The sequence below is a fragment of the Lactuca virosa genome, chromosome 5 (assembly GCF_052849685.1).
Source record: "Lactuca virosa cultivar CGN04683 chromosome 5, Lactuca_virosa_CGN04683_v6, whole genome shotgun sequence".
Taxonomy (NCBI): Eukaryota; Viridiplantae; Streptophyta; class Magnoliopsida; order Asterales; family Asteraceae; genus Lactuca; species Lactuca virosa.
Window position 1 is genome coordinate 400,461,880 of NC_136430.1, and position 72,089 is coordinate 400,533,968.

The following is a 72,089-nucleotide window of genomic DNA, read 5'->3' on the forward strand; positions in this document are numbered from 1 at the left end:
GGTGAATTATTAAGGATTCCTAATCTAGTGAAGCCACTCTTACTCCTGAAGAGTTTGCGGAGTTTGTTGCACATGAAAAGGATGCTACTAAAGTATCATGCATCATGATGGCCACCATGACTCCTGAACTTCAAAAATCCTATGAAGATTTCTACCCCTATGAGATGCACCTGGATCTGATGGAAAGGTACCATCAGAGCGCGCGTCAGGAGAGGTATGAAATCATCTCCTCCATGATAACCGCAAGGATGAAGGATGGTGAACCCATCACCGGTCACTTGCAGAAGATGCAAAGGTTCATTGACCGGTTGCTGAAGCTAAATGTTGACTTTCCTGAGGAAATGGCGATTGACATCATTCTCCATTCCTTACCTCCAAGTTATGATCAGTTTCGTATGACTTATCATATGAACAAGGAGGAAGTCACACTTAGCAAACTTCAAGGACTCTTAAGGACAGCTGAAAATGGCCTTAAGGGTAAAGCGGTTGCTACTTCTACTCCTTCAACAACCCCTGTTCTGGCTATTGGGCAGGGAAAGGGTAAGAAGAGGAAAAGCCCTTTGAAGGGTACCAAGGGTAAGACTCTTGATGGTTCCTCTTTAAGTGGGACAAAGAAAGGTCCCATTACTCCTTCTTCAAACCCAAAGGAAGCACAGTGCTTCTATTGCCAGGATAAGGGACACTTCAAGCGAAGCTGCCCTAAATATCTGCAAGATGTAAAGGATGGGAAGGTTAAACCCACCCATGCAGGTATTTACACAATATTGTCTAATAACTCATCTAATGCTAATTCTTGGGTGCTTGATACAGGTTGTGGTATTCACATTTGTACTGATTTGCAGGCACTAAGAAGAAGTGAGCAAGTGGAGCACGGGAAGATAAACTTAGTCATGGGCAACAGGAAAGCATCACCTGTTACCAAGATAGGAGTTTATTCTTTATTGCTTAATAATGGGTTAATGTTAGATTTGAATAAGTGTTGTTACTCGCCCGAAATGGCGAGAAATATTATTTCTTTTCATGGCTTGTACAAACAAGGTTTTTCATTTTCATTTGATAATAAAAATGGTGTTGTTAATGTTTATTACAATGATGTATTTTACTTTAAAGCATTACCTTGTGATGGTGTATATGAAGCCGTGAATGTTGTAGACAATCTAGGAAATAATGTGTTGTATATTGATTCTTCAGATAGCTTGGATAAAGCATCCTTGTGGCATTGTCGTCTTGGACATGTTAACAAGAAGCGCATAGGCCAACTCCAAAAGGCTGGAGTCTTGGAATCATTTGACCTCAAGTCAGATGATAGTTGCGAGTCTTGTTTACTTGGAAAAATGACAAAGTCACCCTTCACAGGTACTTGTGATAGGGGTGAAGGTTTGTTGGACCTTGTACACACGGATGTGTGTGGGCCCTTCAGAGTTGCTACAAGGGATGCTAATCGCTATTATGTGACTTTTACTGATGATTACAGTAGATATGGATATATTTACTTAATCAAGCATAAGTCAGAAACCTTTGAAAAGTTCAAAGAGTTTAAGCAGGAAGTGGAGAATCAATTGGGCAGGAACATCAAGATGCTCCGATCCGATCGGGGAGGAGAGTATCTTAGCATTGAGTTCCTTGACTATCTTAAGGAATGTGGGATTGTCTCACAATTGACACCTCCCAGAACACCACAGTTGAATGGTGTAGCTGAGAGGCGCAATCGAACCTTGTTGGATATGGTTCGTTCCATGATGAGTCGAGCTTCGTTACCAATCTCTTTATGGGGGTATGCCTTAGAGACTGCCGCCCATATCCTTAATCTAGTCCCTACTAAAAAGGTTGCCAAAACACCTCACGAGATGTGGACTGGGAAAGTTCCCAATTTGGACCACATCAAGATTTGGGGTTGTGAAGCTTTCGTGAGGCGTGAGACTCATGATAAGCTTGAACCTCGAAGTGAGAGGTGTATTTTCATCGGCTACCTACAGAGATCCTTTGGTTACCTCTTCTACAGACCCAGTGATAATGTGGTTTTTGTAGCAAGAAGATGAGTCTTTCGTGAGAGAGAATTCATAAGCCAAGGGGACAGTGGGAGGCAAATTGACCTTGAAGAGCTTCAAGAGTCAAGTGGTGAAGGAACCTCAAATGCTATCGACCAACCTGAGGAGGAAACTCCTGTTGATCCGATAGATGAGTCTGTACCTCCAAGACATTCTACTAGGGTGAGGAACACACCTGATTTTTATTATGGTTATCACATCACCACTGAAGGTGATACATTTATTAGTGATAGTACACTAATAGATTTGGATGAACCTAATAATTACAGGGAAGCCATGGCAGGCCCTGAGTCTGCTAAATGGAAGGAGGCTATGGACAACGAGATTCAGTCCATGTATGACAATCAAGTTTGGAACTTGGTTGACAATGTACCAGGTCGTAAGACAGTTGGGTGCAAATGGATCTTCAAGAAGAAGACCGACATGGATGGGAAGGTACATACTTACAAAGCGCGACTGGTTGCGAAGGGCTTTACTCAAACTCCGGGAGTTGACTATGATGAGACCTTCTCACCAGTAGCTAAGATTAAGTCTATTAGAGTATTGTTAGCCGTAGCTGCATTTCATGATCAAATGGATGTCAAAACCGCTTTCCTTAATGGAAAGTTGGCTGAGGATGTTTACATGGCTCAACCAGAGGGTTTTGTCGATACAAGATACCCTAATAGAGTGTGTAAGCTTGATAAATCCATTTATGGATTGAAACAAGCATCTCACAGATGGAATCTTTGCTTTGATGAGAAAGTCAAAGAGTTTGGCTTTTCTAGGAGTGAGGATGAGTCTTGTGTGTATGTCAGGGCTAGTGGGAGCATAGTTAGCTTCTTGGTGTTGTATGTGGATGACATACTTCTCATAGGAAACGACGTCCCAACCTTGGAGGAGGTTAAGTCCTGGCTTGGGAAGTGTTTCGCTATGAAGGACCTTAGGGAAGCTGCCTATATCCTAGGGATAAGGATATTGAGAGGTAGGAGTAAGAGACTAATTGGACTTAGTCAAAGTACTTACTTGGATAAGGTGCTGAAGAGGTTCAGTATGCAAGATTCCAAGAAAGGAGAATTACCAATCCAGAGTAATGCCAAGCTGAGTAAAACTCAGAGTCCGAGTACAGAGGCTGAGATAGCTGAAATGAGTCATATACCATATGCTTCCGTTGTGGGCTCGATCATGTATGCTATGACTTGTACTCACCCTGGTGTGGCCTTTGCTTTGAGCATGGTCAGTAGATATCAAGGGAACCCTGGCAAGGCACACCAGACAGTGATAAAGAACATTCTCAAGTATCTGCGGATGACTAAGGATTGGGTCCTTACCCTCGGAGGCAGTGATGACTTGAGAGTGGAAGGATATAGCGATGCTAGCTTCCAGACTGATAGGGATAATTTCCGCTCTCAGTCAGGCTGGGTCTTTATCCTAAATGGAGGGGCAATTACTTGGAAAAGTTCCAAGCAGGAGACAGTAGCTGATTCTACTTGTGAATCAGAGTACATAGCAGCAAGTGAAGCAGCTAAGGAGGCGATATGGCTAAAGAACTTCATCAGAGACCTTGGAGTTGTACCAGCTATAAAGGAGCCAATGGAAATTTTCTGTGACAGCGAAAGTGCGGTTGCTTTGGCTAAGGAACCAAGAGATCACGGGAGATCTAGGCACATTGACAGAAAATACCATTTCATCAGACATCGAATAGAAGAAGGACTCCTCGTGGCTAAGAGGGTATCATCAGATGAGAACCCGGCAGATCCCCTCACGAAGGGACTGAGCAGGGTTAAGCATTTACAGCATGCGAGGCGCATTGGGCTGAAGGATGATATTAGTTTCAATAATTAGATTCCTGAAACTTGTAAACTGTAATTGACATTTGATGATAAATAAAAGTTGTTATTTATTTATGAGTAAGGTGTTACTATCTTGTGTTGATTGTTTACTATGTTTCAATTTTGCATGTTTTTACTTCCAGAATAATTATGTTATTATTCAAACCATCCACAGTCAGTCAAACTTTGGAAGTAAGTATTGATTTAAGACTGTCATGAATTTGGCTTGTATGATTTGTCTAAAAGTGCTTTGGACAATGCAATGGTTGCTACAACATTCATGAGTACTCATAAGGGCTGAGTATTGGATCCAACCCACGCTCACTTGCATCACTTCATGGAATGTATCTCGAGTGATCGTGAGACGGTAATATCATATAAATCTTCAAACCTAGAGATATGAGTTGTTGACTATGAGTTGGTTATTCATTGATTGCACAAAAACGCATTAGTAACTCGATGTCATAAAACGTGCATTTGTGAATAATTCAACAAGTAGTTAGTACAAGCATATCAGTCGAAGTTTATCTGTTCCTTCTAGAAATAGAAGCGATATCTGGGCCCCTCGATGATTTGGTTTTGACCTATGTACCGGGCCCGGTCAGAACCTAATTGATGTGTTCAATTTAGTTCTATGTCGAAACAAATCAGAGATCGAGAAACAAATGCTTGACAATAAGTAAGACCATGTTCCATGTGTTTGTCCGGCTGATATCATGAGAACAGAGGATTATATGATCACTTATCTTAAATGGCGTATCATCATCATCTCAGTTCCGAGAGACTTTGAAAGAGCTACGATTGCTAGTCGGATTTTGAAGTCATATTTGCAAATATAGTTATTAGACTTATCCAAGTGGGAGACTGTTGGATATAGTGTCTAAGTCCATAACTTTATTTGGTATGTACTTGACCCGACCCGGCATGGTCCATTTGGGTTGCATGGCATTGCAATACTTGGATAGACTAGATGAGAGAATAAGGCACTTATGATTGTTAATATATTATAAGTTCTAATATATTAATAATAGTATTATTTAATTAGTATTGATCAAGTATTAATCTAGTATTAATTTGGTGATCAAAGTGAGACTAATTAAATATATAGGGTTGATTATGACAATCATCAATTCTTTTATGGTGGATTAATGATCCATGGTTTATGGGTTTGGTTATAACCATATGGAGCTCCATGGATAGTCCATGGGAGTTACAAACCCATGGGTCATAAGAAATCAAGAGTCATGACAATTAAGGGCATTCATGTGTAAACCCTAATTGTGACAACACTATAAAAGGAACCCTATGGCTAGCAAAATCATGACCTAGTGTTACTAGAGAGGGCATAACCGATTTTGAGGCTAAGTGACATTCTCTCAAGTTATTCCAAGTCTTGTGGTGTTGTGTGAAGCATTTGAGGCACAACATTTGGGGTGCTAGGCTCACAAAGTCTTGAAGGAATCCAAGCAACAACAAGGTATGTATTTCTACTAGCTTTTATGTTTTATGTAATCCCCATGCCATGCTAGTTAGGAAATAACCTTGAAAAAGAAATTTGCATGTATATAGAGAAAACATAGATTCAAGGTTATTAGGGTTGCATGTACACTTAGGAAGTGTTAGAATGCTCAAAAACCCATCAGAAGGACCCCATTGCTGCCATGAGATGGATCGCAGACATTGAGTCTGCGTAGTTGACGAGCTTCTGCCCGGAAGGGTCGAAGGTCCACTTTGCTGCGGGATGTTTTGAGGGATAGATCTAGATATTGGCGGGAGTCAGTTGGTGACTCGCTGGGAGCCCCAGCCATCGAGGCTATGACTTGGTCAGATTTCGTGACCAGATTCAGGGCTGAGTTTGCGCCGGCCGTGGAGCTTCAGCAGCTGGCCAGGGAGTTTTTGGATATGAGGCAGACGACTGAGACAGTGGCGAAGATCACTGCCAAGTTCAGGGAGAGGGCCTTGTTGGTACCTCAGTATGCGGGGGATGAGGAGATGCGGAAGACCCGCTACCATGATATGTTGAGGGCTGATATTCGGGAGCATGTCAGCTATTCAGCCTGCCCAACCCTAGAGTCTATGATTGCCAGGGCGCGGGAGAGGGAGCTCGATTTAGAGCATGTCACGAAGAGGAAAGCAGAGTCTGAGCAGGTTCTCGGGGGTTTCGGGGAAGAAACCCAAGGGATCCGATGTTAGGTCGAAGGGCCAGCCGGGCCAGAGCCGCTGCAGGAAATGCGACAGGCCGCATGAGGGAGCTTGTAGAGCGGGATCGTCCGGCTGCTACAAGTGTGACAAGACGGGTCACTTTGGCAGAGATTGTACTGCCCCCGCCCCCACAGTGCAGATGTCAGACCTGATTTTCTTCCATTGCAATCAGAGGGGCCACAAGAAGGCTAACTGCCCTAGATGGACAGCAGCGACAGCGGCAGCACCGACCCCAATGTCAGCGCGGGTTGCGGATGGCTGGAAGGCCAAGACAGAGGCTCCAGTGGTACGGAGCCGAGCATTTCAGCTGACAGCCGAGGAGGCACGCGTTGCACCCGATGTGGTGACGGGTACGATTTCTTTCTTATGCTTCTGTTTTATGTCGCTGTGATTTTGATATGTTATGTATGTGCTCTGTTTAGGATCGTTCCATGTAAACGGTATCCCAGTTCAGGTATTGTTTGATTCGGGTGCTACCCGATCATTTGTCTCTCTCCGCTTAGCAAGAAGTTTCCTGAGTCTTCGGGCATGTTGGATTGCCCTTTAGAGTTCGAGATTGCGGACGACCGGTCAGTGCGAGCATCGGAGGTCTACCGAGATTGTGTTTTGAGGCTGTTCGAGGAGCGCTACCTAGTAGATCTGGTTCCCATACCTTTGCGGGGGAACAAGGTTATTATTGGTATGGATTGGTTAAGCCCCAATGGGGCAGTGATCGATTGCACGTAGCAGTTGATGCGGATCAGGACCCCAAGTGGGGGAGAGCTGGTGATTCAGGGCGAGAGGCCACAACGAGAACCAGCCTTATGTTCTGCAGCGAGAGCTAGGCGCTACCTTCAGCAGGGTTGGGCAGGATTTGTCGCCTATTGTGACAACCCGAAACTTTGTCCGTTTCCGTTACGCGAGTTTCGTTAATAAAATTTCGAATTTGTTAACTTTTCCGTCAAACTTTTGGTTTAGAAAATAATCTAGTTATATTCAATTAAATTATTTACGAGTTGGAACCAAAAATCGGGCAGAAACCCGAATATCTCAAAAAAAATCAAACATTTGCGGTCTAAATGAAATTACGACCGTAAACGTGTTTTTAAGTTTTTACTATACAAAGCTATTGGATGTAATTCAAACAAAGTTTCAGACAAGTTTCAACTGATGTAAACATTTTTGTTTAAGTATTCACTGTAATGGTTGTGTTGCTATGATTGTTGTTATTCATTGGTTGTGATACTACACATGACGTCCTCCGCCCCGGAACGTTTCCACCTTTCTGGTTTCAGGGTGTGACAGATTGGTATCAGAGCCCTTGTTTATAGCGAGCTAGTATACCGAACCTTACGTGGTATACAACTATAAACACTAAGGGGCCTAAGTGCTCTACGCTAAAAGTATACTTTCAAAATATAAAGTATTTTTATAAAAAGTATACGAGCATGCATACATAACAAAATTCGTGTCGTTAGTAGAACAGAACAAAAGTATTTGGATGCTGGAACGTTGCGGTTAAACCTGGGCAGTTATGTAATCATGTCTAGGGTGAATATAGCCTGATCAACTATATTCAGTCGAGACATGACCAACATGTGCTTGGGAGTGACTGTGGTGTTACAGCAGGCCTAAAACTTACCAAACACCATCTCACATAAAATACTATAGGAGTATTTTCGCTAGAACCAAACTCAGTATACAGATTCACTCTAAGTATTGCTACCTCTCCTTCCTTAAGCGATAACTTACTTGTATTAGTAACCTTTCTGTGTTTATCGCTCGGTAGAATACTTTCTTTATCAGGATGAGATATTTTGTTTTATATCCCGAGGACTTACCATCCTCTTCTCCCTGATTGTTTCTAGAACAAGATGCCTCCTCGACCAAGACCCATCAGAAGGAACGACAACACTCCGCCACTACCACCACCCCCACAGTTCGACCCCGTCATGTTTCAGGCAGCAGTTACAGCCGCCGTGACTGCAGCAATGGCTCAAGTGAATGCTAGTGGGGCTGGAGGTGGAACCGACCCACAGAGACAAGATGGAAGTCAGGGACATCAAAAAGAGTGCTCCTACAAGGACTTCATGACTGTGAAGCCCAAGTCCTTCGACGGAAATGGAGGTGTCATCGCCCTGACTCGATGGTTCGAGAAGATCGAATCCATCTTCGAAATTTGCATGTGTTCTGAAGCAAACAAGGTGAAGTTCGCCGCATGCACCTTCACCGACAGAGCCTTGACCTGGTGGAATGGTCGAGTCAAAACCCTAACCCTGCCAGTGGCTAATGCCATGGGTTGGGAAAGATTGAAGGAGCTCATGCTCGCTGAGTACTGCCTGAGGGGCGAAGTGCAAAAGTTGGAGCACGAACTTTGGAACTTGAAGATGAAGGGTTCTGACATTGCTGCTTACACTGCTAGATTATGTGATCTGGCACTTCTCTGTCCGGGAATGGTCACCCCGGAAAGCAAGAAAACCGAGAGGTACATCTGGGGACTGACGCAACCCACCAAGGGAAATGTCTTGGCTGCTCGACCAACCACATTTGAAAGCGCTAAGGATCTAGCACAGACTCTGATCGATCATGGAATCGATCTGGATGAAGTGGCAGTTGTATCTGAACCACAAAAGGAAAGCGGTGGGAAGAAGAAGAAGTTTGGTAACAAACGAAAGGGCCAGTCTTCGCAGGAGCCCTCCAAGAAACAACAAACAATGGCAGTTCATGCTGTTACTGCCCCTGCTGCTGCTCCCACTGCTGTCCCAACCACCCAATATCCTACCAGTGGTTATGCTGGGAAGCTCCCCCTGTGCAACAAGTGTAACTTCCATCATCACGGACCCTGCCGTGAGCTGAGTTGCAACAGCTGTGGAAAGAAATGACACACAGCTCGATACTGCAAGACACCAGCTCAACCAACCAACCAGGCTCTGGGAGCGGGCGCTGGTCAAACTTGTTATGGATGTGGAGAGGCTGGGCACTTCAAGAGAAACTGCCCCAAGGTAACAACTGGTGGCTATGTAGGGAGAGTTCTAGTGATGGGCCAGGAGGAAGCAGTTGCTGATCCTACCGTTGTTACGGGTACGTTTCTCCTTGACAACTCTTATGCATGCATTCTCTTCGATTCTAGTGCGGAAAGGAGTTTTGTTAGTCATACATTCAAACACCTAATCAAATGTAAATCCCAACCTCTAACCGAAACATTTACCGTCGAGATGGCTAACGGAAAGAAGGAGAGCACTAACGACATATTCATAGGCTGTACTCTTACCCTAGACAATTATTCTTTTCCTATCAATCTTATGCCTGTGTCCATCAAGAGTTTCGACGTCATTATCAGCATGGGCTGGCTAAGCTCCAATCGTGATGATATTCTTTGCTTCGAGAAGGCTATCCATCTCAATCTTCCCTCTGGCGAAGCTCTCATGATTTACGGAGATAAGCCTAGCTCGAACCTCCGTATTATTTCATGCATCAAAGCTCGGAAGTATCTGCGAAAGGAGTGACATGCATTTCTAGCTCACGTTATAGACGTGATGCAAAAAGTTAAAGACCTCAAGAGTCTTCCCGAAGTCTGCAACTTCCCTGATGTCTTCCCTGAAGACCTCCCAGGAATCCCTCCCGAACGCCAAGTCGAGTTTCGTATTGACTTGATCCCCGTAGCTACTCCCGTAGCTAAATCCCCTTACCGCTTAGCGCCAGCGGAAATGCAAGAATTATCCAGTCAGCTCAATGAGATGATTAGTAAGGGATTCATAAGGCCGATTTCCTCACCCTGGGGAGCTCCGATCTTATTCGTGAAAAAGAAAGATGGATCCTTTCGGATGTGCATTGACTACCGAGAGCTGAATAAGCTGACTATCAAGAACCGATATCCCTTACCCAGAATCGACGATCTCTTCGACCAACTTCAGGGAGCCAGTTATTTCTCAAAGATCGATCTGAGATCAGGGTACCATCAATTGCGAGTTCATGAGAATGATGTGCCCAAAACAGCATTTCGAACTCGCTATGGACACTATGAGTTTGTAGTAATGCCCTTTGGTCTAACCAACACACCGGCAGTATTCATGGACCTGATGAATCGGGTGTGCCGCCCTTTCTTAGACAAGTTCGTGATTGTGTTCATCAACGATATACTTGTCTATTCGCGGAGTGAGAATGATCATAAACAGCACTTAAGGCAGGTGTTGGAAACATTAAGGGCAGAAAAGCTATACGCGAAATTCTCGAAGTGCGAATTCTGGATCAGGAAGGTGAATTTCCTTGGACACGTGATTAGCAAGGAAGGAATACACATGGACCCTTCCAAGATCAAGGCGATTGAGAACTGGTCTGCACCGAAGACACCCACAGAAATCCGGCAATTCTTGGGTCTCGCGGGCTATTATCGCAGGTTCATCCAGAACTTCTCCAGAATCGCTAAGCCCTTAACTACCCTGACGCAAAAGGGGTAACATTTAGTTGGGGAGTCAAGCAAGACACTGCGTTTCAAACATTGAAGCAGGCCCTATGCAGCGCACCTATCTTGTCCCTGCCCGAAGGGACAGAAGACTTCGTTGTCTACTGTGATGCATCCAATCAGGGTCTAGGGTGTGTGCTCATGCAGAGAGGAAAGGTCATCGCCTATGCCTCGAGGCAGTTGAAAACACACGAAGTTAATTACACAACTCACGATTTAGAGTTGGGAGCAGTGGTCTTTGCGTTAAAGATCTGGAGACACTATCTCTATGGAACCAAGTGCACTATCTTCACCGACCATAAGAGCTTGCAACATATTTTCGATCAAAAGGAGTTAAACATGAGACAACGGTGATGGGTAGAGTTACTCAGTGACTACGAATGCGAAATTCGCTACCATCCTGGGAAGGCCAATGTGGTAGCAGATGCCCTCAGTCGAAAGGAGTATTCAGGACGTAAGGTGAAGGCACTAACAATGACCATCCATTCCCATTTAACCGCGCAAATCAGAGAGGCTCAGCTGGAAGCCTTAAAACCCGAGAACATGGCAAGTGAGTCACTGCGAGGAATGGACAAGAACTTGGAGGTCAAAGGAGACGGAGTGTACTATTTCATGAACCGGATCTGGACCCCAAAGTTCGGCGGGTACAAAGAGGTTATCATGAATGAGGCTCACAAGACGAAATACTCCGTTCATCCAGGTTCGGATAAGATGTACTTGGATCTCAAACAGCTCTATTGGTGGCCAAACATGAAAGCAGAGATCGCTACCTTCGTGGGCAAGTGCCTGACTTGCGCCAAGGTGAAGGTCGAATATCAGAAGCCCTCAAGTCTACTTCAACAACCGGAAATACCTGAGTGGAAGTGGGAAAGGATAACCATGGATTTTATCACCAAGTTACCCAGATCTCCGAGTGGGCACGATGCCATCTGGGTAATTATCGATCGATTAACGAAGTCCGCCCACTTCCTGCCAATCAAAGAAAACTTCAAGATGGAGAGACTCACCCGGATCTACATTCAAGAGATAGTTCGCCTTCATGGTGTACCTGCATCCATTATCTCCGATCGAGATAGCAGGTTTACATCGAGGTTCTGGCAGTCACTACAGAAAGCTCTTGGAACTAAATTGGACATGAGCACGGCTTATCATCCGCAGACTGATGAACAGAGTGAGAGAACAATTCAGACATTGGAAGATATGTTGAGAGCCTGAGTCATCGATTTCGGCGCGTCATGGGACACTCATCTTCCTTTGGTTGAATTTTCCTACAACAACAGCTACCATACCAGCATCAAGGCTGCGCCATTTGAAGCCCTCTATGGCCGTAAGTGCAGATCCCCTCTGTGCTGGGCTGAGCTGGGTGACACGCAGCTAGCCAGGGGTCAAGCCCCCGACAACACTCTCACCGGTCCTAAAATTATCCGAGAAACAACCGAAAAGATTGTGCAAATCCGAGAACGACTGAAAGCCTCTCGAGATAGACAAAAGAGCTACGCCGATAAGAGACGAAAACCCTTGGAGTTCCAGGTTGGTGACCGCGTCCTTCTAAAGGTCTCACCCTGGAAAGGCATGATACGTTTTGGGAAACGTGGAAAGCTAAACCCAAGGTACATTGGACCGTTCGAAATCCTTGCTAGGATCGGTCCCATGGCATACAAACTTTAGTTACCCCGAGAGCTCAGCAACATCCATCCTGTCTTCCACGTGTCGAACCTAAAGAAGTGTCTGTCCGATGAAACACTTGTGATGCCTCTCGACGAGATTGAAATCAACGAGAACCTCAACTTCGTGGAAGAACCTGTCGAAATCATGGATCGGGAAGTTAAACGAACGAAACAAAGTCGCATCCCGATAGTGAAGGTTCGCTGGGATGCCAAGCGGGGACCTGAATTCACTTGGGAGCACGAAGATCAGATGAAACAGAAGTATCCCCATCTTTTCCCTAATCCATGACTTGTGTTCTGCGTTCAAATTTCGGGACGAAATTCCCTCTAACGGGGGGATGATGTGACAACCCGAAACTTTGTCCGTTTCCGTTACGCGAGTTTCGCTAATAAAATTTCGAATTTGTTAACTTTTCCGTCAAACTTTTGGTTTAGAAAATAATGTAGTTATATTCAATTAAATTATTTACGAGTTGGAACCAAAAATCGCACAGAAACCCGAATATCTCGAAAAAAATCAAACATTTGCGGTCTAAATGAGATTACGACCGTAAACGTGTTTACGACCGTAAACCTGTTTACGGTCAGCATAAAGTGGACCCCCACAACGCCCCTATAAATACGACACCCCCATCTTCATTAGAACATTTCTGGACAAAAACTCTCTCCTTCTCTCTCTAAGAATCTTAACCGTAAACACTCAAAACGCCTTCAAGCTTCGGAAAACATCGAGAAACCACGTTTGGAGTCACTTGGAAACGCCTGGAAACGATTATCTCTTCGAAAACAGCAAGCAGAACCATTTTTCTTGAGTTTACGGTCCACCTTCAAGAACCGTAAACCCTGTTCTTGAGTTTACGGTCCAACCTTCAGAAACCGTAAACTCTGTTCTTGAGTTTACGGTCCAAGTCTTCAAGAACCGTAAACTCTGTTCTTGAGTTTACGGCCGTAAACTCACCGAGCATTCAGAAACCGTAAACTACTCTTCGACCGTAAACACCTTTTTAGTGGTGTTTTGACTGAAAACTCACCTTCTTCGATTCGATCAAGTCCCGGTAACATTCCTTAACCGATTTCGAGTGTACCTCTAACACGTTATCTAACGAAATCGCTAATTTAGATACATATACGTATTTATTTGATATTAGGATTCCGTTAAGTGTCGCGTGCAACAACTCGAGGATCTTCATTTCAGTCATCAATTTCACAACAAGAACGGTGAGGTCATACCCCTACATTTTTCCATATTTTCAATGTTTTCAGGGGGGGGAATACAAGCTAAACATAAATGTTTTCAAAACTTATGCAAATCTCATACTTTAACCCTTTTGTGCTGTGTTGAGCATAAGGGACGTTTTCACAACAATTTGCATAGTTTTCCGGACATGCTATTCACTATACATGCAAACTATAATCGGTATAGTTTGGGATTTTTCTAAAAATATAACAAGTACAGAAATTTTCACTGTTAAGCATATGCACTGAGACAGAAACCATTTACAGTTTACATCACCACTTTATCATGGTATTCATAACTGTAATTATCATTATATACGGTATACATACGGATTTTCACTACGGTAGAACGCTACTACACTACATGTAAACTAGATTGTACGATACTATGAGACGCTACTTCACTACTGTACCCTTAGGTGTACAGGGATAAATCCTACCACTGTATAACCAGAGTCTCCTGGAGGGAGAGCGTGAGATTTGTGAATAGATCTATTCGGGACTGACAATCCCACATCTGGACTGCTAGCTACAGTTAGGCGGGCACGCCTGAGATGTACAAATGTCATTTAACTCGACGCCTGAAGAACGTTGGAAAGGTCTCTAGTCATATCAAGCATGGTTATACGACTCACAATATGTATAAATCACCTTTAGTTTACAACTTAACACTCTTCAACAGTTCTATTTTTATTAAATAGAACTAACACACACTACGTATACTGGCTGGTTTTTCAAACAGAACCGATTATGCACTGGTTTCACACGCAAATACCTATACTTCATGATTAGCTCTAGCTAGTCATATGAGGTAGTATTTTTCGCATATCACTACTGTTTTCAGTAACGAACATTCATGGTTTTATACAGGTGCGATAACACTACTTACTCACTAAAGAAAATATCGGATTTTCTTGGAAACATACAAGACATTCATGGCTCATTACAAAACTAATACACTACGTTTTCACTAAAGAAAATATCGGATTTTCTTGAAGCTATACAAACACTTCTGTTAAAAACTACTGCTTATGAACTCACCAGCGTTATGCTGATATTTTCAAACTGCTTGTATTCTCAGGAAATCAGTAGACAGGTACTTGCTGGATTTTGAGGAACTAAAGCATTAAGAGTTTTTAAGTTTTTAAGTTTTTACTATACAAAGCTATTGGATGTAATTCAAACAAAGTTTCAGACAAAGTTTCAACTGATGTAAACATTTTTGTTTAAGTATTCACTGTAATGGTTGTGTTGCTATGATTGCTGTTATTCATTGGTTGTGATACTACACATGACGTCCTCCGCCCCGGAACGTTTCCGCCTTTCTGGTTTCGGGGTGTGACACCTATGTTATGGATACCCGGGAGGCGGGTAAGGCGACTGTGGGCGATGTGCCAGTAGTACGAGAGTTTGCGGATGTATTCCCCGAGGAGTTGCCTGGGATACCTCCGAAGAGGCAGGTAGAGTTCAGGATCGACCTAGTCCCTAGTGCGGCTCAGATAGCCAAGGCACCGTATCGGTTGGCTCCTCCTGAGATGCAGGATTTGTCTACACAGCTGCAGGAGCTGTTAGACAAAGGATTCATTAGACCGATCAGTTCACCTTGGGGAGCCCCTATTCTGTTTGTGAAAAAGAAGGACGGGTCGCATCGGATGTGTATAGATTATCGGGAGCTGAATAAGGTAACGGTGAAGAATCATTACCCACTTCCGAGGATTGATGACCTCTTTGACCAACTACAGGGAGCATCTTGGTTCTCCAAGGTTGATCTGCGTTCAGGACATCATCAGATGAGGGTCAGAGAGGAGGATGTGCAGAAGACTACGTTTCGGACGCGTTATGGCCACTATGAGTTCGTGGTGATGCCTTTCGGGCTCACCAATGCTCCTGCCGCGTTCATGGACCTCATGAACCGCGTGTGCAGACCGATGTTGGATCAGTATGTGATAGTTTTCATCGACGACATCTTGGTTTATTCCAAGACTCGAGAGTAGCATGAGGAGCACTTGCGAGAGGTGTTGGATACTTTGAGGAGGGAGAGCTTGTATGCTAAGTTCTCCAAGTGTGAGTTCTGGTTATGCGAGGTGCAATTTCTTGCGCACCTTGTCAACCAGGACGGGATTTCGGTTGATCCGACCAAAGTGGAGGCCGTGATGAGATGGGAGGTTCCGAGGTCCCCATCCGATATTCGGAGCTTTCTGGGACTGGCAGGCTACTATCGGAGATTCATTCAGGACTTCTCCAAGATAGTTGTGCCCCTGACCCGGTTGACAAGGAAAGTCGTGGTCTTTCGCTGGGGGCCTGAGCAGCAGGCCACATTTGAGACGTTGAGACAGAGATTGTGCAAGGCGCCTGATGACATGCCTAAGTCAACACGGAAAAGTCGCGCCTAGCCAAGATACCTGGCGCCCCGGCCGAGCCAAGAGGAGCGGGCTCAGTGCCCGCCAGCGCCCCTGAGAGCAGGGCGCCCCGGCAAAAGGCTTAGTGCCCGCCAGCGCCCCTAAGAGCAGGGCGCCCCGGCGAAAGGCTCGCGCCCACCAGAGACGCTCCCAGTATTAAGACAAAGAATATGGTCAAGCGACAAGGCAGAGGATCAGAGCATTACCGCCGGAGCCAATGGCAACATTCTGACATAAAGAGGCACACAATCCTCCAATCGGCACCTCTGACCTTGTCCCCTAAAAGCGATCCTGTCCCGTACGGACGAGCAGGATCGCTAAGTATAAAAGGGCGTACTCAGGAGCCCTAAAGGTAAGCGGTCTTCTCTAAGAGCAATTCATCTTCTAAGACCTCAGAACCCTATCTAACTTGACCGTCAGAGCGTTCTTCCGGGAGCCTCTTCCCGGGAAACGGCTGACGACTGTTCTTACGTGTGACCTTACAGATACCTCTTAGAATCAGATCAGAGAGAAAAAAGAAGGTCCAGGTCCATGTCGCATCATTTGGCGCCATCTGTTTTGTGTGACGAAGAACGAAGTAAAAACCATTGTTTCATCAAAACCAATGGCGTCTGACGGTGATGACGGAGTTGAGGGAATACAGAACAACCCTCTACGCTCCATGCTACGTACTGCCACCCATAACGGCCACCAATGAACCCACCGGCGAAGGAAGCTCTATGCTAACTACAACACCCTCGATGACCCAGCAGCTAGCTCAACCACCTATTTCGCTGCGAACAACGGGCATAGAGGCCATCATTCACACGCCATTACGACAACCAACGCCACTTATGGGGACGGTACCACTCGCCACACCTTTACAAACGTCGTTAACATTCCAGCCAACGGCGACACAACTCTCAGTAAACCAAACGTCACCCTTTTTCACCCCAATGATACAACACCAACTTCCCTTCTTTCCAGCGACGATGCCAGCAAGCCAAACACCAAACACCCAACCGCCACTCCACATGTCACCACAGAGCCAAATACCGACAAGCACACACCTGATGCTCCCGCCGCTCGCGCAAACCATGGTAGCACCGCCATCGTCGCCTCACCTCTTGATAGGCACATGGGGTGCGCTTATAGCGACCACCCACACAAGTCAACAACAGCCCACACCAACGCAATCCTTGGCTCCACCTCAATTTACACACTCAGGATACTCGCTGCAGTTTCCATCCAACAGCAGGCCTTCTATGGTCCTAACCTAGGGTATCAAACGTTCTACGGTCACCCAGGGACACAACCGTACAACGCGACCCACCGGTATAATGGTCAGGGCCCGCTAGCCATCCCCAATCAAGAATGCCTGTCACGAAGCGTCACATCTCCGTTTGCCAAGGAACTACTGGATTATGAGATCCCAAACACAGCAAAGCTCCCCAACTTGAAAACTTACAATGGCACCACCGATCCGGACAGTCATATCGACACGTATGAATGGACAATGACGTCGCTGAAGCTAGACGAACGTTTCTGGTGCACATATTTCCCAACAACGCTAGATGGAAATGCAGGCACATGGTTCAAGACGTTGCCCCCAGGTAGCATTTACAACTTTGGCCAACTAAAATATCTTTTCCTCACCAACTTCATGCAACTGCGAAAATACAAAGGCGACTCCCATTCCATCATCGGATGTAAGCAAAAGGAAGGGGAAAGCGTAAGAGAGTACTTCACACGGTTTAGAAACGCCACATTGGACGTACCGGGTCATGACGAGGGCCTTATAGCAGGAGCTTTCACGTGGGGACTCCTCCCCGACCCTCTGTCACAGAAACTCATGGGCAAAAAACCACAGACAAGAGCCGAGCTAAAGGAGAGAGTGGAAAGGTATTTAAGACAGGAGGAAGGTGAAGCAGCAAAGCAAGCATACGTAAACGCCATGGCTACCAAGCGTTCTAACCCAACCAACTCAGAAACACCGGGAGGAAGCAGGTACTTTGGACAGGGTGACTTCAGACGAGGGAAGAGACCATTGGGTCGCTTTAGGCCGTTCGTCAAGGATGACAGACGGGGCCATCGCCCAGACGTATACGTGGTCGCGGACAAGCAGCAAGAGAGAGCACCGAAAGGACGGTACTGCGAATACCACAAAAGCAGGACGCACGACACTACCAATTGCTCGGTCCTTAAAAAAGAAATGGAGGAGAAAAATCTCAAGGGAGATCTCGTGGAGATAGCACGCAACCTGCACGCCAAGTTTGACGTAGAAAACGCCAAAGGAGCTCCGAAAGAAGGTACTCAGCCCAAAGAAATATTCATGATACGAGCCAAGAGAAGCAGACACGAGGGAACTGCACACCGGGAGAACCTAACGACCATGACACAAGAGCTCACATTCTCAGCGCAAGATCCCACGCCCGAAGGATGGACCGGTGATAACCCCCTCGTAATACAGGCTTCTATTAAAGACGTGGTCATACACAGAGTGTATATCGACACAGGTAGCTCCGCAGATATCATCTACGAACATTGCTTCCGTCTCCTCCCAGACAGGTGGAAGGACGGCCTGAGACCTACAGCAGGAAGGTTGGTCAGATTCACGGGGCACAACCTATGGCCGCTAGGCACGATCCACCTCCCTCTTACACTGACTAGTCACGACAAGCAATGAAGGAAAACAGTCCTGGTCGATTTCGTTGTGATCCGACACTCAGGAGAACATAATATCATTCTAGGAAAGCCAGCCTTGCTCAAATTAGGGGCGATTCCGTCCACCATGCATAGGATAGTGAAGTTCAACACTAGCGGAGGTCTGGCCACAATCCTGGCCACACCACCAAGGCAACTGCAGTGCTTTACGATCATGCAACCAGCCGAGATAACAAGAGAAACCAAAAAAGCACGGGGTGATTCGGCATCCGAGAAAGAGGTGGTCAACGAAGGACACCCTCATCAGACAAGCAGTATCGGTTGCAATCTTCCAGGGCACACCAGGCGGGCACTTATCGATCTCCTCCGGCGATACAAGCACATATTTGCGTGGACTCCCACAGATATGGTAGGAGTAGACCGGAAAATCATCGAGCATAAACTCATGATTAGACCGGGTACAAAGGAAGTTAAACAGAAAAAGAGGGTTCAGGGAGGAGATCGCAATAGAGCAGTCAATACAGAAGTGGCCAAGCTGACGAAGGCGGGGATTCTGAGGGAAGCAGTTTTCCCAACTTGGATAGCTAATCCTGTCATGGTGCGAAAGCATGACGGATCATGGCGCATGTGCATCGACTTCTCCGACCTTAACAAGGCATGCCCTAAAGACTGCTACCCCCTCCCGGAGATTGACCAGAAGGTAGAATCACTACAATGTTTCAAATTAAAATGTTTTCTGGATGCGTATAAAGGGTATCACCAGATCCTAATGAGTAAGGACGACGAGGAGAAAACAGCTTTCTACACCGACCATGGCACGTTTTCCTACACCAAAATGCCTTTCGGTTTAAAAAACGCGGGGGCAACATACCAACGTCTGGTCGACTCCTTGTTCTCAAGCCAGATTGGGAGAAACATTGAAGTGTATGTCGACGATATGGTTATTAAAAGTGAGGATGAGGAAAAGATGTTGCAGGATATTGAAGAAACTTTCAAAACATTGGAGAAAGCAAAGATGAAGCTAAACCTGGGCAAGTGCACGTTTGGAGTGGAAGAAGGCCAGTTCCTAGGATATTATGTTACCAGACAAGGCATCCAGCCCAATCCAACAAAGGTGGACGAGTTCATGCAAACACCACCTCCAAGTACTCTAAGGGATGCGCAAGGACTGAATGGGAAAATCACGGCGCTCAGTAGGTTCATCACAAAATCAATAGAAAAGGCTATACCGCTATTCAACACATTGAAAGGCTGCATCGAGAAAAGTAACTTCCAGTGGACAGCGGCGGCAGAGGTAGCACTCCAAGGAATTAAGGAAGCTTTGCACAAACTACCAACACTAGCTAGCCCCATTCCGGGTGAGATATTGCAGCTATACCTCTCGACTTCAGTTGAAGCCATATCCTCTGTACTGGTTGTGGAAAGAGACGGGGAACAGAAGCCAGTGTATTTCGTGAGCAGAGCATTACAAGGCCCTGAACTTAACTATCCCACCCTGGAAAAGCTGGTGCTAGCATTGATCTATGCTGCGAGACAGTTGAGACGGTATTTCCAGGCCCACCAAATAGAGGTCCTAACAAATTGCCCAATTAAGCAAATCCTTCTTAAGCCCGAAACCTCAGGAAGACTCGCAAAATGGGGGATCGAACTGGACGAACATGATATTAGCTACCGGCCAAGGACAAGCATCAAAGGGCAGGCGCTAGCAGATTTTCTACTCGAAGTCCCGGGGGAGGGAGATGTAGTCAAAGAAGGAATCATGGCAGTAAAAGAAATTTCAAAGGGAAATAGAAAATGGACGTTTTATACCGATGGGGCATCCAGCAGGGAGGGCTCGGGGGCTGGCCTAATCCTAACCAGCCCGGAAGGAGAAGATGTTACGTATGCCCTCCGTTTCGACTTTCACACCTCAAACAATGAGGCAGAGTACGAGGCATTGCTTGCCGGCCTACGCTTGGCCAAACAAATGGGGGCGGAGGCCGTAGCCGCACTGACAGACTCAAGACTGGCTGCCAACCAGGTTAATGGAAGCTTTGAGACAAGAGATAAAAGAATGGAAAGATACGTTAGGACACTGCAACAGCTTACCAAATCTTTTAATGAATTCACCATCAAGAAGATTCCAAGGAGCGAGAACAGGAGAGCAGACTCCCTAAGCAAACTAGCATCGACATGTTTTGATCACTTATCAAAGAAGGTTTTGGTCGAGGTGCTCAAGGAAAGAAGCATAGAGGAACAGCAGGTGAGCACACTCACGACAGTGGGGCGCACATGGATGACACCACTAATAGACTACCTACAGCAAGGCGTTCTACCTGATGATCATGACGAAGCCAGAAAAGTGCGCATAAAGGCACCTTCTTATGCTCTAATTGAGGGGGAACTATACTGGAAGGGGTTCACAACCCCATAGCTAAGATGCATGGACGAGATTAAACAAAAAGAAGCGTTGCGGGAAGCACATGCAGGCCAAGCAGGTGCACATGAAGGTGCACGAGCTCTAACGGGAAAGGTGCTTCGGATGGGGATCTACTGGCCCACCGTACACCAAGACGCATCGGAGCTGACAAAAGCATGTGGGCAGTGCCAAGCATTCTCCCCGGTCCAAGCGAATCCATCGGAGCCCTTATCCAGTATATCCAGCCCCTGGCCATTTTATCAATGGGGAATAGACATTGTGGGACCATTCCCAGAAGCGCCAGGAAGGTTAAAATATATGGTCGTGGCGGTGGACTACTTTACGAAATGGATCGAAGCAGAGCCGTTGGCGTGCATAATAGGAAGGCACATGATCAAGTTTGTCTGGAAAAATATCATGACTAGGTTTGGCACACCTAAAACGTTGATAAGCGACAATGGGCTTCAGTTTGCTGAAAACTCGTTCAAGGAGTGGTGCGCTAGCAAGGGGATAAATCAACGATTCACATCAGTGGCGCACCCGCAAGCGAACGGGCAGACAAAAGTGTCCAATAGAACCATTGTGAACGGGATTAAGAAGCGGTTAGGGAAGGCCAAAGGAAACTGGGCGGAAGAGATATTGACGGTGCTATGGTCGTACAGGACCACCCCGCGAACTGGCACGCATGAGACACCGTTCAGCTTGACATATGGAGCAGAGGCCATGCTTCCAACAGAGGTGATGATAGGCACGCTAAGAACAAGCCGTGTCGATGAAGAAGCCATTTCGCGAGACCTGAGGCTGAACCTAGATATCCTCGAGGAAAGGCGAGAGAAGGCAAGCATACGCCAGGCGGCATACAAACACACGACAGAGAGATATTACAATCAGAGAGTCAAGGAAAAAGCATTTAAGGTGGGAGAGTACGTACTAAGAAAGAACGAGGCAAGTCGGACTCACCCTCAGGGCAAGCTAGGACCCGTATGGGAGGGTCCATACAAGGTTGTAGAAGTAAACCAGAATGGGGCGTACATGCTAGAAACAATGGAAGGAAGGCAAATTCCAAGAACGTGGAATGCAAGGAATTTGAGGAAATTCTACTTCTAGAAGAAAGCTCCCACAAGAAAAGGACTTGATACTCGATGTGTTTAAAAGCCTTGTACTTAGTGTACAAATCTAACAATTAAAATGATGAAATATGTACTTAGTCTACTGGAATCTTAATGATCAACACGCGTAATGCTTAGTGCATTTAAGCCTTAAATGTTGGCGTATTAGGTTATAATGCTTAGTGCATTCAATGTTAATACTTAGTGTATTAAAATGCTCAGTATATTAAAACTCAATGCATTCAGCCTTAATACTTAAAGTATTAAACCTTATGATCAACACATTGGCTGATGCAGACGCTTAGTGCGTCGAACTAATCGAGGCCTCATGATTAGCACAAGGTCGATCGCTTAGTGCGTGGCCCTGTAGCACTAATAAATTTAGCAGCCAACGAGATATGAAGTAATAAACACATAGCGATTACACATATCATCAACTAGCATAGCAAGGATAACATCACCAACACACAAAAGCCAACACAACTACACACAAGAGTTCAAGGCATAAACGTTAAAACAACAAACAAACAAAAGTTTTCACGCCCCATGGGGGTAGCACACGAAACCTACACCATACCGTCGCCATCATCATCATCACCTCCATCTCTCTCGGCACTAGCACCATCACCTCCATGCACAACAGCATCTTCTGCGTTCCCAACAATGTCATCAACACAAACTGGCTCAGGAACAACATTATCGCACTCATCACTTAGACAAACATTGGCACCCAAATGATCGCCAACACCCCCACCACCATCACTTTCGTTAACAACGCCCTCCCCGCCGCCACCAACAGTGCTCTTACCATGATCAATCCTATCATCGCCATCCACCACATCTTCGGGAGTGCCGTCGGAACCAGAGAAAGCACAAAGATCACGAACCCCCTGCGTGTCCAAATCGCCTAACCCCAACAGCGAAACATGATCCATACTAGAAAATGCTAAAAGAGCATCGTTGACACTAGTAACGGGGCCAACAGCAGGGGTATCCACAAGACCTGGATGACCAACAGTAACCAGAGCAGCACACACAGATTCAGCCCCGACAACAAAGGCAACGTGGCGAATGAGACTCACAGCCCCTGTAAACTCCGGATGCTCGAGTAGCTTATCCACAACTCGCACAAGCCCCACCTGTAGTAACCAATTCAGATCACGCTGTGTCACGGTCACACTCAATTGCAAGTCAGCGACTAACTTATCACGATCAGCTGCGTCACGTTCAAGGCTTTCAACCTGAATAATCAAACCCTCGTTGAACTGAGAGAGGGAATCAAGTTTGGCATCCAAACCGGATCTGAGTTCCTCCATCGTAGCTTTTTCAGACACCAAAAGTTGATACCTTTGTTCTGCACGCTGGAAATCACCAGTAAGTTCTGAAATACGCTGCTCTAAGTCAGTCACATGGGCCCCAGAGCCGGCATGCACAGCTTCCATCTCGTTGAGCATCTGAATGCGTCGAGCCCCAGCAACAAGATAAAACATAGCTTGCGCAGCAACGCAGGTCATGTTATGGGACAGGGCAGGACTACCCATAGCATCCATATCAGCAGCAGTAGCAGGAGTAAAGGCATGCCGGGCAAACTCTAAAGCATTAGAGCGAACGGAGAGACGAGACTCATTGTGGAGACTCCAAGTGGGGACAAAAGGAGAAGGTCCTGAATAACCCCCACCCAAACTCCGGATGGGAGAAACAGGGGAGGGAGCCGGGTCTCGAAGATCCTTTGAAGGAGAAGAGATGGAAGTAACAGGGGGAGCAACTGAAACAAGAACTACGGGTTGATTATGCGCCCCACTCATCCCTTCAGACTGTTGAACGTCAGCATCAGGGATAACAACAACGGGTGCCGGCGACGAGGAGATTGAGCTCAGAAGGCGCGAGAAGCTGCGCCTGGTTTGAACCCGCTTGGTAACATGAGATGCACTGCTCACAGTCTCGCTCATGGCCAACACAGCTTTCCGTTTGGCTTGCAGTCGCCGAACATCAGCAATAATGCCATCCTTGCTGTCTTCGTCACCCTCGATGGAAGTAGCACAAACACCACCTAAAGGCATAACGGAGGAGAGTGGGCGAACCGCAAGAGGATCTCCCCCGGTAGACGACGGATCCCCGCTTGACGACAGAGGAGTTTGCATAGCTGCAGTAAGAACAAGCTGATCCAAACGGCGATGAGGAGGAAGACGATCGACCAAATCCACTTCCCGATACTCCAATTTACCCCTGTAGCGTTTTCGAAGCACCTCATCCATAGACAGAGGGGATTCGTTACCTGGGGAATTCAAGGCATTATGGAAAATCAAGAAAGGAAGATATTCAGATAATAAAACCCTAACCTTGATGAACAAAGCAAGAACACAGACACTTACCATCCACGACGAGGAAGAAAACCGCCATTTTACCACGACGCCTCCAAGACGGACTCATTCCCACACCAGAGAGAAGGGCCTCAGAATAATCCTCGGGGGACAGTTGGATGGTCTTGAGAAAGTCAGCCACGCCTTGATTATGGGGAAAGAGTTTGGGGGTAGTATCAGCAAAAGTTTTGGCACGATAGCGCCCGGTACCTACTAAGCCATGGTTAACCCAAAACCATCTATCTTGCCAGTTTTTGGGCGTTCGGCCGTCAGGCACCAGGGTATGCCCTCCCCGACGAACGGAAAACGTATACTTATCATCGGTGCAACAAAAACGGAAGAAGTATTTGAACACGAAGTAGTTAGGAAGATAACTGTTAGCCCGACAAATCATCTCAAAAGCAACAACCTTGTTTACAACATTGGGCGTTAGCATTTGAACGCTACAACTGTCCTTCTGGAGCACCTCCTCCTGGAAATCAGTCAAGGGGAGACGAAGGCCGACATCTAGGGTTTTCTGGTAGATTCCGACTTTTCCGGGAGGGGGGGAAAGTATAGAAGAACCTGGTGAAGGAAAATCCACACCCTCAAGAGAAGTAAGGCCATAAGTGGTTTCGAGAAATGAGTACTCAGAAGCAGAAGGCATAATGCCTGGGGGACTCGCCATGAAAAGAAAGAAAAGAAAATGGAGTTGGGGAAGAAGGGTAGAAAGAAAGAAGAAACGTAGATAAGAAGGCATAGTAAATACCCTTATAAGGAAACGGAAAGTGCGGGATATTCAAAATGTTTGACACGCTGACGTAACCGCTAGCCATCATAAGCGGTCATGTCGCCATTAAAACCAGAACGGCGAGCGAACAGGGGAGCAACACGTGTAAAGTAGCAAAGCACAGAACGCCGTATCTAGTGGTGCAACGCTACGACTACTGGACTGGGGGACTTGATGACGTGCCTAAGTCAGCACGGAAAAGTCGCGCCTGGCCAAGATACCTGGCGCCCCGGCCGAGCCAAGAGGAGTGGGCTCAGTGCCCGCCAGCGCCCCTGAGAGTAGGGCGCCCTGGCGAAAGGCTTAGTGCCCGCCAATGCCCCTAAGAGCAGGGCGCCCCGGCGAAAGGCTCGCGCCCGCCAGAGACGCTCCCAGTATTAAGACAAAGAATACAGTCAAGCGACTAGGCAGAGGATCAGAGCATTACCGCCGGAGCCAATGGCAGCACTCTGACATAAAGAGGCGCACAATCCTCCAATCGGCACCTCTGACCTTGTCCCCTAAAAGCGATCCTGTCCCGTACGGACGAGCAGGATCGCTAAGTATAAAAGGGCGTACTCAGGAGCCCTAAAGGTAAGCGGTCTTCTCTAAGAGCAATTCATCTTCTAAGACCTCAGAACCCTATCTAACTTGACCGTCGGAGCGTTCTTCCGGGAGCATCCTCCCGGGAAACGGTTGACGACTGTTCTTTCGTGTGAGCTTACAGATACCTCTTAGCATCAGATCAGAGATCAAAAAGAAGGTCCAGGTCCAGGTCGCATCAGCGCCAATCTTGGCCCTGCCAGAGGGCATGGAGGACTTTGTGGTATATTCTGATGCGTCCATATCCAGCTTGGGCGCGGTATTGATGCATAGGGGGCATGTTATTGCTTACGCTTCGAGGCAGATGAAGCCTCACGAGGCGAATTATACGACGCATGATTTGGAGCCAGGGGCTGTTGTTTTCGCTCTCAAGATTTGGCGTCATTACCTCTATGAGGTTCGTTGTACCATTTACACGACCACAAGAGCCTGAGTTATCTCATGGACCAGGTCCCATATCATGGGGGTGGGCGTCATGTCCCATATCATGGGGATTGTTGACTCTTCACCGTAGGGTGTGGTTTCCTTGCCCAACCTTGTAACTATCACATAATTACAATTCAGTCCCCCTAGTTCAATTAACTTCTTTTGATCACAGAATTAATTCTCAATTAATTCTTGACCAATGTTAATTAAACAAATATGATTTTTTCCTTTTAATATATTATTCTTATAATATATTAATAAACCATAATAACCTCTTTCTCTAATATTCCTCCAGTCAAGTTACTTTGGTGAAGGCACCCCAAAAGGACCATGCACAACCGGGTCAAGTACATATCAAATATATTTATGGACTTAGACACTAATCCAATAGTGATTTTGAGCTCATAGTTGGGTTGTCCAAGAAGTTGAGTGTTCCAGGGGTTGTTATGTTAGATCTGACCATTTTATGGCCTCATTTGGCTTAAAGCTGCAAGCTTTACTAAGTTCTAGGTCCCATTCATGCAATAAGTCCTTTATTAAGCCCATCTTGAGCCCAATGGTTTCTTTTTAGCATGCATGGACGTAAAGTTGGAAACTTTATGTGATTTTTCAGCCTTTGGATGCCAGATCTGTATCTTGAGACTATGTCTTTGGAGTTTAAGGGCTTAATGGGTCAAGCCTTACTCTAATGAGTCTAGGGTTCGGGTTTGACTCATTTTGATGGTTCTTAAGGGTAAAGTTGGAAACTTTACCCTTTTAGACATCATTTTGGAGGAGATCTGAGATTTGGAGTTCCTAGATTCGATGGAAACAGCTTAATGCATTAAGTTGTTGGATTTCTGGCTAACTCGGCAAGTTCATTAGTGAACTCGGCGAGTTGATAAGATTTTTCCCGATCTTTGCAGTCAATGGAGAAACACGGCGAGTTAAAGGACAACTCAGCGTATTGGGTCAACACGGGCCGTTGACTTTGACCTTTGACTTTATTCTTTGATCAAGTTTGACTTATAAGGGGGTTTTGGGGCATTTTGAGTTGTATTTAAGGAATTGTTTCTATTTAGGGGTTGAGTAGAGTTGATATTCGGAGCCGGGACCTAGTCAGCTATCGTTCAGTATTCAGGGTGAGTCTTCTCACTACACTCATGGGTCGAAGGCACCAAGGTCGGCCCATTAATTGTTATGAGATGATTTGCATTGGAGTATGTAATTGTTTGCTATTTGATCTATATGTGGACTTATGTGTAGACCATGGGAGGAGCCCATGGCATCTGGCAAGACCATGGGAGGAGCCCATGGCTCCGGGATATAAGACCATGGGGGTACTCCATGACATTCCAATAAAGACTATGGAGGGAGTTCATGGCAAACTTATATGTATGTCTGCATGGTATTATGTGATTTTATGTTTTGCGTGTTTTGGGAAACTCACTAAACATGTGCTTACAGTTTTGTTGGATGTTTCAGGTACTTCTGGTTCTAAGGGAAAGGGCCCGGCTTGATGGCGCGACATGTATTCTCCAATATTTCCACATCTAGTTTTTGATACTCTGATCTTTTGAAACACTGTGGTTATGTAATGAGATTTTTTTGGAAACAATTGTGGTTGGTTTTTATAAGTATAAAAGTTAAAATTTTGCGTAAAATTTGGGATGTTACTGAAACATCCTAAAAATACTAGCCAAAAATTTCGTTTTCAAAATCATTTAGCAAACATAAATATCATCGCCATAGTATAAAATAATGAAACATGTATCTCAAAATCTCAGAAAAACTGTTATCATATCACAATCTCATATAAAATATCAGAGTAAACTCTCAGGCTAAGAAAACTGTGGTATGTGTCATGCCATCATCCCGAGCTCTTCCCCTTGCTAGCTGAAGTACCTGAAACCAAAAATGAAACTGTAAGCACGAAGCTTAGTGAGCTCTCCCAAATTACCACATACCATACAATAACACATATAACAGATACTGGGCCTTGCCCACTGCATCGGGCCCCGCCCGACATCGGACCGATGTCCGACATAAATTGGGCCCCGCCCGACATCGGACCGAAGTCCGGCATAAATTGGGCCTCGCCCACTGCATCGGGCCCCGCCCGACATCGAACCGAAGTCCGGAATAAGCTGAACACAACATAAGCATAAACATATAACATAATCACATATACTGCATCGGTCTTACCCGGCATCAGACCAAAGTCCGGAACATATAACACATAACATAAACATGCATGAATCACAAAGACATCAAGCATACACAACTACTTCTCGGGACCACCCCGGCATCGGACCGAAGTCCAGAACTACTATCATCTAAATGGGCCGGCATTGTGGCCGTAGACCCGTTCCTACTGGAAGGAAACTCACCTCGTATGGCTGAATGCTGAAAAATTGGGTGAGGGATCCCTATCTGCTGCTCCGACGACTCTCCGACTATAATTCCATAACAACACTTAATCAAAAACTGATAATCCTTCTTAGGGCAAAATGACCATTTTACCCCATGGTCAAAGTCAACGTCCTGAACAAAGTCAACCTTCTGAGTTGACTTACTCGTCGAGTTTCCCTATGACTCGCTGAGTCCTTATGCTAACTGACATCGCGACTGGTCGAACTGTCTCGTCGAGTCGTCCTTAGACTCGCCGAGTCCTAGAGTAATCAGGAAGGGACATATCGACTCCAACTCGTCGAGTCCCTTCGTAGACTCGTCGAGTTCTTTAACTTTCGTGTCCAAGTCCTGTTCCACCCACTGAGTCACCACTCCACTCATTGGTCCTACTCCAAATTAGAACAGGAGTTAGGGTTCACGACCCGACTCGCCGAGTCCGAGAACAACTCGTCGAGTCCTCATTGTGACATATCCATTCAGTCGATTCTAATCCATTTCGATGCTTCCAATACATAGATCTGCACTCCCTAAGCTAGCATTACACGTAAAGTTGCTAACTTTACGTTCATGCATGATGATATGGAGCTTAAACACCAAAACATAGCCATAAATGGAGGTTAAATGCATAGAATGGGGACATGATCGAATAAAGGTGGCAACTTTAAGCTTCTAGAGCTCATGAGTGTCTAGATCTGAAGTCCTTACATCCCCAAATGCTCACTATTCGAAAATGGACTTGGAAATGGCTCAAAAGTGGCAACAAACAAGCTTTCATGAAGATCTAAGTGAAAATAAGCCAAGGTATAAACTTTATACCTTCAAAGTTTCTGAAATGCACTAGAAGCTTCGGATCTACTGCCTCTTCTTGAATCACCAAAGGTTTCCTTCCTTCTCCTAACTTCAATCACACAAATATAAGGAAAAATGGCTCAAGGATGCACAAGATTGATTAGGGTTTCGAGAGTAGACTGTGAAGGTGATGGGGGCTGGGGTGAAGACTCATAATGATGCTTAAAGAGGGTGCAATCCCTAAGGATTAGGGTTTCCTCCTGATGGACCTACTCGCCGAGTCCATTCCTGACTCGTTGAGTAGTCCACTTAAACCCCGCGATTAAACTGGCCTCTACTCGACGAGTTAGGGCTACCAACTCGTCGAGTAGCTCTTATAAAATGAGCATTAATGAACTAAATATGTACCGGGAACGGGGCGTTACAGTTACACAACTGGTAACCATTGTCAGCGGTAAATAGCGCCTCTCAACCATTTGATTTATCGGCGGCAGTTTTCATCAGTATACTATTATTATCGATCAAATGCAAAAGTTTTGTCGATGAAACATTTCTTAATTTAGGTTTGGGCTGCATTATTACTTGTACTTTAATGTATTAAGAAAATACTCAAGAGTGTTGTAAATGGTTATGGTTTTAAAATAATTTATAGGTAAAATATCACCACACCCATATTATAGGCAAAGATTGGTAAGAAATGCAAATGCTTATGTGACATCAAATTTGGGTAGACAAAATCGTTACGACACCCTTCAACCTGATACATGTCTTATGTTGGAATTAGTGGTAAATGTTACTACGGTAATGGATTTGAGGTTATAGGGTATGTTTTTTTTGGGTTTCAAAAGCATTTTTTTTTTATTTCAAAATTGACTTGCCATTCTTTATGTACTTATATGGTAATGAAATAAAAGTTGTATGTTTACAAAAACTTATATTCATTGTGCACCATATGATACTTCTAGCATAATGATAATCGATAAATAACTTCAAATATTCTAACATAATCAACACAACAAACTAATAAGACAAGTCATTCTTTATGCAATATTTTGGTATTTCAAGCACACCAGTAAAATGACAAATTTTTTATATTTGTATTTTGGCTTAGTAAGTATAGTTTTTAAGCCACATGCACTACTAGAAGACATGGGGTTTTCCTACGGAAAATAGCTACGGAAAATTTCCATAGCTAATTAGCTACGGAATGGCTACGGATCAGCTACAGAATGAGACGCCCTAATTTAGCAACGAAATAGCTACAGAATAGCTACAGAATAGCTATGGAAGTTAGTCCGTAGCTATTCCGTAGCTCATTAGCTACAAAATAGCTACGGAATAGCTACGGATGCGAATCTGTAGCTATTCCGTAGCTTATTAGCTACGGAATGGCTACAGAACAGCTACGGATACAAATCCGTAGCTATTCTGTAGCTAATTAGCTACGGAAGAGCTACGACCCAGCGATGGAAGAAAATAGCTACAGAATAACTACGAAATAGCGACGGATTTATAATTTCCCATTATTATTATTATTATTATTATTATTATTATTATTATTATTATTATTATTATTTTTCATTATTCGATTCTTAAGTTTTTTTTTTGGATCATTTTTTTCTTACATATTTAAGACACGAACAATTAAAAATCATACTAATAATACTATTAATAATTGAAACAACCCAAAAATTACTAGCCAAAAATTTCGTTTTCAAAATCATTTAGTAAACATAAATATCATCGCCATAGTATCAAATAATGAAACATGTATCTCAAAGTCTCATAACAACTGTTATCATATCACAATCTCATATAAAATATCAGGGTAAAACTCCCAGGGTGAAAACTGTGGTGTGTGCCATGCGATCATCCCGAGCCCTTCCCTTTTCTAGTGGAAGTACCTGAAACCAAAACTTAAAACTATAAGCACGAAGCTTAGTGAGTTTCCCCCAAAATACTGCATACCATACACATATATCATGCAACTAGGAGATACGGACCCCGCCCACACTCTGCTATCTCTGAGATACTGGCCCCGCCCACACTCAACTATTTCGAGATATGGGCCGCGCCCACACTCGGCTACTAAGAGATACGGGCCCCGCCCACACTCCTCTACTGCGAGATACAGACCCCGCCCACGCTCAGCCATTAATCCAACATACAAGTATCAAACATACAACAAGTATAGCTAATTCTAACAGTCAGACATATTTCCATATCCACACTATACTACGAGATACGGGCCCCGCCCACACTCAGCTACTAACATTTCATACTACGGGCCGACCTTGGTGCCTTAGACCCGTTCCTACTGAAAGGAAACTCACCTCGCGTAACTGGCTGCTGAAACTCTGAGTGGAAAATATCTGGCTGCTGCTCCGGCGACTCTCCGGCTATAACTTCCACAATGACACTTAGTCAGAAACTGATAACTATCCTTAGGGTAAAATGACCATTTTACTCCTGGCTAAAATCCACGTCCTGGTCAAAGTGAACTTCCCAGTTGACAGGACTGCCGAGTTGGCCCGTCAACTCGCCGAGTCCCAATCCTCTCATATACCCCCAACCCGACTCTACTCGTCGATTTTAGCAAGAACTCGACGAGTTCTCCTTCAATCATAACATCGGGACAATCTTCATCTGACTCGTCGAGTTTATCTTCGTCATAAGAACGTGTCTAGTATGTGACTCGCCGATTTGTATGCATAACTCATCGAGTTCGTCTTCATGAGTTGGGAGATGGCCTTGGACTTGTCGAGTACGTTCCTGTGCTCGCCGAGTCCCTTGGTTTCCAGATCCATGGCTATGTCTATTTCATTGAGTCCTTTCCCTGGACTCATCTAAATCCCTTCTAAACTCAACTGGATTCCTTTGAATCATAACAGTTTTGGGAACCAACCCACGACTCGCCGAGTCCCAAGAGCGACTCGTCGATTCTATGCATGTCCAAGTCTATAACTCGATTTCTGAGGTGCAAAACTCATCCAAAAGGTAGATCTAGGCTTCTAAGATTGGTATGACACGTAAAGTTATGAACTTTACGTTCATGCATGGAACTTTTATGCTTAAAAGACCAAAAATGGGGTTTATTTCATACATGGGGTTCTTATGGCCATAAAGATGGCACCTTTATGCCATAAGGACCCTCCAAGATTCCAGATCTAAGGGTAAATCGACTTCGGACGTCCAAGTCTCAAGGGTCAAGCTTCTTGGACCCAAAACTCCATAAAAGTGACAATAAGAAGATCTATGAAACTACAAGTCAAGTATGAAGCTTGATTACCAGAAAGTGAAGAGAAACTGATGTTGTTCTTGGATCTACTCTTTCTCCCTTGAGTCTTCTACCTTCCAACTCTTTCACTATCTTCAAAATACACCAAACAACTCTCAAAATCACAAAGGAAGCTCAAGATTACTTATGGAGGATTAGGGTTTCGGGATAAATGCTCTGGAGGTGATGGAGGTTGGACAAGAGTCCCATAATGTTGCTTAAATAGGGTGCAAACCTTAAATATTAGGGTTTCCCCCATACTAGCCTACTCGTCGAGTCAAGGCGCGGACTCGACGAGTAGATCACTTAAACCTGCGTCCAATCCTGGCATCTACTCGACGAGTTAGGGCTACTACTCGTCGAGTAGCTCTTTATAAAATAGCATTTAATGAATTAAATATGTACCAGGAACGGAGCGTTACAATAATAATATTTATAAACATCATAATAATATATAATAATCGTAACAAATGTGTTTAACACACAAACAAACGATTAAACGAAAAAAACTACGTTTAACACATCAATAAGGTGAAATAATCTATGTTTAATTTATAAATAATGAAAAATGATTATAATAAAGGGAAATATGTATGTATGTATGTTTATGTGTATTTATGAATTTATGTATGTATGTATGTATGTGTATGTATGTGTATGTACGTGAATGTGGGTGTGTATGTAAATGTATGTGTGTATGTGTATGTGTGTATGTGTATGTATGTCTATATGTGTATTTGAATGTGTAAGTATATGTTTATGTGTATGTGTATGTGTATGCATGTGTGTGTACTTAAATGTGTATGTGTGTGTATTTGAATGTGTATGTGTATGTGTATGTTTATGTTTATCTATGTGTGTATGTGTCTACATGTATGGATATCAAAAATCGCAAATATTAATAAGTATTACAATATTAAACCATTAAATGAGTAAGAGATCTCGAAGGTGCATACGACTTTATGAACGGTGTTAAATATATATAAGTTGGTGAAAATATAGATAATCATTCATAAATATCTTGTACATGATTATCTATATTTTCATCAACTTATAGCTATTAATATCATTCATAATGTCGTGTGCACTTTCGGGATCAAGTACTCGTTTCACAGTTTAACAATGTAATGACTATACTTTTCACCAACTTGTGATGGGTTTATGTTTGTATACATGAATGAGTTATGGTGTATATGTACGTGTATATGTGTATGTATACGTGTTTGTGAGTATTTATATGTGAATGTAGATCATAAGCATTATAGTTTTAAACCATTAAACGAGTAATGGATCCAGTATGTGCATACGACTTTATGAATGATATTAATAGCTATAAGTTGGTGAAAATATAGATAATCATGTATAATAAAGGTGTGAAAAAAACGAAACGGAAAAAACGACGTTTGTTGCCCGAAAAATCGAAAATAAGAAAAATCCGTAGCTAATTACCTACGGATTAGCTACGAAATGTGCTTTCCGTTAGAATTCCGTAGCTAGTGCGTAGCTAATTAGCTACGGATTAGCTACGAAATTTTCTTATTTTCGATTTTTTCGGCACCAAACGTCGTTTTTTCCGATTCATTTTTTTCACACATCTATTATACATGATTATCTATATTTTCACCAACTTATAGGTATTAATATCATTCATAAAATTGTGTGCACATACGGGATCCATTACTCGTTTAATGGTTTAAAACTATAATGCTTATGATCTACATTCACATATCAGTTCTCACAAACATGTATACATACACATATACACGTACATATATACCACAACTCATTCATGTATACAAACATAAACCCATCACAAGTTGGTGAAAAGTATAGTCATTACATTGTTAAACTGTGAAACGACTACTTAGTCCCGAAGGTGCACACGACTTTAAGAATGATATTAATAGCTATAAGTTTAAGTAAAATATAGATAATCATGTATAATAGAGGTGTGAAAAGAACGAAGCGGAGAAAACGAAGTTTTGGTGCCCGAAAAATCGAAAATAAGAAATATCCGTAGCTAATCCGTAGCTAAATGGCTACCGATTAGCTACAGATTTTTCTTATTTTCGATTTTTCGGGCACCAAACGTCGTTTTTTCCGCTTTGTTTTTTTCACACCTCTATTATACATGATTTTATATATTTTCACCAACTTATAGTTATTAATATCATTTATAAAGTTGTGTGCACATACAGGATCCATTACTCGTTTAATGGTTTAAAACTATAATGCTTATGATCTACATTCACATATAAATACTCACAAACACGTATACATACATATATACACGTACATATATACCACAACTCATTCATGTATAGTCATTACATTGTTAAACTGTGAAACGAGTACTTAGTCCCGAATGTACACATGACTTTATGAATGATATTAATAGGTATAAGTTGGTGAAAACATAGATAATCATGTATAATAAAGGTGTGAAAAAAACGAAGCGGAAAAAACGAAGTTTGGTGCCCGAAAAATTGAAAATAAGAAAAATCCGTAGCTAATTGACCAAATTAATTGTTTCTTATTTAAAAAAAATTATTGTTTTTTAAAAAAATAAAAAGTAATTAGCTACGGATTACCTACAGAAAATCCGTAGCTATTTACTTCTGTAGCTATTCGGTAGCTATGCACTTCCGTAGCTATTCTGTAGCTATTTAGTTCCGTAGCTATTTAATTATATAGTTATTCTGTAGGAAATCCGTAGCTATTTATTTTTGTAGTTATTCTGTAGTTATGATAGTTACGGAAAATGTCATAGCTATTTCGTAGCGATTCTGTAGCTAATCCATAGCTATAATTAAACACGGGCCATTATGCTACAGACATTTTTCCGTATCAATTCCGTAGCTATCCGCTTATACCTACGGATTGTGTTGTAGCTATTGCATCAGTTTTCTAGTAGTATGGTAAGTGAAGTGAATCTATCAAATGTCGAATATACGGAAGAACAAGATAATAATTTTAAAAAATGATGGAGTTGTTATGCAAACATTAGTCCTACTTACACGAGAGCTTGAAACATGTTTTTGAACAAAAAAATAAATTTTAAGACAACAACGTTATACACCGTTAACTTTTTATTTCCTTTGCATTAAAACTATTGTCTTTTCCAAAAAGAAAACTCACTTGTAACACGTTAGCAATTGATATTTATTATCAAAACCATTAACCTTTGTTTCCGTTTTTTTTAAAAACACATTATGGTGTATCATTTATCACCAAGATCATATTTTAGGATGCTTTATTTTTTTTTCGATTTTAATGTTCTATTAATTATTATTGTTATTTTGATAGGAATGTTTCTACAAAATAACAATAATAACTAACTAAATGTCAAAATATAATGAACATGAAATCATAATTTGATGATTTTAAGGATTGTGATTTGATGATTTTAAGGATTGGTTAGTTTTGTAGATGATACATTACCATTTGTGAATTGTTAATGAGTTTTAACAAGTTATCAATGAATTATGTTTTTCAAAAATATTGAAAAGACAATGGTTACAAAACACTAGAAATTTTAAAATGCCTTTTTAGTTAAATGGTTGTAAGCACAACGGTTTTTCTATAACTTAGAGCATTGGGTATGGGCAACAAGGTGCAACACCAAATTGTGTCACCTCACATGCCACATAAGCAAATGGTGTTATAACACCAAGTGAGGAAATGAACAACAAGATTCAACACCAATATTTTGAAAATAAATATGTTTTATTTTCATTTTTTTTTTTCGAGATGGGGTTTTTTTTTACTTTTTCGTTTTTTTTTTACTTTTTCGTTTTTTTTTTCCTTTTTGCATTTTTTAATCGCTAACATGAATATATATTTTATAAAACATAAAATTTTAAAAACAAGAAAAATACATAATATTTGAAATCTAAAATTACGATTACAATTAAAAAAAAAACATAATTTTAAACCTAAAATCATAACTAAAATACCATTCAAATTACTACTAAAACCACATAACAATCCTAATTAACCCAAATATTTCTTCCTAATTTGTTCCTTCATCGCTTGTAGCACCGCTAGATCAGCAGGCGCCAAACCCTCCTCGCTCGTCCGAAAAATTGACAACTGATGTGTCATTAGTTCCCTCTCTTTTTGCTCCTGCTTCTCCCGTGCCTGCCTTTCCAGAAACTCCAAATGACGACGTTTCAACTCATTTTTTTCTTTTATTAAGAAATTGTGCTCTGTCACACCCCCGAACCAGATGACGGAAACGTCCGAGGGCTCGTGTGACTTAAATTGAAATATCATCACAATGAATATATATGAAACATAACATAAACATCACCATGCATTAATACATTACAACCGTCATTGTTCATATCCAGTACATTGTTTACGTTACATAATCCAAAACATAAATTGTTTATCAATTGACAACACACAAAAGACGTTCAGAAACACGCTTGATAATTCTTCATTCTAACGGTTACCTGAGAACACAAGTTATTTTGAAAACGGTCAACATATATAATGTTGGTGAGTTCATAAGCAGGTTTGATGTAAAAACGTTTTGTATTGTTTGTAAAACCCAGAAAATCCGATATTTTCTGAAACGAAATTTTTTTACGAAAAAGGTGTGATGATCCATAAGTATACGTGTATATGATTTCAAAACATGTAAAAGTGAAATGCCTTTTATAATAGTTCCTTGTATTTTAGTTATTGTAAGTAGAAGTGAATAATGTTGTTCCCCGGAAAACCCGATGTTTTTCGATATAAAAGGTATGATAGTTTTGTATTATTGTATAATCTCTTTGCATCGTCACAGCGTATGGATATGATTTCCCAATGATTACTTAGATGGTAATGGATCTCTATGTGAGTCGTTATAACCATGCATAATAATGACTAATTCGCCTGTCTTGGCATTTTATCGAATGCCGATCTTGAATTAAGATTTTGTCACCCTAGACTGGCCGAGTCTAACTGTAGCGAACAGCTTAGGTGTAGAGGAGTCACCCCCGTATAGATCTATACACAAACTCTCGCTCTCCCTCCAGGAGACTTTGATTATAACTACAGACTACGACCGACACTTATTGGTGTCACCTGTTATTTCTCACTAAATCCAAAAGAATTTGAATAACATTGTTTTACGACCGGATTTATGTTTACTTGAATAAAGGTAAGCCTAACAGACGAAGAGAAGAGGACTACGGGGGCCCACTATCTTTGTATGTTATTACAGGCTGTCAAGTATGCTACAGACACGTTATAGCCCATTAAGCATTTTATAAAGGTTTAGGGTCTTATTAGCATTGCAAATGGACCATTAAGGCCCAATAGCATATTAAAGCTTTAGGCCCACTAGGTATGTAATTGGGTCACTGGAAGCCCAATAAACATGTTTAAATATATTGGGCTCAATAATCATGATATTGGCCACAAAGGCCCAATAGCACGAATAGAAGATGTTTGAGCCCAACCATTGAATCATCTATAATGTATTGATCTTAAGTTCGTAATGTAGGTATTTGTTGTAAGTTCGATGTTTATTCGAAGTATTAAAATGTTTTGACATTTGATTTATAACGAAGCTTGGTTATATATATATATATATATATATATATATATATATATATATATATATATATATATATATATATATATATATATATATAGTTGGGGGGGGCGGTGTTCCCCCCGTTAAGACGGCGTTGCGCACTGCCACGTCACCCACGTCGTTTCTCGTTTTGGCCCATACCGATCGCTCTTAGCCTTTTTTTATTCAAAAAATGTAATCCTAACATGATAGCACTCGGAGTTCTAAAATTAAATAAAAAATTTCAGATCAGTTCCAAAGAACACCGACTTTAAATCAAAAGCAACCCTAACTTGCACAAATTAAGTCATAACAATCAAGAATTCCAATTGTTAATTTAACTTTATCGTGTTTATAGCAAACAATAACACTTCAACTTTCACTTCAACTTTCACTTCAAATACCACATTCTTTGATACATATTACACAAAATACACAACAAAAGCCAAAAAGAAGGCATTTATAGACCTGCCATACAAATACAAGATTTTATTTCTTTGTCAATATGACCAATCAGCAATTCAGCATCAAACCTGCCTTTTACGTAACCTTTTGAGTTCTTTATCCATCTGACCAGTGAGCATGAAACCAAACATCTTAAAATCACACAGCAAAGACCATACCGGATAATCAAAAGTTGCAGGAATGTTTTTTTCAATATAGAAATGGCTATACCAAGCCAGACCATATGAAGTGAAGGGAACAATGAACAAGAACAACCAATTAAACACAAGTGCATATATCAGTATCGGAAGACTCAACAGTGTGCTAATAAAATGCAATCTTCTTGTTGCTGGTTTTGAGTGTTGTTTCATGTAGAAAGGCCAGAATTCCTCCATGCTTTTGAATTCCATGATGATCAAAAAACCTAAATCGGAGGTTGTGACAGAAAAATAGGGACACACAATCTAATTTGTAGAAAGAAATCCCTAAATATTCTCTCCATGGAAACTAATAAATCATGCCAAAAAATGAAACTCGTGCCAAAGAAATGGAAATCATGCAAAAAATGGGAATCGTTGAAATAATTTAAAATGAAATTAAATAAAAATATATATATTTATCAGACAAAATTATATAAATGGTCACTGTGGTTTATAAAAGTTATAATTTTAGTCCTTTCTAATTTTTTTGACGAATATGGTCCTCGTGACTTTTAAAACTTGCATTGTTGGTTCTTGAGCCATCTAAAATGACGTTTTTACCCTTTCTAATTTATTTTATATATATATATATATATATATATATATATATATATATATATATATATATATATATATATATATATATATATATGAGTGAGTTTGAATAGAAAACCATAATTAACAAGGAACCAATAAACCAATCGTGATCGTCGGAAATCATAATGATCAACGGCCAAGGAAATAGATGTACAATTTTTTATTGGACGCACAGCGGATTATACAAAAAAATTCACATTTTTAACAAAAAAGCCACCTCTTTTTTTCGTTTAAAATGTTTTTAGGCCACATTTTTTATCAAAAAAAAACCGAATATACCGTTGTTCTCGATTTTCCGTCCTCTTTCCATAGAGATCAATGTTGATATATAAAAAACGATTTTTTTTTCGAAAAAAACTCACTTCATTTTGTTAGTTTTTCAATATTTAAGTTTATTTTTATAAAAAAAAACTAATTATACCAAAAATATTAATTTTTTGTACTCTATCAATAAACATCAACACCGACTAGGGGTGGCAATTTATGACACGACACGACAAAAATACACGAAACGAAACGAAATTGGGACGAAACTGAAATTTGAATTCGTGTTCGTGTCGTGTTCGTGTTAACAGTAAAAAACACGACGTCGTGTCGTGTCGTGTTCGTGTTCAAAATTCGATGCGAAATTGACACGATTTAGTAGTTTTTTATCGTGTTTTTCGTGTTTGTCGTGTTTTTCGTGTTATATTTGATAAAATATTCATTAAATAAACTAGTTTTTAGTAAATGTTATATTTGTCGTGTCGTGTCATGTTTGTCGTTTTGTAATTCGTTCGTTTTCGTGTTAGTTAGAAAAAACACGACATCTTGTCGTGTCGTGTTCGTGTTACATAAAACATTGTCGTGTCGTGTCAGACAGAAACACGAAACGATAGCACGATTTGTCACCCCTAACACCGACTAAAAAAAAACTCGAACAGTGTAGATTCACACTGTGAATCTAAACTGTAAATATTTCAATTTTCAACATTCACAATGTGAAAAAACTCGATCAGTTCAGATTCACATTGTGAACCTGACTTAATCTTTAATATTCACAATGTGAAAATGTTCGATCAGTTCAGATTCACACTGTGAATCTGATTTACTATTATGCACAGTGTAAATCTGAGAAGGTTCACAATGTGAATCTGAACAGGTTTACAATATGAATATGAATATGAACGGGTTCAAATGTGAATCTGAACTGAAATATCGTTTTTTTACATGAATATGAATCTATGTTTAAAAAGTACAAAAAAACATGAATTTTAATATATTTATTAATTTTTTTCTATAAAAAACTAGACCTTAACTTTTCAACAAATAAAATGAAGTGGGTTTTTTTTCGAAAAAAAAAAGTTTGTTTTTTATATATCATCATGGATCTCTTTGGAAAGAGGACGAAAAATCGTGAATAACGGTATACCCGTTTTTTTTGGATAAAAAACATGGTCTAAAAAAAATTTTAAACGAAAAAAAGGAAGTGAGTTTTGTTATAATCCGGTGCATGTGCGTCCATTGTAAAAGTCTACAACTCTTCGTTTTACCGTTGATCGCTTTAAATTTCGACGTTTTGGATTGGTTCCATGGTTCCTTGATTAATAATGATTTTCTATTGAACTTTTCCATATATATATATATGGGTAAAGTGAATATACCTAACAACCTTATATAAGCTTAGGTACCTAACTCCATAATACTACATCGGTTTGTGTCATATTTAAATTTTAATTGCCCTAAAGTTCTTAAACTTCAACCTCGTAACTTGATTACATCCAAAATCTTTGGACTTTCAATATTATCTTCCTTTTACATCACTTCTTTCTGTCGAATACATCATGATGGGCTTCATATACTACTGCTACAAATGAAATGATGTAGGAGGAATATAATGGTGAATGTCCAAAATTTTTGAAGTAAATCAAGCTTAGGGATGAAGTTTAAGAACCTTGGTCGATTGCCATGAAAATATAATGCAAAATGACGTAGTATGATGATGTTAGGTACCTAAGCTTATATAAGGTTGTTAGGTATATTCACTTATATATATATATATATATATATATATATATATATATATATATATATATATATATATATATATATAGGAAAATGATCAAATGATAATACCTAAAAGGTTGAGAACGCGAGAACAGTTCTGAACCAATCAATATATAAGGGCATATAGGTAAACTTGTCTTTTAATTAAATTATAAAAAATAAAATAAAATGATATTTTCCTAAATTTTTGGGATTCTAATTGACTGTTACCAAAAAAATGATTTTCTTTCCATTTTCTTTATATCATTAATGAAAGAGAAATAAATTATCAATTTCAAATGATTTTATTTTGCTTTACGTGATTCTTGTCCTTAAATGAATAAATATTAAACTAATTTATTGAGTATACAATTGACTGAAAATATATAACAGTTTACTAATTTGATGATTTAATTTTATCAAATAGTGTCATATAAATAAATGAAAATGTCGTGACTGGATTTGTCTTTTGTTTTTTGTTCATGAATTGATATCCAAAAATGATTAAGAATTCATCATTTTATTACAAATAAATACGCCTCTAATTACAATCTATCATAAATGAATACAACTCTAATCATACATGAATACATTTACCATAATACAAAATACATCTAAATTCCTATATTTTCAGTAGTTATATTCATAAATGAATATAAAGTGAATCATAAATAAATGCCTATAACATTGTTTTTTTTCTTCCAATTTTCTTGTTGCTATCATACATATAGAAACGAAGAGCGCTGCATTTCCATGCTTTACAGTTATCCTTCTTCGAAACATCAAGCTCTAAATTGCACCTGTTCAAAACATAAATCATTAATGTATAAAATCATGCAGTTACAGTATACTTATATTCATTGATGATTAACTGCAAAATAAGACATTTGACATTGTATTCATATAAGATTACAACTAAATTTATATTGATAAATTAACAGTCACATTCATAATATATGAACAAGAGTTAGAACAATAAGAAGGGATGAAAATGAAATCATACGAAATTCTGAATCATTTCTCTAAGATTAATGCATAAGGGGAGACGAACAGAGAAGCAGACAGAAGATCAGAATTCTAGTGCTAAAATGGGAACCGCGGTAAACAAAGTATCATAGAGCAATAGATCAAGAATGCTTCAAACCTCATAGATTCTCAGAACATATACAAATTAAATATGGTTTTTAACTAGCGGAAAAAAAAAGAACACAGGTAACAGTATGAACGTGAACATTCAGATTGAAGAATCTTGTCGGAGACTATACTGTGCCAGCCCTCCGCCAAACCCACCTCCGGCACTAACAATAGCAGCAGCCTTATCGGCAAACACGTTCGGTGGCCTAGATGCCCAATCAATTGCGTTCTTCAAAGGTGCTGTAACCGTGTAATTGTACTCAGGAGAAGCAAAGAGGAAACATTCAGATTGAAGAATGTTCTGACGAAATGCTTCGACCTCCGGTGGAAATTTGTCGTCGACTTCGAGATCTGTGTTGAGCATCGACAACAGCGATATGTCGACGTTTACGATCGACATCCCGTCGATCGCTTGGGTGGCTAATTCAATGGCGGCGCGGATGAGGCCATGATGGAAGGAAGCTTTGCGAGTGGAACCACAGATGGCAGCAACGTTAATGATCGGTTTGGGTGATGGCGAGGTCTGATGGTGGCGTAGGGATGAGGCGGTGATATGTTGAAGATGTCGATTTAATGCTCTATGAGATTAGGTCAAGAAATAAAGAGGCAGAGAGTAATTATAGGAGTTTACAAAATTAGGGTAATGCTTATTTACCTTAATAGCCTTTATAATTTTCTTTAATTTAAAAATTAAAATTTAAATGTATTAATAATTAGAAAAATAACAATTAATTATAGCCACACATCTTAAAAATTAGATGGTCCAGATCTGTTCTCGCGTTCTCAACTTTTTAGGTGTTCTCATTTGATCCTACTCCTATATATATATATATATATATATATATATATATATATATATATATATATATATATATATATATATATATTATAACTAAATCTTATTTGGACTAGTTGTTTTCTTTCATTGATGGTGAGAGGTGGTGGTGGTGGTGGATTTTGATGGACGATGTAATCCTGGTACAATTCCTTTCCATAGAGAAGCGAGACCTTCTTCCTTTACAATGTTGCTACAGTAACTAACATTCCGTGATACTTTGGTAAACCCATTCCAATTCCATCTCTTGCAATTCCTTTTTTTTTTTTTTTACAGTTGAAGCCTGACTTTTGCAGTGTCTAGTGGAATTAGGGGTAAGCATTTGGACCGGACCGGACCAGTTTCGGAGAATATTGTGGACCGTGGATCGGACCGGATGAGACTTACCGGGTCCGGGTCCAGGTTTTCCGATTCTTGGACCCGTTTGGACCGGTACAACTTTATATGCATACAGTACAACTTGTTAAAAACGCGTTTTTGAATTTGATACAACTCGTTAAGACAAATATGTTGTTGGGTTTGATACGTTACAACTCATTACATTGAATACTTTTTGGGTTTGATACGTTACAACACGTGGGCTGCGCATGCGAGGGGCTCGCTGGCATCTTCTAATTGGACCGAAGTCCGGGTCCGAGGAGGGGGGCTCGTGGCACCTGGTGCGAAGGTCGGATGCATCATCAGAAGGCACGCGTCGCATTCCTATTGGACCACTTCGGATGGCCTCTCCGATTCGGACACGCTTCTGATGACTCAGCGGATTTCGGACACGTGGCACATTTTAAGTGAGGGTGAGGTGGCCGAAGTCCACCTTGCGGAATTTCTCGGTTTTAGCAATTTTTCTCGATTTTCGTGCCAAAACTTATAAAATCCATAACTTTCACATACGAGCTCCGTTTTTGACGTTATTTATATGCACGTGTAGGTTAAATTACACTCTACAACTTTCGTTTAGACTTCGTCGGCTAATTTTGAATTGAATTTTTATATTATTATTTTTAACAGACCGGGACAGGAAATCTGTTAAAAATTCATAACTTCTTCATCCGACGTCCGTTTTCGTCTATCTTTTTACTGTTGTGCTACTATTGACGAGACCTTCGATTCTCGTTTAGGTCGTATCGGCTAAAAATCACTCGATCTAAAATTCGAGTTTTTAGTTGTCTACTGCTAAGCTGAAACTTCGAAAAATCATAACTTCCTCATACGAAGTCAGATTTGGCCGTTCTTTTTATACATACTCTCAGTTTAACGAACACTACGAGTTTTGTTTAGATCATTAAGGCTAAAAAATAGTTTATCAAAAACTCGTTTTTTACGACATTCGGCACCGTGCCGGTTTTGTCGTGAAACTTCGACAAGTCATAACTTCTTCGTTATAACTCGGATTTTGGTATTCTTTATATATCCGTAATCCTTGTCACGACCATTACAACTTTCTTAATATATCGGATTTATCTAATATTTATTTTCGACGCTCATTTTTATTCTTAATTAATTAACTCCTAGTAATTAAGCATAAAACACATAAAACACATAATATTCACATAATTCCTTTTCATTTCTTCAAAATGAGTTACAAAGGTTAACCTAGACTATCACATCAATATTAATGCCTAGGCTAGAAACACGAGCGTTATAATTCTCTCCCCCTTAGGATGATTCCGTCCCCGGAATCACACATCAACAAACAACTGCGGGTAGCGACTCATCATGTCACTCTCCGTTTCCCCGGTGAGATTTGGCTCATTCGTATGTTTCCAACGCACCAGCACTAAATCGACCATCTTGCGTCGCAACTTCATAGTCTTACGGTCAACGATTGCCTCAGGTTCTTCGATCAACCTCTTGTTTTCATCCAACCTTAACTCAGAAATCGGAATTATGTCGGGCACATCTCCCGTGAACTTTCTCAAATAACACACATGAAAGGTATTATGAATACCCTCTAGTTCTTCCGATAATTCTAGCTTGTAAGCTTGATTCCCGATCCTTTGAAGAACTTTAAATGGTCCAATAAACCTTGGACTCAATTTTCCCCTTTTACCAAATCTTATAAGTCCCTTCCACGGCGAGACTTTAACTCAGCATAGCTCTTTTGACGATCTTGAGCAGCTAACATCCTTTCCCTTATCACTTTCAACTTTTCAACAGTCTGATGGACTATTTCAGGTCCCATAAACTGCTTTTCCCCAGCTTCCAGCCAACATGATGGCGTTCGACACTTTTCTCCATACAAGGCGTGATAAGGTGCAATCTTGATGCTTGAGTGGAAACTATTATTATAGGAAAATTCTACTAGAGGTAAGTGTTCATCCCAGTTACCTTGGAATTCTAGGGTACATGCTCTCAGCATATCCTCCAACGTTTGAATTGTTCGTTCACTTTGACCATCAGTTTGCGGATGGTAAGTTGTACTCAAACACAACTTGGTACCCAATTCCTCTTGTAGACTTCTCCAAAACCTTGAGGTAAAACGGCTGTCACGATCAGATACAATCGTTAACGGAACACCGTGAAGCCTCATAATTTCCTTCACGTAAGAATTCGCAAGTTTATCTATAGACCATTTCTCGTTGGCGGCTATGAAATGCGCACTCTTAGTGAAGCGATCAACGACCACCCAAATCATGTCGTGATCATTCCTTGTTCTGGGCAGTTTAGTCACAAAATCCATGGTAATGTCCTCCCATTTACCCATGGGCACAGGTAAAGGTTCTAAACTCCCATACGGTTTCTGATGTTGTGCCTTAACCCTAGCACATGTTACACACTCGGCCACATACTTAGCAACATCGAGCTTCATCGTCGGCCACCAGTAATAGGGTTTTAGATCCCTATACATTTTCGTACTGCCGGGATGAATCGAGTACATGGTTGTCACACCCCAAAACCGGAACGGCGGAAACGTTCGGGGGTGGAGGACGTCATGTACAGTATCACAACAATGCAAAGTAGTAAACAAGCAACAACATCATCTATTGCATTAATAATATGATTTAATACAAGTGTGTTCTGTCAAGTTAAAGAGACACCAAAAGTATACATCAAAATAAAAGATGAGTCTTGAACGAGCTCCATCTTCTCAAAACCTGGCACCGATACCTGTCTACTGGTGACCTGAGAATACAAGTTATTTTGAAAGAGTTTATCAGCTTTAAAGCTGGTGAGATCATAAGTATATTAATGTCTGTATTTGCATGAAAGTGTTTGTAAGATGTTTGTAATGTATAAGTTTTGTAAAAGTTTGTATTTGTTTGAACCCTCCTAGAAAACCCTATGTTTCCTACTAAAAGTAGCCTTCTACCAAGGCATCTAGTATCTGTGTGTGTGTCTCTTGTAAGAGTATGTATTTTCCCAAATCTGACTATATTAACCAAAAATATAGTTTTTAGATTACCGTTCATTGTGTGAATGTCACAAAGTGAATGCAATGGGGAAATAAAATAGTACTGTAGTGTTGTATTAAGTAACTACTGATGTACTAACTACCTTAAACCAATTGTTATTTAAAGTACCATGTGATCGGCCTGTACCCTGCTACCGACTCATAGAAAAACGACGATGTAAGACGTCGTAAGAAATGACGTTTGGCACCCGTAGACTTGCAAGTCCCACTGTAGCGAGCAGCAAGGTGTAGGATAGTCAATCCAGTATAGATCTATACACAAACTCATACGCTCCCCACCTAAGGAGATTCTGGATACAAAACGGTCATGACAGGTAGTGACATGCCCCGTTACGTGGCTCACATAAATGTAATAATGTTCTAGTATATGTATGTGCTAGCTGTATTGTATGTTCTCTCCCTGTCTAGCATGTATTGTTTGTTTCTCATCATAGTATTCTATGTTCATTTCTCATCGTAGTATCTATTGTTTGTTTCTCATCATAGTATTCTATTGTTTGTTTCTCATCATAGTATTCTATTGTTTGTTTCTCATCATAGTATCTATTGTTTGTTTGTTATTGACTCATGTATGAACTGACTCATTGTATGTTTCCCTGTTCTAGTAATAGTATTAGTATCTCCCTAAACTATACCTATTATAGTTTACTAGTAATGTTATTTGAATGTATGAACATGTTCGTGTACCTTTGCTACCCAAAGGTACTGAACTGAATGAAGTAACCTATTATATCTATACACATATACATGATATATAACTAGGATTCAAACGACCTTCGGACAATTAACCTGAATACCCTAAGTCCACAACCAAACAAGGAACAGGAAGTAAGGTGAGCTATCAGTCCTAAGTCCTTTCAATCCTACTTATATAACTATATTGTTGGATTAATGTCTAAGTCCATAACTATAATTGGTAAGACTTGACCCGACCCGGCATGGTCCATTTGGGTTGCATGGCATCATGCATTTGGATAGACTAAAATGAGAGAAATAACACTTAAGGATTGTTAATATATTATAAGTTTTAATATATTAATAAGATTATTTAATTAGTATTGATCAAGAATTAATCTAGAATTAATTAAGTGATCAAAAGAAAACTAATTAAATATATGGGTTGATTGTGTAAATCACCCATACTTGTATAGTGGGCTAATGCTCCATGGATTGTCAAGTTGGGCTAAAACCCATAAGATGCTCCATGGTATGTTTGAACCCATGGATCCAAGGAAATGGAAAGCCATGACAATTAGGGTTTACCCTAATTGTCACTAACTATATAAGCATCTTATTGTTGACAAAATCGGCGACTATGTATGATAATAAGGGCTAGCCGATTTTTATGAAGTGTGATGTTCTCTCTAAGTTATTCCAAGTGTATTTGGTGTTGTGTGAACCATTTGAGGTGTCACACTTGGGGCACTAGGCACTCAAGCTTCATGGAGTCATTCTACATCAAAGAGGTATGTATTCTAACTTGTTATATTTCATATGAATCAAAGTTTTATATGCTAGTTAGTATAATACCTTGGAAATTCATATTTACATGTATAATAGAGAAAACATAGATCCAAGGTATTTAGGGTTGCATGTACACTTAGGAGTGTTAGAATGCTCAAAACCCAACAATGGTATCAGAGCCTAGGCTTGTTTTCTTGTTATACTTGCAAAAACTGCTTAAAAATCGAAGTTTTTTACTGTCTGAACAGCAGACTCGCCGAGTCCATAAAGGGACTTGACGAGTCCATGCCTTAAAAGTGTTCAAAACGATCCAACTCGTCGAGTTGGTTCATGCACTCGACGAGTTGGACCCCCTGACAGCATATCTTCGAGTTTTTTGGCTGGAAATGGACTAGGAACATTACCATAAGTTGTTTTTGAACTTATAAACTTGTTTTTGATGTGGTAATGTTCATACTAATCCAATTTTAAAGATAATTGTCAATAGATTCATGTTTTGTATTAGTTTAAGTGTTATGCTAATTACATGAAAAAGTTTGATTCCAATTATCTTGTTCGTATGAGTTGCTTAGATTAATAGAAAAGGTTGATTAATTATGTGTCTTTGATCCATTTTAATCTAAGAGTTGATTCTAAAATGTGTTTGTGTAACTTGTCCTCAAGTTACATGAAAGGTCACATTTAAGTTTCTTAAAACTCATAAAAGTTGGCAAAGGTTACAATATGAAGAGTCTTGTCCTCATTAAATGGTTTTATGACTCCATAACTTGTCCTCAAGTTATGGAGGTTCAAGAGTCACTTCATTAAATAATAAAAATATGTAACCTTAATTAGTTCCATAAGTTTCAAAAGAAGAAGAGTTACATTCTTTAATAGTTTAAAGTCTTCCATAACTTGTCCTCAAGCTATGGAACTTGAAGAGTTTCTTATTTAAAACTACTTTAAACTCATAAGTTATGGAATTAATTAGTTTTGAATAGTTTCAAAACATGACCTCAAGTTTTGGAATTTGAAAAGTTTTCTCTAATAAATACTTTAATTCCAAGTTAAGCCCTTAGAATTTTAAAAGTTAAAATTCAACCCTTATACTTTATAATATTATAAGTTAATAATATATATATATATATATATATATATATATATATATATATATATATATGTGTATAAGAGCAAGTCAGTCTTACCATTAGTAGGCCTCATTCACGAAGCCGGTCTATAAGGGGGGTATAAGGTTGTTGCCTATAAAATGGCATCTGAATGGGTGTCCACTCTCACCCACCGCTTCCTTGACTGGTGGAGGGTCGTTAGCCGAACAGGTAGGACAAGGACTATAATTCTCCCTTCATTAAAAGTATTAATGATAAATACTAAGTAACTAAACCTTTTATTAATTCCCAATCTTAGTTACTTAGGAAAATGTGAATAAGGTGCTAATCCATGAAATTACACTTTGCAGTTTGTTTAAACCGTTAGTGGAGCGTGTGTGGTTAACCGGCACACTAACCTGGATTTAACAAAGTAGGCAAAGGGTAACTTAATATTTATCATAGTATCGGTGGAGCTCGTGTGGTTAACCGACACATTGATTGAGGGGTAAATATTAAGGGTACCAAGTATATTTGCATGGTTACTTCACACCTTGTTTTGTGATCCTACGCATCCCAGTCACAAAACCTGAAGGGCACACTCGAGATTGAAACATGCCATTGAAAAGTTCAATGAATCTCAAAAGATCTAGGAGTTTCAAATCCAAGTAAAAAACTAATTAAATTATTTCGTTTTTCATGGTGGAAATTGGTAAATCGTCATTTACCTACCTTCAACTATTTTATAACTCGGATTACGGCATCCCTCTTCCAGTTATAAATAGGTTGTTGGATCCTAGCCTTAATATTTCATATTGGGTGTTATATTAAGGACTTTAGATCAACTATCTTGAATATCTCCCAAAAGATGTCTAGTTCAGACATCTATGATCTTCCCAAATCTCTTGGAACTTTACTTCCTCCACCTCCTCCAATTATTCTCCCTAACCCACAAGTTCAAGGTCACTCAAGCCCTAATGGCAAGGCAAGGTCTAGGTATGATCACATCTTAGAGATGAAGTCACATATTGACAAGCCCGAGGGGTTGGGTGTCAAAGTCTTGAGAAAGTTGGATGTTCAATCACTTTCTAAGTCACATAGTGAGTTCCTTTGGGACTACTATGAAATAGACTATGACATGACCCTTAATGATCTTATCTATTTGCTTGGTCAGCAATGATTTGAGGACTAGTAAAGCAAATTGATTAGGAGATCAACTTCCCAATGGACATTGCCAATGGTAACATTGGATATCTAGAAAAACCTTCTTATCCCAAAGAAAGGGTTTGACCCTAGTCAACAAGGTTGACCAAATGGTAAAGAGAAAGGCTAAGTCTGAGATAGTCCCATTACCAAAGAGTCCATATGTTTATCTTTCCAAAGGAAGGGGCATTGATTGTGAAGCTGCCTATTTACCTGAAAGATCATACGGTTGATCAAGTCAAGAAGTTTGACTCTACTTCAGGTAAAGCCCATTATCTAACTCTGTTAAGTTCTATTCTGAGATCCTCATTACATGATGTGACTGGGTCACATGTTGATGTTTTAAAAATCAAATAATAGAGAGAAATCTTAAAGGAAGTATATGCTGATTCTGATCACGAAGGTGGATTTCGATCGCATCAGAATTTTGAGCAGTTGCTTAAGAAGTTATGATATATTGCTAAGGAATAGATAACAACAATTTTCCATGTGGATTGTAAGGATAAGTTTTTCTGCAAAGTTTTAAAATAAAAGAAAATTGTTTAATTTTATTTATTTGAAGTATCCTTACAATGGCATTTGTGGAAAATTGTTGCTTATATGATTCCACTGACAGCAATATTGGAAAATGGATTTGATTCTTTCATTTGTGGTAGTGTCTAAATTTACCAAATCAGGAAAGTTCCTCATCACCCAAGTTTCAATTGGACCGAAACTTGGAATCATGCAAGTTGAATAGTATGATGAATGAGAACATTCAAGCATTGGAAAATCAAGACTAATTACTTGTCCACATGGATGTGTGAGTCAAGTGAAGGACTAAAGGGATCGAGTACACATTCTTGTGCACTGGTCATGTCCACCACAAAGCTCGTTAAGACTATTTGATTTACTAAAGTTTAGTAAATATGGTTATACTTACAAGTTTAAGTATAATTCTGAAACATTGGAAAAGTCTCAATGTATGGCAGAACGAATGGGAAGAATCAAATTAGGCAGAAAGATAAAAGTTTCTCAAATCTGAAAAGATGGGAGAGTACTTTAGTATCATGTTTGTGATCATCTTAATGATTTAGAAATCATATCACAATTAGTCCTCTAAAGGTCATATTAGTGCATTCTTATGACTAAGAAGAGGAATCATGAATTGTTGAAATGGTTAGATCAGGAAGATGAGTCATAGTTCGTTCCAAAACAATTCTTAGAGTCATACTCCAAGATTGTAACTTGAGTGACATATCTTAAAGAAAGGTTTAAAACACTTGTCAAATGTAAGAGTAAAAGTGTCCTACTCTTTTACATTTGAAATTGGTAAGTTGTGATGTTTTGGATAAAACAAAGACCAACTAAGGCCAATTGTGTGAAGTGTTTGTCTTGATAAAGAATCCGCACTATCTATTGAATATTTGGCAAGATAGTCTTATATGTCAAGAGGATAGTGGGAGTCTTAAAGATCCTAAAAAGAATTTCAAGAACTAATCAAGAATAAAACCTGAGGTTCTTCACTAGCACACGACTTGAGGTTTATAACCTATCGTGTTGACATATTCTGTGCCCATTCCAGTTAAAGTTGGCTTTGCATAGGAGTTCTGAAAGTTCTCAATTGGTTGCATAACAACTTGGAAGCAATGGCAGGCCCTATACTGCCAGGTGGCAAGAAGTCAAGAGGACAGTGGGAGTCTTAAAGATCCTAAAAAGAATTTCAAGAACTAATCAAGAATAAAACCTGAGGTTCTTCACTAGCACACGACTTGAGGTTTATAACCTATCGTGTTGACATATTCTGTGCCCATTCCAGTTAAAGTTGGCTTTGCATATGAGTTCTTAGAGTTCTCAGTTGGTTGCATAACAACTTGGAAGAAATGGCAGGCCCTTGAGCTGCCATGTGGTAAGAAATTAAGATTGAGTTCAGTCCATATGTGTTTGGATTTGTCATTATCCTTGTCTTGTGACTATGGTTTTAACGATTCACATGGATAAGAACACATACACCATAAAATCTAAGGGTCATAAGGTTTCTCTCCGATTCATGAAAATGATGGTGAGGAAACACTTCCACCAAGTAGATTTGAAGCAGATGGCAAAAGGTCTAAACAATTGAGACTATGATTACGGCATCCCTTTTCATAGTTCTGAAATTGTTTAGACACACATACATGCTATCTAAGGAAAGGTGTATGATTTTGATAAAGTTTTATCAAAGCATCTCGTATCAGAAATCTGAACTTTGGTAAGAAAGTCCATAAAGTATTGATTTCTAGAAGTCCAGCTGATTTCTGAGTACATGTCAAAGCTAGTGGGAGCATAAGTGTTATGCTAATAATCATCATGTAAGTGGGAGCATGATAATTATTGTTAGTGTTGCAAGTTAGCAATGTTAATTATAGAAAACAAAAGTTTCAATTCGTGAGGCTGCAGGGATTGAAAAAGTTGTTTTGCTATAATTAAGGGAGAGGATATACTTCATTTCAGTTCTAAAGGCTTAGATTGAGACCTTAATCATCTTTAGTCAAGAATATATATATGAATTTCATGTTAGATTGGTTCAACTTAAGGAAATTCTATATATTGCGTTCTCAAAATTCGATTATGATTACGGCATCCCTCTTCATAGTCAAATTTTGAACACATGGCAAATAAAAATATTGTAGTAAAAGACTGGTCTAGAATCATGTCTTTATGTGAGACATCATCGTGTACCATTTGCTTTGGGTACAGGATCGATTGCATGTGCTACAATATTTGTCATTTCTAAATTTTTCCAAATGCCCAGAGGCATTAAGAAGGGAAAAGGTCTAGAATTGGACATGACTAAAATGATTAAGCAATTGTCGAGGACAATCTGAGGTTTACCAAAGATTGGTTGCTCAGGGACAGTTGGAAGTATAGTGCTAATTTTGGAAGGACCATATTGACATATTCTGAAAAGAGGCATCTCTTATTCAGAAGTGATAGTCAAAATGAGAATATGGAGTTGTCTCCATAGGTGGAAGTTATATGTGTAAGATTAGAAAACTTAATGCAAGAAGCATGTCCAAAGCAATGTACTTTGAATATGAGACTTAGTTTCCATGGAGTTGATCTCCATTGGAATACCTTATAATGACTGTTGACAAGTCTTTGTGACTTTGTACATATTCATTACAAGAGGGTCAGTGCATATAAGTTTAAAATCTAAACAGATTTCGATAAATGATAGGAATTTGAAATTCTCACATTTTTCGATAAGGATTTGGGAGTGTGAAATTAGAATCATTGAAATTATGTTCAATTGGTTTATTTCACAAAGTAAGGATCATAGACAAACATAGAGTGCATACTTGGTGTATGGCAAAGCTATTGTTTAAGAAAAACATAGTGTACATGCTTGGAGCATGGGACAACTAGTGTTTTTAATTCAAGTATAAAGTTGATAAAACCGAAACAATGAATAATGAGTAATCAGTATGGTGATAAATAAAAGTGTTTATTTATATTCATAGGGTTTGATACCATATTTGATTCATTTATTCTTGTGTTTCACTTTGCATGTTTTGACTTCCAAAATAACTAAGTCGCTCTTCCTGAATGATTAAGTTATTCAAACCATCCACAGTCGGTCATATGTTGGAAGGAGATATGAATCAAGACTGTCATGGGTTGGTTTGTAGAGGTCCAAGTTGGTGGACAAAGTGGTGCTACAACACTCATGAGTGCTCATAAGTTCTGAGTATTGGATTCAACCCGCGCTCATTTGAATCACTTCATGGATTTTATCACGAGTGATCATGAGACGATAATATCTTATATTCTTCAAACCTAGAGATATAAGTTGTTACTATGAGTTGGTTATACATTGATTGCACGAAAACGCATTTGGTAACTCGATGTTATAAAACGTGCCTTTGTGTATGATTCAACAAGTAGTAGAACAAGCCATATGAGTCGAAGTTTATCCATTTCTTTTACCTTCGGGATAAAAGCGATATCTGTGGGCCCCTCGATGATTTAGCGATGACACATGTGAGTGCTTGGCCAAGCCAGGACTGATTTGATTTGTTCAATCAGTCAGTCATCATAAATCGAAAATCGGTAAACAACAAATGGACAGAGAGAATGATTATAATCCATGTCTCAGTCCATATGATATCTAGAATGGAGGAATATATGATCCCTTATCTAATGGACAAGTCATTGACAAAGGTCAGAGATCATCGGCAAGGTCAGAGTTCGACGGAAGCTTTTGAGAGCTACGATTGCCAATCGGTTCTTGAAGTCATACGCAATAATAGTTTTAGACTTATCCAAGTGGGAGACTGTTGGATTAATGTCTAAGTCCATAACTATAATTGGTAAGACTTGACCCGACCCGGCATGGTCCATTTGGGTTGCATGGCATCATGCATTTGGATAGACTAAAATAAGAGAAATAACACTTAAGGATTGTTAATATATTATAAATTTTAATATATTAATAAGATTATTTAATTAGTATTGATCAAGAATTAATCTAGAATTAATTAAGTGATCAAAAGAAGACTAATTAAATATATGGGTTGATTGTGTAAATCACCCATACTTGTATAGTGGGCTAATGCTCCATGGATTGTCAAGTTGGGCTAAAACCCATAAGATGCTCCATGGATGCTCCATGGTATGTTTGAACCCATGGATCCAAGGAAATGGAAAGCCATGACAATTAGGGTTTACCCTAATTGTCACTAACTATATAAGCATCTTATTGTTGACAAAATCGGCGACTATGTATGATAATAAGGGCTAGGGCTAGCCGATTTTTATGAAGTGTGATGTTCTCTCTAAGTTATTCCAAGTGTATTTGGTGTTGTGTGAACCATTTGAGGTGTCACACTTGGGGCACTAGGCACTCAAGCTTCATGGAGTCATTCTACATCAAAGAGGTATGTATTCTAACTTGTTATATTTCATATGAATCAAAGTTTTATATGCTAGTTAGTATAATACCTTGGAAATTCATATTTGCATGTATAATAGAGAAAACATAGATCCAAGGTATTTAGGGTTGCATGTACACTTAGGAGTGTTAGAATGCTCGAAACCCAACATATATCTACATAGATAAACAGAATATAAGTTAAAAGAGTTTAATAAAAGTATTTGATATGAAAAAGAGTTTATAAAACAGTTTGAAGTAAAACAGTTTGGTAACACGGTTTGAGAGTAAGAAATCCACTTGTTTGGTAGTTATTAATCACATGTGATTGATATAATAACTATAAAAGATCAACTTGTATCCCCCCCGCCCATAAAAACATTTAAAATCATTTAAAAGATTGATTAAGGGGTATGAACTCACCTGTAGTGAGTGGTTTGGATGAACGGATAGTATAGGATGCTAAGTGTCAAGTGAAGACTTGAACACACACAAGGATCCTAGTTAACATAAAATCACACATATATGTATCCAATTAGTCATTAAACAACTAATTAACCAAGTTAAGACATCCTAAGACATGTAAAACACTTGATTTAAGTGCTTATAAGTGCTAAGGATTGCATCTAAGGGTTGTAGGACTTGGTTATTGAGTTTGGGGTCCAAGGGTAAACTCTTTTGGAGTTTACGGTTTTGGGACCAACTCACATTGAGTTTACGGTCGTAAACCCATGAGTTTACGGCCGTAAACTCATGGTACTTTGACCATTTTGTGTTTTGAAGCTTTAAAGGTCATAAGAAGCATTCCTACTTCATGTTTAAGCCTTAGGAAATGTTTAGGGCACCATTTCACTCCTTTGTGGAGTTTACGGTCCTTGAACCACTTTTCCTTGGATTTACGGCCGTAAACCCAAATGGTTTATGGTCTTTTTGATGTTTAAAGTCCTAACCACATCAAGGATGGTATCTAGACTAGTTTCCAAGGCTTGGTAAGGGACTAGGGCACACTTTGGCCCCTTTATTAGGGTTTACGGTCCAAGAACATCTTGGACCGTAAACACATTTGATCTTGTGTTTCCTTATGTTTTCTAGATGATTTGGAAGTGTAACAAGTCTTATAACACACTAGGGTAAGAGTACTTACTATGTAGAAGCTTGAAAAGGTGTTAAAAGTCCAAGAACACTAGTGTGTGTTCTTGGTGTTCTTGGTGAAACTAAGAACACTTGAAGATCTACACAAATGGAATGATTTCACGGATGGAATCACGTAAGATCACTAGATTAAGTAAGATATCGACTAAACAAGGCAAGAAACACTTACTTTCTTGAAGATCTTGAAGAAAAGTCGGATGATACTTGAGAGAGAAATGAGTTCTAGTTCTTGAAAATGTGAAAAAGTGAATAAAATGGCTAAGTGCCATATTTATACCCCATGGGGTTTACGGCCGTAAACTCCTTGTTTAGGCCGTAAACTCCAAACTCTTGGAGTTTTGGGACTTTATTGTTGCACAATAAACCCTAAGGTATCCTCTCTCCTGTTATCTCTTGAAGTACTAACTTTAAAACACTCAAACTGACTCCAAAATGCTTAGCAATTAGCAGAAACAGTTTTGACTTCTATTGAAGTGAATGGTTGTACAGAATAGAAATTTCGGGTTGTCACATCATCCCCCCGTTAGAAGGAATTTCGTCCCGAAATTAGAGTTTAAGCAAATAAGTAGTTACAAAAACTAAGTAAAAAGACGAGGATATTTCAGTTTCATCTTATCCTCTCGCTCCCAAGTGAATTCAGGTCCTCGCTTGGCGTTCCAACGAACCTTCACTATCGGGATACGGCTTTGTTTCGTTTGCTTGACCTCCCGGTCCATGATCTCTGCAGGTTCTTCCACGAAGTTGAGGCTCTCGTTGATCTCGATCTCGTCGAGTGGGATTACAAGAGTCTCGTCGGACAGACACTTTTTCAAGTTCGAGACGTGGAAAGTAGAATGTATGTTATTGAGTTCGCGTGGTAAGTTAAGTTTGTAAGCTACAGGGCCGATTCATGCGAGAATCTCGAAAAGGCCCTATGTATCTTGGATTTAGCTTTCCACGCTTTCCAAAACGTATCGAGCCCTTCCAGGGTGAGACCTTCAATAGAACACGGTCGCCCACCTGGAATTCCAATGGTTTCCTTCGTTTATCTGCGTAGCTTTTCTGTCGGTCTCTAGAGGCTTTCAATCGTTCACGAATTTGAACGATCTTCTCTGTCGTTTCCCGTATGATCTCCGGACCTGTGAGAGTGCTATCAGGAACTCGTCCTTTAGCTAACTGGGTATCACCCACCTCAGCCCAGCACAGAGGGGATCTGCACTTTCGACCATAGAGGGCCTCGAATGGAGCAGCCTTTTATGCTCGTGTGATAATTGTTGTTGTAAGAAAATTCGACAAGGGGTAAATGAGTATCCCATGCTTTCCCAAAGTCGATCACACAGGCTCGCAACATATCTTCCAAGGTTTGGATAGTCCTCTCACTTTGCCCGTCGGTCTGTGGATGGTAGGCTGTGCTCATGTCCAGCCTAGTTCCCAGGGAACTTTGTAACGACTGCCAGAACCTCGAAGTGAATCTACTATCTCTGTCCGAGAAAATGGATATGGGAACACCGTGTAGTCGTACAATCTCCCGTATGTAAGTTCTTGTAAGCTTCTCCATCTTATCTGTTTCCTTGATAGGCAGGAAGTGTGCGGACTTGGTCAATCTGTCGACGATGACCCATATGGTATCAAGTCCACCCGTAGTGTTGGGCAACTTGGTTATGAAGTCCATAGTGATCCGCTCCCACTTCCATTCAGGTATCTCCGGTTGCTGGAGTAATCCTGACGGTTTCTGGTATTCGACCTTGACCTTGGTGCAAGTAAGGCATTTACTTACGAAGGTAGCAATCTCTGCTTTCATGTTAGGCCACCAGTATAGCTTTTTAAGATCCAGATATATCTTATCTGAACCCGGGTGGACGGAATAACGAGTGTTGTGTGCCTCGTTCATGACCAAGTCTCTGAAACCACCGTGTTTCGGGGTTCAGATCCGATCCATGAGATAATAAGCTCTGCCACCCTTAACCTCCAAGTTCTTATCCATCCCTCTCAGGGATTCACCCGCCACATTTTCAGGTTTCAAAGCATCGAGCTGAGCCTCCTTAATTTGCGTGGACAAGTGTGAATGGATATTCATAGTCAATGATTTGACTCTACGACCAGAGTATTCCTTCCGACTTAGGGCGTCAGCTACTACATTGGCCTTGTCGGGATGATAGCGAATTTCGCATTCGTAATCACTGAGTAGCTCGACCCACCGTCGTTGTCTCATGTTGAGCTCTTTCTGGTCGAATATATGTTGTAGGCTTTTGTGGTCTGTAAATATAGTGCTTTTTGTACCATATAGGTAGTGTCTCCAGATCTTCAGAGCAAACACAACTGCTCCTAGTTCAAGATCGTGGGTGGTGTAGTTGACCTCGTGTGTCTTCAGCTGTCTCGAGGCATAGGCGATGACCTTACCTCGCTGCATGAGAACACATCCGAGCCCTTGATTTGACGCATCGCAATAGACAACAAAGTCTTCTATCCCTTCGGGGAGGGATAATATTGGTGCGGTGCACAAGGCTCGCTTGAGCGTTTGGAACGCTCTCTCCTGCTTCTCTTCCCAGTCAAAGGCCACGCCTTTCTGGGTCAGTGTTGTAAGAGGTTTCGCGATGCGGGAGAAGTTCTGTATGAACCTGCGATAGTAGCCAGCGAGGCCTAGAAATTGACGAATTTTTGTAGGCGTCTTCGGTGCTGACCAGCTCTCAATGGCTTTGATTTTGGAAGGGTCCACGTGTATTCCCTCTTTTCTAACCACGTGCCCTAAGAATTCGACTCTTCGGATCCAAAATTCGCATTTCGAGAACTTCGCATAAAGCTTCTCCGAACGCAGCGTTTCTAAGACCTGTCGAAGATGTTGACTATGTTCCTCCTTATTACGAGAGTAGATAAGTATGTCATCGATGAAGACGATGACGAACTAATCCAAGTAAGGACGACACACCCTATTCATTAAGTCCATGAATACTATGGGCGCGTTTGTTAATCCGAACGGCATCATTACGAATTCGTAGTGCCCATAACGAGTTCGGAAGGCTGTCTTCGGAACATCCTCCCCTAGCACTCGTAGTTGGTGATATCCGGATCTTAAGTCGATTTTTGAAAAGAAGTTCGCCCCTTGAAGTTGGTCAAATAAATCGTCAATACGAGGCAAAGGGTAACGATTTTTGACGGTCAGCTTGTTGAGCTCCCTGTAGTCGATGCACATACGAAACGATCCGTCTTTCTTCTTGACGAATAAGACTGGAGCTCCCCAGGGTGAGAAGCTTGGTCTTATAAAGCCCTTGCTGAGCAGTTCGTTAAGTTGACAGGATAGTTCTTGCATCTCAGCAGGTGCTAGACGATAGGGCGATTTGGCTACGGGAGTAGCCCCTGGAACTAAGTCGATTCTAAACTCGACTTGACGTTGCGGAGGTAATCCTGGGAGTTCTTCTGGAAAGATGTCGGGAAAGTCGCGTACTACTGGAATGTTCTGAATGTCTTTCGTTTCTTGGCTCACATCGACCACATGAGCAAGGAATGCGCGACATTCCTTTTGCAAGAATTTCTGAGCTTGAATGCTTGAGATGATACGAAGGTTCGTGCCGGGTTTGTCGCCATAAACGACTAGAGTTTCGCCAGACGGCTGATTAAGGCGAACAGCCTTTTCATAACACATGATGTCGGCACGATGTAGACTCAACCAGTCCATACCGATAATGACGTCGAAACTTTTAATTGAGACTGACATGAGGTCGATCGAAAAAGAATGGCTATCTAGTGTTAGGGTACACCCTATGAATATAGTGTTCGTGCTCTCTGTCTTTCCATTAGCCATTTCTACAGTGAATGGTTCTTTAAATGCTCGTGATTTTTGCTTAAGTAAATGAGCAAATTTTTGGTTCACGAAACTCCTCTCCGCTCCACTATCAAACAGAATGCATGCATAAGAGTTATCGAGGAGAAACGTACCCGTGACCACTTTGGGGTCGGCAATCGCTTCCTCGTGGCCTATGGCCAGAACTCTTCCCACTCCATCGGCATTCCCTGCCTTCGGGTAGTTCCTTTTGTAGTGGCCCACCTCGCCACAACCGTAGCAAGCTTGGCCCACACCAGCGCCGGGGACTTGGGTGATTGGCCTCGCCGGAGCTTTGCAGAAACGGGCAGTGTGCCCCTTCCTGTTGCAGTTCAAACTCTGCATTTCCCGGCAGGCTCCTGCGTGGTGGAAGTTGCACTTGGGCAAACTTCCAGCGTACTGCTTTATCGGAGCAGCAGCAATGACAGGTGTTATCGCAGCATGTACTGCCACGATCTGCTGCTTTTTAGCAGCCTTCTTCTTCTTTTTGTCATCCCAGAACTTCCGCTTGGAATCAGCGGTTCTAGCGGGTTCTGAGATGGCCAGGGTTGTTGTTGCGGCCGGGGTACGAAACCCATGGTCTATAAGCCGTTGTGCCAATCGCTTGGCACTATCGAATGTAGTGGGGTTTGAAGCCAAAACATTTCCCTGGAATGGAGGCACCAGCCCCCATATGTACCTTTCAGTCTTCTTCCCCTCTGTATGAACCATGTTGGGACAGAGGGCCACCAGTTCACAGAACCTGGCGGTGTAGGAGACTATGTTGGAGCCCTTCATGGTTAGGCTCCACAGTTCTTCCTCCAGTTTTTGGATTTCGCCCCTCGGGCAGTACTCTTCAACCATTAGCTCTCTCAGAGCTTCCCAACCCATAGCATTTGCCACTATAAGGGATAGTGACTTGACATGGCTATTCCACCATGTTAGGGCTTTTGCCTCAAAGGTGCAAGCAGCAAACTTGACCTTGCTCCCTTCTGGACAGGAGCAGATCTCGAAGACCGACTCTGTCTTTTCGAACCATTGCGAGAGGGAAATGACTCCGCCAGTCCCTTTAAAGGACAATGGCTTGCAGTTAGTGAAGTCCTTATAGGAGCACTCTCTCAAGCACACAGGAGCTTCACCATGAGTAGATTGAACCGGAGTTCCTCCTCCAGTGGAACCAGACGAATGATATTGAGCCATGGTTGTAGCCACAGCCGCAGCTACAACAGCATTTAGAGTTGTCGTATCGATCTGAGGAGCAGGTGGTGTTGGTGCGGGAGGATCGCGTCTTGTTGATTTACGAGGAGGCATCTTTTAACTATAAGTTTACAAATATGAAGATATTGATAAGAATTTAATAGGAAAATTGATGAGACTGACTCATGGACTAACTCTCCATAGTCCAACAGCACAATTGAATAGCACGATTGAATGTAGATCTAGAACTAACAAATGATACCATTTGGATAATAATTTCCATGAGATTAGATATCTGTCAATAATACTGGAATTACTGATGTAATGAGTTCGGGAAAAAATGACCTAGAGGTAGGTCTTACATCAACCAAAATGGGAAAATTTTGACAGACTACTACCTAATCAAGACCTAACGGGTCTAAGATTTACAAAGATAGGAATTTAGACTAGAGTTTTTACACTAACTAGGTTATATCCAAAAGAGAAGTCGATGAGACTCTAACAGCGACGAGAACTACTAGAGTGAGTTCTTGACTCCGACAAAAGACGTTCTATGTCCCTCACGCGCCTATCAGATCTTGCTTGCTGAGCTCGAAGTTCCCTGACTTCATCTTGGGTTTCAGCAAGTTCCCTCTGCAGAACTGCATTGCGGACCTGAGTCCTTTCATGAGTAGACTCAAGCTGGCGAATGCGGACTGTGTTAACGCCAGCGTTGGCGTCAATCTCTATGACTCGGTCGATAGTCGCTCGACCATGTTCCGTGTTCCGGGAAATCCTATGAACCATGATGGGTAGGACCCTGTCAGCTGAACCTCCCTCGGTGAGATTATAGAAGCTTCAGTCTCCATTATAGGGAATGGGTTGACCCTGTTCCTGACTCCATCTATTCAAGTTTGTGGCCCACAGAGGTGTGGGTCCTTGAAATGTTGGACGAGGATTCAGGTTTGGGTCCTGAGCAGCTGGGGGTAGGTTGTTGACTTCTGGCTCTGAGTCAGAATCCTCAGAAAAGCCTTCAGCTTCGTGATCATCCAATGGGATTAGGTGATCATCTTATGGCTCCTCTCCCAGCCATCCTGCATTGCCGTTGTTGGGGTAGTACGGGTCTCCGGGGATATGGAATCCAGCCATGATATCTATGCGAGAAAAGAGATAAAGAAATAACTAAATAGACGCACTAATTAGATAATTATAAGATGATCTTTATCAGTTACTTCAACATTTGCATAGTGCATACAAGTCATATGTAACCAAGACAGGATAGACCTTCAAATAAGTGACCCTAACTCTAAGCCCACAACCAAACAAGGAACAGGAAGTAAAGCAAAGATCACAGATTCTAAGTCTATGATATCCTAGATACATATAACCTTAGCGTATCCACTCAGCAACTATTGATATACTAATAAAGACCTTTAGTTCTCAGATAAGTAATTAAAGTAACACAAAATACTCCTATAGTATTTTAAGTTTATGTTCTGTTCTACTGTTCTCATTGTAGTAGTGTTGGTAAGTTTTTAGACTTGTTGCAACCTCACAACCACACTTAGGCACATGCTAGTCACTCCTCGGATAATGTAGTTGATCAGGCTACATCTTCCCAGGGTTGACCATATGTCTCTAAGTCTACTTGTGCTGTCCAACAATCGTAATACTTTTGTTCTGTCCTAGTGACACTAGTTTTAGTATGAATGCAGGTATGTATACTTGGTTAAATATTTTATTATTTAAAAGTATAAACTCTTTATCAGAGTATTTTAAATCCCGCTGTGTTTATAGTTCGTATATCTTTTATGGTTTGATACACTCGATTCACTATAAACAATGCTCTGATACCAATCTGTCACACCCCAAAACCGGAACGGCGGAAACGTTCGGGGGTGGAGGACGTCATGTACAGTATCACAACAATGCAAAGTAGTAAACAAGCAACAACATCATCCATTGCATTAATAATATGATTTAATACAAGTGTGTTCTGTCAAGTTAAATAGACACCAAAAGTATACATCAAAATAAAAGATGAGTCTTGAACGAGCTCCATCTTCTCAAAACCTGGCACCGGTACCTGTCTACTGGTGACCTGAGAATACAAGTTATTTTGAAAGAGTTTATCAGCTTTAAAGCTGGTGAGATCATAAGTATATTAATGTCTGTATTTGCATGAAAGTGTTTGTAAGATGTTTGTAATGTATAAGTTTTGTAAAAGTTTGTATTTGTTTGAACCCTCCTAGAAAACCCTATGTTTCCTACTAAAAGTAGCCTTCTACCAAGGCATCTAGTATCTGTGTGTGTGTCTCTTGTAAGAGTATGTATTTTCCCAAATCTGACTATATTAACCAAAAATATAGTTTTTACATTACCGTTCATTGTGTGAATGTCACAAAGTGAATGCAATGGGGAAATAAAATAGTACTGTAATGTTGTATTAAGTAACTACTGCTGTACTAACTACCTTAAACCAATTGTTATTTAAAGTACCATGTGATCGGCCTGTACCCTGCTACCGACTCATAGAAAAACGACGATGTAAGACGTCGTAAGAAATGACGTTTGGCACCCGTAGATTTGCAAGTCCCACTGTAGCGAGCAGCAAGGTGTAGGATAGTCAATCCAGTATAGATCTATACACAAACTCATACGCTCCCCACCTAAGGAGATTCTTGATACAAAACGGTCATGACAAGTAGTGTCATGCCCCGTTACGTGGCTCACATAAATGTAATAATGTTATAGTATATGTATGTGCTAGCTGTATTGTGTGTTCTCTCCCTGTCTAGCATGTATTGTTTGTTTCTCATCATAGTATTCTATTGTTCGTTTCTCATCATAGTATCTATTGTTTGTTTCTCATCATAGTATTCTATTGTTTGTTTCTCATCATAGTATTCTATTGTTTGTTTCTCATCATAGTATCTATTTTGTTTGTTATTGACTCATGTATGAACTGACTCATTGTATGTTTCCCTGTTCTAGTAATAGTATTAGTATCTCCCTAAACTATACCTATTATAGTTTACTAGTAATGTTGTTTGAATGTATGAACATGTTCGTGTACCTTTGCTACCCAAAGGTATTGAACTGAATGAAGTAACCTTTTATATCTATACACATATACATGATATATAACTAGGATTCAAACGACCTTCGGATAAATAACCTGAATACCCTAAGTCCACAACCAAACAAGGAACAGGAAGTAAGGTGAGCTATCAGTCCTAAGTCCTTTCAATCATACTTATATAACTATATCTACATAGATACACAGAATATAAGTTAAAAGAGTTTAATAAAAGTATTTGATATGAAAAAGAGTTTATAAAACAGTTTGAAGTAAAACAGTTTGGTAACACAGTTTGAAAGTAAGAAATCCACTTGTTTGGTAGTTATTAATCACATGTGATTGATATAATAACTATAAAAGATCAACTTGTATCCCCCCCCCATAAAAACATTTAAAATCATTTAAAAGATTGATTAAGGGGTATGAACTCACCTGTAGTGAGTGGTTTGGATGAACGGATAGTATAGGATGCTAAGTGTCAAGTGAAGACTTGAACACACACAAGGATCCTAGTTAACATATAATCACACATATATGTATCCAATTAGTCATTAAACAACTAATTAACCAAGTTAAGACATCCTAAGACATGTAAAACACTTGATTTAAGTGCTTATAAGTGCTAAGGTTTGCATCTAAGGGTTGTAGGACTTGGTTATTGAGTTTGGGGTCCAAAGGTAAACTCTTTTGGAGTTTACGGTTTTGGGACCAACTCACATTGAGTTTACGGTCGTAAACCCATGAGTTTACGGCCGTAAACTCATGGTACTTTGACCATTTTGTGTTTTGAAGCTTTAAAGGTCATAAGAAGCATTCCTACTTCATGTTTAAGCCTTAGGAAATGTTTAGGGCACCATTTCACTCCTTTGTGGAGTTTACGGTTCTTGAACCACTTTTCCTTAGGTTTACGGCCGTAAACCCAAATGGTTTATGGTCTTTTTGATGTTTAAAGTCCTAAGCACATCAAGGATGGTATCTAGACTAGTTTCCAAGGCTTGGTAAGGGACTAGGGCACACTTTGGCCCCTTTATTAGGGTTTACGGTCCAAGAACATCTTGGACCGTAAACACATTTGATCTTGTGTTTCCTTATGTTTTCTAGATGATTTGGAAGTGTAACAAGTATTATAACACACTAGGGTAAGAGTACTTACTATGTAGAAGCTTGAAAAGGTGTTAAAAGTCCAAGAACACTAGTGTGTGTTCTTGGTGTTCTTGGTGAAACTAAGAACACTTGAAGATCTACACAAATGGAATGATTTCACGGATGGAATCACGTAAGATCACTAGATTAAGTAAGATATCGACTAAACAAGGCAAGAAACACTTACTTTCTTGAAGATCTTGAAGAAAAGTCAGATGATACTTGAGAGAGAAATGAGTTCTAGTTCTTGAAAATGTGAAAAAGTGAATAAAATGGCTAAGTGCCATATTTATACCCCATGGGGTTTACGGCCGTAAACTCCTTGTTTAGGCCGTAAACTCCAAACTCTTGGAGTTTTGGGACTTTATTGTTACACAATAAACCCTAGGGTATCCTCTCTCCTGTTATATCTTGAAGTACTAACTTTAAAACACTCAAACTGACTCCAAAATGCTTAACAGTTAGCAGAAACAGTTTTGACTTCTATTGAAGTGAATGGTTGTACAGAATAGAAATTTCGGGTTGTCACAATGGTTTTGTGAGCTTCTTCCATCAGAAGACCTCTTACTCCTCCCGTCTTAGGTACCAAAATCCTATCTATGAATACCTTCAATCCTTGACCGTTTGTATCAAACACCAATGTTTTTCCCAAACGTTCCTCCTTCCGGTCATTTTTCTCTAAAGCTTCCTCCTGAGCTTTCTTTATACTTTCCACAATTGTCGAGACGACTTCAATTCTCAACACTCTTGGCATTTTCTTTTCAAGATTTACTTTCCGACTGAAAGCATCAGCAACAACATTTGCTTTACCAGGGTGGTAAAGTATCTCACAGTCGTAGTCCTTGAGTAGTTCTAGCCAGCGCCGCTGCCTCATGTTCAATTCCTTCTGATTAAAAAGATATTGAAGACTCTTATGATTAGTGAAAAGTTTACATTTAGTACCATAAAGATAGTGCCTCCATATCTTTAAGGCGAATACTACCGCTGCCAACTCCAGATCATGAGTGGGGTAGTTCTTTTCATGCTCTTTCAATTGCCTCGATGCATACGCTACCACTTTATCCCTTTGGGTCAGAACACATCCTAACCCAACTCCAGAGGCATCACTATAAACTGTGAAGTCATCAACTCCTTCAGGTAACGAAAGAATCGGTACTTCACACAATCTCTTCTTTAACTTTTCAAAGGCTTCCTTATGCTTTTCATTCCAAGCATAAGTACCTCCTTTGTGGGTCAAAGTTGTTAATGGAGTAGCAATCGAAGAAAAGCCTTGGATAAATCGGCGATAATATCCGGCTAATCCTAAAAAGCTTCGAATCTCCGTAGGACTTTTTGGTTGTTCCCACTTCATCACAGCTTTAATCTTTGCTGGGTCAACCATTATTCCTTCTTGGTTAACCACATGACCTAAAAATTGGACTTCTTGAATCCAAAATTCACATTTGGAGAACTTTGCATACACCTTCTCCTTTTTCAGAACTTCTAGCACTTCACGTAGATGCTTTTCATGCTCCTGTTTGCTTTTCGAATAAATCAAGATATCGTCTATGAATACTATCACGGATTTATCAAGGTATGGTTTACAAACCCTGTTCATCAAATCCATGAAAGTTGCTGGGGCATTGGTTAATCCGAACGACATAACCAAAAATTCATAGTGTCCATATCTTGTTCTGAAGGCAGTCTTTTCGATATCCTGCTCTCTCACCTTTAGTTGATGGTATCCTGACCTAAGATCGATCTTCGAGAAAAAGCTCGAACCTTGCAACTGGTCGAACAGGTCATCGATCCTCGGCAACGGGTACTTGTTCTTTATTGTTGCTTTATTCAGATCTCTGTAATTGATGCACATTCTCGTGCTCCCGTCTTTCTTCTTTACAAATAACACAGGGGATCCCCAGGACGATGAACTAGGTCGAGTGAAACCTTTGTCCAATAACTCCTGAAGTTGTGTCATAAGTTCTTTCATCTCTGTTGGTGCTAATCGATACAGTGCTTTTGCTATCGGCGTCGTTCCTGGTAACAAGTCGATACGAAACTCCACTTGTCGATCAGGGGCAATCCAGGAAGATCTTCGGGAAAGAATTCCGGATAATCACACACCACCAGAATATTCTGCACCTCCTTCTTTTCCTTCTTAGCATCGATCACGAACGCTAGATATGATTTACACCCCTTGGCCAAACACTTTCTGGCTTTCATTAGGGAAATGATTCCATAGTTTACTCTGCGTTTGTCTCCATACACCATAAACGACTCTTTCCCTGGCGGGTTTACTTTTACTATCTTCTTCTTACACAATATTTCGGCATCATTGGTGCTAAGCCAATCCATTCCTAAAACTATGTCGAAACCATTTAACTCGATATGCAATAATTCCTCGTGGAACTTATTCCCATTCAAGTCAATGAGGATGTTTTTCATACGATGGCTAACAAGTATAAACTTGCTACTAGCAATTTCGACTAATAAAGCATTAACTAGTCTATCAACAGGCAAAGCTAGTTTTCTACCAAATTCATGCGAAATAAAGGAGTAATTGGCTCCAGAATCAAACAAAATTTGGGCAGGCAATTCGTTTACGAGAAAGGTACCTGAAGCGACATCGGCTTCTTCTTTCGCAGCTTCAAGTGTCATCTGAAAGGCTCTCACATTCGGCTTTGGTGGCAGATTGGGTTTTGATGCGTCTTTCTTCTTCGGGCAATCCCTCAAAATATGCCCTTCTTCATTGCACCCATGACAGACGTCATTAGTGAAGGTGCGTTCATTGGCATAATGCCCTGGCTTTCCACATCTGTAACAGGTGATTTCCACGCGGCATTTCCCAACATGTTTCTTTTTACACTTGTCACACTACTTGGCTACGGTTCCTCCTCCGAATTTTCTCGAACCAGACTTCGAGAATTTGTTCTTTTTATTGGAACTTGAAGTTCCTTCAAACTTTCTTTTTTCGCCAACTTCAACCTTGCTGGCGGCTCTCCCTTTAATCATATCTTCAACAGACTTGGCAGCCCAGATAGCTGCCTCCAAAGTAAGTGCCTGACGTACTGGCACCGCATACTCCCATGGAAGTCCCTTTGCGTACCAGTCAATTTTTGCCAGCTCATCTGGGACAATACGCAAAACAAACTCCATTTTGTCTGTGAAGTTATTCGTATATTCGTCAACGGTCATACTCCCCTTCTTCAACGTTAGAAATTGGTTTTCTAACTCAAGTACGTTTTGGGCCGAGCAGTACTTGCGCTTAAAGTGCACCAAGAAATCTGCCCAAGTCAGTTGCAGTGGCTCATTAGGGCTTAGGGTTTTCCCCAGAGTATTCCACCAACGAGCAGCACTACCCCTGAACTGACGCACTGCAAATGTGGTTTGTAACTTGCCTTGGCAACCACAAGTCATGAAAGCCAATTCCATTTCCGAGATCCAGTCCATTACTCCGACGGGATTTTCTTTTCCAGTGAAGGTCGATGGCTTGCAAGTCATAAAGTCCTTATACTTGCACCCATTTCTCTCCACTCTATCCTCATGGTTATTTCTCCCAACCACGAGTGGTTCACTATGACCAACCGATCTGCTGTTGTTCCCTTCTTCAGATCGATCGTCATTTAATTCACATTGTTCAACAGGAACTGAAGGTTCATCCCTGTTGTTCAGCAACATTTGCCTCAATTCCTCCCTTTGTTCAGCCAACATGGTCTGAATCATAGTTCGTACTCCAGCCATAGTGATGGGTTCGGGTGCAGCTATTACTATAGGCATCTGTTCAACCACTTCGGGTTGAGGTTTTTGGTTTCTGTTTGCATTTTCCGCTCCACTTTGAGTTCTTGTCATTACAATCTATATACCGAATAAGGCGAATTTAGGTCTTTATCCTCGATAGACATTTCAATTCCTTTATTACTCTGAAACGTTTACATGTTAGTTCTAATCTCGTAATCATACGCTTAGAATCCTACACACATAAGGTTTCCAGATCCGGTCGGTAACAGACCATAGATCCGAACAAATAATGGCATATATGGCAAACATATAGCATTTAGCACATAAAAGCATTTCAGGCACCTTTCCTAAAATAAACTAGTGCTCGTGTCTAAAATATGGTAGACACTCATCTCACAATCATCACTTAGCATTCTAAGTTTAAGTCTAGAAATCCTATAATTTCTTAGTTCCCTTAAACTAATGCTCCGATACCAACTGTGACATCCCCTAATTTCTCGGCCAGAAAAGACCGATTTAATTTATGCTTTTTAAAATAAAATTAGAGAAATCTTTTTAAAAGATGTTGCGGAATTGGTCCCCAAAACAAAACATGATAAAAGTTTATCAAAACCTTTCTTTAAGAAATGTATAGTTTCATTTCATATCAAAACCTCGGGATGTCATGTTCCGATACAGATCAAAATCATAAACAAGACATTATAAGCCTTTCAACAGTTATTTACAACTACTGGCCTATAATCCAAAAATCTCTCATCATCCTCCGACTATGCTCGGGGTCCACTACCTGTAACATAAAAAGCTGAGTGGGTCAGGCTTGGGAGCCTGGTGAGCATATAGGGTTTTCAACCCACAATAGTAATAAACTTATTAAGTTCACCAATCAACAATAACCCTGATTACCCATTCCCGTTGTCCTCACTTTACGTCCCTAAACACCTATCACAAGGGACCTATCCTAAGGAATATCATCGGGATGGACACTACTGCTAAGGGGAATCCTCAGCCATACATGTCCTAAAGGCAACCATGAGGGGGATTGTAGTACGCCAATGAACATTTAGTTCATCGATACCTACAAGTTGCGAACTTGCTAGTGTACCACTGGACTGTCTAGGAAGGTCCGTGGTCATCATCTATACTCCGCTAGACAACTACAACAACAACAACAACAACATCGAGGCCTCTCATCATTTTAACACCCATCGACTATTTCTTCTACCCATGTTCTACCCAACATATTTGTAGATAAAATACATATATAGTAAAAACTTGTATAAAACATCTATTCAACAGTCACCTCAAATAAACAATTAATATATTTACACATAGCACGTATTTTAAGGTAAATACTTCATATCTATGTGTAAAGTGAAAGTAACTACACACTCACATGATTTGATGATAATCGGGCAACAATTCGTTTCCTAAAACGTTCGTTTCTAATAAAACCGGGAGTTTTATTCAGAAACCGGGCTCTGCGAGGGTCGGGCTTCGAAACCGAAAAGATAAATTTCTCAGGCTTCTCGGGCACTTCGTGGCGTATTTCGGGGGTTATAATTGATACCGGGGCTTTGGGGGAAGTTGGAATGAAAGAAATATGGGTTTAGGGGCTAAAAGTGTCACTTTTCCAAAATATACCCGGGAGGTCTCGCACCCTCCTATTTATAGGATGCGAGGCTCCTAATCGGACGGCTAGGAGAGAAGCCACGCGGTAGCAGATGCGATAAGGGGTCACGTGGGCTGCGCATGCGAGGGGCTCGCTGGCAGCTTCTGATTGGACCGAAGTCTAGGTCCGAGGAGGGGGGCTTGTGGCACCTGGTGCGAAGGTCGGATGCATCATCAGAAGGCACGCGCGCATTCCTATTGGACCACTTCGGATGGCCTCTAAGGTTCGGACACGCTTCTGATGACTCAGTGGATTTCGGACACGTGGCACATTTTAAGCGAGGGTGAGGTGGCCGAAGTCCACCTTGCGAAATTTCTTGGTTTTAGCAATTGTTCTCGATTTTCGTGCCAAAACTTCTAAAATCCATAACTTTCGCATACGAGCTCCGTTTTTGACGTTCTTTATATGCACGCGTAGGTAAAATTACGCTCTACAACTTTCGTTTAGACTTCGTCGGATAATTTTGACTTTAATTTTTATATTATTATTTTTAACAGACCGGGACAGGAAATCCGTTAAAAATTCATAACTTCTTCATCCGACGTCCGTTTTCGTCTGTCTTTTTACCGTTGTGCTACTATTGACGAGACCTTCGATTCTCGTTTAGGTCGTGTCGGCTAAAAATCACTCGATCTAAAATTCGAGTTTTTAGTTGTCTACTGCTAAGCTGAAACTTCGAAAAATCATAACTTCCTCATACAAAGTCAGATTTGGGCGTTCTTTTTATACCTACTCTCAGTTTAACGAACACTACGAGTTTCGTTTAGATCACTATGGCTAAAAAGTAGTTTATCAAAAATTCACTTTTTACGACATTCGGCACCGTGCCGGTTTTGTCGTGAAACTTCGACAGGTCATAACTTCTTCGTTATAACTCGGATTTTGGTATTCTTTATATATCCGTAATCCTTGTCACGACCATTACAACTTTCTTAATAGATATCGACTTTATCTAATATTTATTTTCGACGCTC

General features: G+C 40.8%; 1 protein-coding gene and 1 pseudogene across 1 annotated transcript; both read right to left on the reverse strand.

Annotated features, from left to right (window-relative positions):
- Positions 1 to 38,479: 38,479 nt before the first annotated feature.
- LOC145115928 (uncharacterized) lies at positions 38,480 to 39,038 on the reverse strand. The gene has a single exon (XM_079052283.1). The coding sequence runs from the start codon at positions 38,966 to 38,968 to the stop codon at positions 38,642 to 38,644; it is 327 nt and encodes a 108-aa protein (XP_078908409.1). The 5' UTR covers positions 38,969 to 39,038; the 3' UTR covers positions 38,480 to 38,641.
- A 3,021-nt stretch (positions 39,039 to 42,059) lies between these two features.
- On the reverse strand, positions 42,060 to 42,914 carry LOC145113875 (NAD(P)H:quinone oxidoreductase pseudogene; annotated as a pseudogene).
- Between the last annotated feature and the right edge of the window lie 29,175 nt (positions 42,915 to 72,089).

Coding starts and splice junctions, on each gene's coding strand:
- LOC145115928 (XM_079052283.1), bottom strand. CDS start 38,968: ATGGAATTCAAAAGCATGGAGGAATTCTGGCCTTTCTACATGAAACAA.